We start from the raw sequence: 72,089 nt of genomic DNA on the forward strand, positions 1-72,089 counted from the left end.
GCCCATGAGTTCAAACCTATTTCAAAATTATACTAAGATGTTATTTGCCTTTCTATTTTTATTCTCTCAATACTGTACAGAGGAGTTTTCCAGGAACCATGTGATATGTGATATTGCAACAAATTGAATTCAGAAGCAGGTATGAAAATCCAGATGTTTTCTATTTAGTCAGAAAATAAGAAAATTGCCAAAAAGTCAAATAATACCATTCAATTTTTTTCATTTCCATAAATGAGTTTTTCATAAAAATATGTTACATGTATAGTTTATTATGGACTAAAATGAATTAATAAATATTTTAGATATTTACTAGTTTTAATTTCTAGTATACTAAATATTGACAAGTAACTCACATTGAGGATTGGAGTCCTCAGTTGTTACTAATATAAAGAGGCTTTGAGACCAAAATGTAGAGGGAATCCCTAGGCAGCTTTGGGGATTTCTTCTTCATTGTCTCTCCATTCTCTTGGGTACCCTTCAAAATTTCCAGGCTATTTGATCTCCCTAAATGTTTGTTTCTACCTTTAACTTTTGGTAAAACTACCATGCTCTGCTTGGTTCACCCCACCTAGGGTCTGGATAGTGCCTCCAGGAAGAAACTGGGGTGATTGTGGGGGTTGCCTTTTTATTTCATTTTGACAGAGATCATAATCCTGTGCTTTTGTCCAATGTCTGAATTTAGTTTTTTCATAGTTTTTGTCCAGTTTCCCATAAGAACCCCAGCTTCTATCTAGGGGCACTTTCTAGACCACAGCCCATGGAGGGAAAACTAAACAGCATATGAACATAAGGTAAATATGATTCTAGTAACTACATTGATTATTCTAGATGTTTGTGAAATGTTTTTAGATGAACCCTTTAATTGAAGAACACTATAGGTGGAACTATAATTTTTTCCTATTTTACTAGAAAAGAAACCAAATTTTATAAAGCAGATTATGGGTAAGCCAGAATCTAAATCCAGGCAGACTAACTACACATGCTTATACTCTACCTTGCAGAGTGTTCCATTGATTAAATTGATATTTGTCAAGTGCATATTACATAATGGGCACAGTTCTGAAGACCAGGGATACAGCAGTAAGTAAAACAGACAAAATCCCTATACTTGTATTGCTCTTATCCGTATAAGGAGAGACCAAGAATAAATTAGATCTATAAATCACATTTCTATTAGAGAAGTAGTCTAAAGGAAAAGAAAGTAATAAGGAGTCTTTAGGACATTGCTGAGATGGGGAGTATTTTAAACAGGGTATTCAGGAAAAGCTTCATTGGGAAGGGGAAGGAAGTGAAGTGTGAACTATGGGAATATATAGTGGTATGTCAGGAAGAAGGCATAGCATATGCAAAAGCTCTGAGGTGTGGCTGTACCTGGAAGGTTTGAGGAGGCTCACCTGCAGGAGTAGAGTATGCTAGAGAGAGCAATAACAAGTGAGACCTTTGAAGTCCTGGAAGACCTGTTTATGTAGAATTTGGCAGAATCTGTTTTTCACTCTAAATGAAATGAGACATCACTGGAGGTGTTTAAACAAGGAGTGACATGAACAAAATTCTAGGGTTATTATACTAAAAAATTCACTGTATAGGGGCAAGGAGGAAGGTTGGACCAGGGAGACTAGTTAGGAAGGTATTTCAGTAATTCAAACAAACCATGATAATATGAATGGAAGTAGTAAAAAAAGTGACTTTTTTCTTTCTTAAAAAGAATAACAGAAGAAATAATAGTTATTGTATGACAGTTATATTATTTTTTGTTATCATTTGTATTAAATTTTATAAATTATACTTTCCTCATCCTATATCATCTATGAGTAATTAAGATAATCTTTGCAATCATCTATGTCAGGTATCATTTCTTTCTTTATTAATATTTTAAAAATTTAGCATGTTTTAAAATACTGAGTAACACACATACAAACATTTCATTACACCATCATCCACAAGCAGCTAATCACATGCTGATTCTTACTTTACATGTGTGCCATTTTGGCTGATGCACTTGCCCTGTGGAACCCATTGTTCATTGTTTGCAAACACTGCCTAAGGATCCATATCTTTTTCTGAAGATTAACTCTATAAAGCACAGCTAGTCCTTTCTTCCTATGTGTACATGGGAATTATCTGCCTTAAAGCTATAGCTTTCTTTGAGACCCTATGGGGAATGAGATAGCTCCCTCTACTTTAGTTTACAGAGGAAAAACCTGACATCAGTGGTCATTCTTCAGAAAAAAATAGCTTTATCCTGATATCTATTTTTTCCTAGGGACAAACAAGCAAGTACTGTCTTGCTTTAGAGGGCAAAATGGAGAAAACAAATAGAAAACAAAGGGAAAAAAATCCATGGTCTTCAGTCATCTATGGACTTTTGGCTTATCCAGTTGTTAACAATTGGCTTTAAGAGCTCATAATAACAGCTCCTAGAATTACAGTTTTAGTCTGTGCTTTTTATTTTCACAGAAATGAATTCATCTTTGTCATATTGAGTTGAAAACTCTGAAGACCCAAATAATCTGTTCTCAAACCTACTAATTTACTGTCTTCATTAATACATCTCCTTTCATAATAGATCTTTATACCTTGGACCAATACAGCAAAAGAGCTGGTTTTCAATCCTTTTACTGATTTGGGGGGTTATTTTGGGGGACATTACAGAGATGAGTATCAGTTGCACTTACAATTTGGAAGATTAAAAATTCAGAAATCGAGTTCTAGTAAATTCCTTCATAATAACACCAAATTGCAATTAACTTTTAGCTGTTGATTTCCATGATAGATTTTTAAATTACAAGGCTTATTGGTATAAATCTTAACATTGTGTTTTTTACTGTTTGAGACATAAAATAATACCCTCCTTCTTTTAGACCTGTATTTCTTAAAATATTGTGAGATTTTTGCCTTATTAAATTTTGCATTGATTTAATGAATATAATCATACTTATTTTTTCGATTGAAAATTAAGGAAGACTGCAAGTAACATTTATAACAATATACAATTGTCATATTAAAGATACCCTTGCAGTTTTGAAAGAGCCCCTTTAACATGAAAAGAAACTTTCTGATAAGTGCTTTTCTGCCTCCCTAGTTTTACTCTGCTGGAAATAAAGAGTGAAAAAGGACTCCCTGACCCAGTGCCACCAAGAAAGCTTAGACTGACATGTTCTCTGTCTAGCCTAGCCTAGCTAACTTACATCTGTCTGTCACCTGGCTCTTGTTTCTGTACATTGTAACCACTTTTGTAAGATAGGAAGAGAAATAATCTACCTTCTTCTCCCCAGTTTAATAAAACTACATAAAATTCATTTTTCCTTTGCTTATTTCTTGTGCATATGGGCAGCTGAGTCTGGCCATCCAGAATCTAGGCAGGCTCCCCAGCTTGGTTACCTGTAACATTCTGACTCCTACTAGAGTGCATTTTTGTGCTCTATATTATCGACCAAGAAAACATTCGAATTACCCTTTAATAGCATTATGATGAATCTAATATCTATCTATTTGTTTAGTTTTAGAGCCTATTGAAGTAACAATTACTCTTTTTTTTCCACTTTTTAAATTGATTTTTTTAATACATGACAGGGGAATGCATTACAATTCTTATTACACATATATACCACAATTTTTCATATCTCCATTTGTACTTAAAGTATGTTGACACCCATTTCGTGTCTTCATACATGTACTTTGGATAATGATGTCCATCACATTCCACCATGCTTGCTAATCCCTTGCCCCCTCCCTTCCGCTCTCATCCCTCTGCCCTATCTAGAATTTATCTTTTCCTCCCATGCTCCCACTCCCTATCCCACTATGAATCAGCCTCCTTATATCAAAGAAAACATTCGGCATTTGTTTTTTTGGGTTTGGCTACCTTCACGTAGCATTATCTTCTCTAACTCCATCCATTTACCTGCAAATGCCATGATTTTATTCTCTTTTATTGCTGAGTAATATTACATTATGTATATCTATGCCACATTTTTTCTCTTTGAAAGAGAAACTTTCAGGAAACAGTGATTTTTATTTTATACAGTGATTTGCTTTAATATGAGGATAACTTTCTATTTAAAAAAATTATTTGCAACCATTAATCAAACTTTTTGGTTATTTTCAAATGAAATAACAACTATTGTCTTCTGTATTATTCATTTTTGTTATTATATTGGCAGTGCCCACTTTTGAAATGAAAATAGTTGTTTTTCAGTACTGATTACAATTGTAGGAATGAAAAACTTTATAAACCAAGAATGGGTGAGTTATTCTGTCTCATGAAGAAGCCTCTGAATCTTGCTCTATTAAGAAACCATCTAAAGAGGGTGACATAAGATGACAGAATAGGAGATTCTAACTCTCAGCACCCCATGGAAACGACAATTTTCATAACCACCCATGGAAAAGAATAACTTTATGGGAGCCATGGAGTCTAGAATCTGACATGGTAGCTTGGGTGGAGGAACTTATTGAAGATGGTAAGAAGAACAGTTATTTTATCCATGTTACCCTCACCAAAGTAGCATGTTTTAGTGCCTGACAAGACCCTATTAGCCCACAATTTTTTCCATGAGAAAATAAAAGTAATGTAAGAGACTGGTTTATCTAGCCTTGTAGATGCTGCCCAAGGGTCCCACTTATGCCTGGCCCCACCCAGAATACTGAAGGGATCTACATGCCTAAAACATCTGGTGGCAGCTAGGAGCAGAATAGAAAGGGCAGTAGCTCATAGCAAGTGGTGTACAAATCTCAACAGCCCCTGAAAATCTAGTTAAACAGTTTTGGACTCAAAATGACCTGTCTATGAATTCCACAAGATCCTCCCACCCAGCCTTTTTGTGCCCCACCAAATTCCACAAACTCCTTCCACATGTCAGTGGCACCCTTTGTGTCCCCAGTACACATCCAGTGCAAGCTTCTGTGGAGAGCACATTGATATGAATGGTAGATATATATCTTAGAAGGTGTATATCTTAGCAGCCATATCAACCCTACTGGTTTCTGCAAAGACCCTCAGCAGTAAATACCAGTGTATTATCATCCAGGGGAAAATAAATATGAGACTTTCAGCACTCAGAATGGCTCTGTAAATTGAGAGAATACACACAATTCTGATATTCTTCATGAAATGTAACAAGAAGAGTGGAGTAGGCACATCCATAGTGAAAGACTGGGAAATCCCCATAATCTCTAGCCAGGTGAAGTGGTGAAGTGGTTTTTCTTCCCAAGTCAATAAAAACAGGAGGAGGTGACTGTTTCTTTAGATATGAAGAAAACAACACAGTCTTAAAGGAACATGAAGATGCAAAGAAATATGCTACCACCAAAAGAACAAAATAAATTTCCAGTGGATGACCTAAAAGAAATGGAGATCTATGTGCTTCTATCAAAGAATTCAAAATAATAATCTAGAAGAAGTTCAGTGATCTATAAGAAAACACAGATAGCTAAACAGAATCAGGACTACAATGCATGAACAAAATGAAAAGTTCAACAAATAGAAAGAAACCATTTAAAAAAAGAAACAAACAATTTCTAGAATTGAAGAATACAAGTCTGAGATGAAAAATTCAATAAAGAGTTTCAACATCAGGCACAAACAAGCAGAAGAAAAAAAATCACCAGACTCACAGATCATTTGAAATTATTCAGTCAGAGGCACAAAAAGAAAAAGTGAAAAAAGGTGAACAAAGTCTATAGGACTTATGGAACGACAACAACAAGTGAAGTAATATATGCATTATGGGATTCTGAGTAGTACAGAAAGAGAAAGGGTAGAAAGATTCTTTAAAAAAATAATTACAGAAAACTTTCAGAATCTGGAGAGAGAAATGAGTATTCAAATACATGAGGCCCAGAGAATCTAAATAGGTTTAATATATAGAGATCTTTACCAAGACACATTAAAATCAAATGTCAAAGACAAAGAGAATTTTGAAAGCAGCAAGAGAAAAGTGACTTATCACATACAAGAGATGCTCCATAAGATTATCAATTGATTTCTCAATAGAAATCTTGCAAGTCAGTAGAGAGTAGTATTCATAGTGCTAAAAGAAAAAAAAAAAAGACTGCCAACCAAAAATACTATAGCCAGAAAGCTATCCTTCAGAAACAAAGGAGAACTTAAGACTTTTTCTGACAATTAAAAGCTATGGGAGCTCATCATCACTATACTTGCCTTCCAAGCACACATGGAACATTGTCCAAGACAGATCATCTGTAAGCCTTACCAGAAACTTCTTTAGGGAGTTTTTCAAGTTGAAATGAAACAACATTTAGTAACATGAAAATATACAAAGGTACAAAAACTCATTGGTGATAGTAAAAATGTAATCAAATTAAAATAGTCTACTACATAATGGTGGTAGGTAAATATATCACTTTTCTACTATGAAGATTAAAACACAAAAGTACTAAAAATAAGTACCTACAAAAATTTATTAGAAATAGAGCATAAAAAGATATAATTTGGGCATCAATAACATTAAATATGTGTTTATGTGCATACAGGGGCAAAAGTGTAGAACTTTGTGTCTATTATCAAAATCAAATTGTGATCAGCTTAAAATATACTATTGTAATTATAAGATATTTTATGTGAGTCCCATGGTATTTACCAAGCAAAACCTGTAATAGATACCCAGAAGAGAAAGACAAAGGAATAAAAACATAACACAACAAAAACATTCATTAAATTACAAAGGAAAACAGAAAGAAAGGAACAAAGGAATTATAGAACAATAAGAAAAGATTAACAAAATTAAAATAGTAAGTTCTTATATATTAATAATTGCTTTAAATGTAAATGGGTTAAAGTCTCCATTCTGAAGATACAGAATAATTAAATGGGTCAAAAAAAAGTTCTAAATATTATGCTGTCTACAAGTGCAAGCATTATTTATGCTATCTACAAGTAACTTGCCTTAGATTTAAGGAAACACATAGTCTGAAAGTAAAGAGATGAAAAAGGTATTCCATGCAAAAGGTAACTATAGAGATCAAGGATAGCTATCTATTACAAGAAACAAAAAATATCCCTATTGAGTGATAAAGAAGTCAACTCCACAAGAAGGTAAAACTTTTATAAATACATATGCAGTCAGTGTTGGAGCACCTGAATATATAGAACAAATATTCATAGAATTTAAGAGAGATGTAGATAGTAATAAATAATACAAAGGGACTTCTATTAGGAGGGCATAAATCATTCAGACAGAAATTCATTAAGGAAATGGCAGTCTTAAACAATACCATAGAACAAATGGACCTAACAGACACATACAGAACATTGCATCTGACAGTAGCAGAATACATATTCTTTTGAAGCACACATGGAACATTGTCCAAGACAGATCATCTGTAAGCCACAAAACAAGTCTTAATAAATTTTAAAAAATTGAAATTATCACCTCATGTATTTTTTCTGATCACAAAGATGACTAGGAATCAAAAACAGGAAAAAATTTGGAATTATTTACAAATATGTGGAAATTAGACCATGTACTTATAAATATCCATAGAGTCAAAGAAGAAACTAAAAGGGAAATTAAACTGTCCTGAGACAAATGACAATGAAAACACAACTACCAAAACTTACAGTATACAACAAAAGCAGTTCTAAGAGGGATGTTTATATAAATAAACACATGCATTAAGAGAAAAAGAAAGATCACAAATAAACAGCCTAAATTAATGCCCCCAAGAAACTGAGAAAAGAAGAACAAACTAAATCAAAATTTAGCAGAGGAACAGAATAAAAAGAAATAAATGAAGCAGACTAGAAAAACAATAGGAAAAAAATGATAAAGGTAGGAGTTTCTTTTTAGAAAACAAAATCAACAGATCTTGTAGAAAAAAGAAAAAACAAAATTATAAATGAAAGAAGAGATAACTGATAATCACAAGGTACCAAGGACTTTAAGAGACTACTGTGAATAATTATATTCCAATAAATTAGACAATAAGTGGATAATTCCTAACACAGCCTGCTAAGACAGAACCAGAAAGAAATAGAAATTTTGGATAGACCAATAACAAGAAACAAGATTAAATTATTAATCTATAACTTCCCAAAAATATAAAGTCCAGGTTTTACTAGTTCACTAGTGAATTCTACCAAACAGTCAATGAAATTAGTGCAAAACCTTTGCAAACTTTTCCAAAATAAAAACAAAGAGGAAAAAAACACTTCCAAACTCATTCTACAAGGCCTGCATTATCCTGATAACAAAGCCAGACAAGGACACTACAAGAAAGTTATCAGTTCAGGATCCCTGATAAACACAGATCCAAAAGTCCTTCACAAAATACTAGCAAACCAAATTCAACAACACAATGAAAGCAACATACACCATGATCAACTGGGATTTATCCCTGGAATGCAGTCATTATTCAATATATATAAGTTTATTAAAACGATATAGCACATCAACAAAGTGAAAATCATGTTATCATGTCAGTAGATGCAAAAAAAATATTTTTTTACAAAGTTCAATATGCTTTACTGATTAAAAACTTTTAATATATTAGGTATAGAAGGAATGTATCCTGACAAAATAAAAGCTGTATTTGGCAAGGAAAGGCTAGCATTATACTCAGTAGTACGAATCTGAAAGTTTTCCCTGTAAAATCAGGAAAAATCAAGGATGCCCACTCCTATCATTTAATTCAACATAGGATCTGAAATCCTCGTCAGAGCAGTTAGGTAAGAAAAATAAATGAAAGGCATCAAAGAAAGGAAGAAGTATGATTGTTTATAGATCTCTGAATCTTATATAAACAAAATCCTAAAGGTTACCAGAAAGCTGTTAGAACACCACAGAAATTCAGTAAAATTGCAAGACACAAAATTAGTTGTTTCTGTCACTAAAAAAATTATCTGAAAGAGAAATTAAGGGGTGAGATTCCATTTACAGTAGCACAAGAAAGAATAAAATATTAAAAAATAAATTTCACCAAGGAAGTTGTGATTTTTTAAAAAAAAATTTAGTTGTTGATATATCTTTATTTTATTTATTTATATGTGGTGCTAAGAATCAAACCCAGTGCCTCACACATGCTAGGCAAATGCTGTACCACTGAGCTCCAGCCCCAGCCCCAAGGAGGTTGTAATATTATGATATTTATTTTTAGATTTTTACCCACTGTTCCTGGCTCTTAACTCCCTCCCTAAGATAGGCTGTGGAAACTCAAATTTCTCTTTCCTAAGGCAGGTCACTAAAACTCTAATCTGTCTCTGCCTTTCTGTTTCAGGAATGGCCATAAACAGATTCTTTGAACAACTTTGTCCAATTATATGTCAAAATAGCCCCCTCATTGCAGAGAAGTCTTGCCCCCTACCCTGGAGAATGAAAGCCCGTGGATAGGTAGATCTTACTGGGCTTCCCCACCTAATCTGTTAGTAGTCATGTCTATGGAGTAAAATCTCCATAAAAACTCAAAAGGACAGAGTTTGATAGCTTCCAGATAGCTAAACACACAGAGGTCCCTGGAGGGTGATGTACGTAGAGAGGACATGGAAGATGGAAGTTCTGCACTCCTTTCATGTAAGTATTTCTCAGTTCTGTGAACCCCTCATGCAAATTAATCAAACCCAAGGAGAGGGTTGGGAAAAGCCTGATTTCTAACTGCTCAGTCCAAAGCACAGATAAAATAAGCTGAGGCTTGCACTTAACATGTGATTTGGGAGGGACGGCCAGTAACAGAAACACAATGGTTGTGGATATGACACATTCAGGGGTCTCAATATAGATCATTATAGGACACTTTAGCAAGTGAAGACCATGTCCAAAAGGCCAACACATAAGAGTGGAAAAGACATCCCTTCCATCAGATGCATAAAACCCAATGCAGGAACACAAGAAATATGAAAAAACAAGCTAACACAATACTTCCTAAAGTTCATAATTCACCAGTAAATGACCCCCAAAATATTGAAGTGGATGAAATGTCAGATAAGGAGTTCTTTTAAAAATCTTTGAAAAAAAGATCAATGAATCCCAAGAGAACACAGAAAAACAACCAAGTGAATTAAGAAAGTCAGTATCAAATATGAATGAGAAATTCAAAAAGAAGATAGAAATATTTAAAAAGAACCAAACAGAAATCATGGAAATAAAAGACAATAAATCAAATAAAATATTCCGTTGAAATCTCTTTAATAGAGTAGACCATTCTGAAGACAGAATCTCGGAGCTGAAAGACAAAGTGGCCAGGTTTGAACATTGAGACATATCAAATAAAAAAATAACCATCATCAGAATACACAAAAAAATCTAGGACAACATGAAGAGACCAAATTTAATAATCATTTGAATTGAGGAGGGCTATGAGATGCAGGCTAATGAAATGGGTAAACTCTTCAGGGAAAGAATACAGGAAACTTTGCAAACCTTCAGAGTGAGATGAACATCCAATACAGAATGCATTCAGACCCCAGAAAGACAAGATCAAAAAAGAAGCTCTTTATGACACATTATAACTAAAATCCTAACAAACAGAACAAGGATTGAATTTTAAAAGCCTCAAGAGAAAAACATCGGGACACAATTAGAGACAAGCCAATCAGACTCACTTCTGATTTCTTAGCACAAATTCTTCAAGCCAGGAGGGCTTGGAATGATGTGTCCCAAGTCCTGGAAAAAAAAAAATGTCAACAAAGACTGTTCAGTGAAGATATCATTCAAAATTGAAGATGAAATAAAAACTTCCAAGATAAGCAGAAATTAAAAGAATTCATGACTAATCAATTGGCACTACAGAACTTACTTAATACCACACAGAGAAGAAATAGAAAACAAGTCTCAGATATCACAAAAAACAATTCCTATTTGAAGAGAAGTTAAGCAAATGAGAAACAGGACAAAATTGAACACATTAAAAGAATCAAAATGGCAGGAATTAATGAACATCTCTCTAAACAATGCTGAATGTGAATGCTCTCATCTCTCAAATTAAAAGAAATAGGCTGGCAAAATGTATCAGAAAACAAGATCCAACTATATGTTTACAAGAGACACATCTTATGGGCAAAGACAACCACAGGCTGAAAGTGAAAGGATGGAAATTGATATACCATGTGAATGGAGCTCCAAAACAAGCAGAAGTAGCTACTCTCATATCTGACAAAGTAGATATTACACCAAAATTAATCATAATAGACAAAGAAGGTCATTTCATAATGGTAAAGGAAACAAATCAAGAAGAAAATATAACAGCAATAAATATTTATATCCCAAATACAGGTGACACTGATCAGATTAAAGGCCCAGAAAAGTTCCTGTACAATAATACTGGGTGATTTCAACACATCTCTTTCACCATTAGGTAGGCCATCCAAATGTAAACACAATAAAAACTCTTTGGACCTGAAAAATATAAATAAAATGGACCTAAGGGACATCTATAGAATATTTTACCCAACAAGAGCTAAATACACTTTCTTCTCAGTGGTTCATGGAAGCATCCCCAAAATAGGACATATTTTAGGCCACAAAGCAACTCTTAGCAAATTTTTAAAATGATATAATTCCTTGCATCTTATCAGATCATAATGGAATTAAATTAGAAATCAACACAACCAACTTCTACAGAAACTATATAAACACATGGAGATTGAATACTGTTTTGAATGATGAGTAGGCTATAGAAGAAATCGGGAGAAATTTAAAAATTCTTAGATTTAAATGAGAACAGTGATACAACATACCAGAACCTCTGGGACACTATGAAGGCAGTTCTAAGAGAAAAGTTTATAGGTATGATTATCTGCATAAGAAAATTAGAAAGATCCCAATTAAGCAACCTAATGATGCATCTCACGACTATTGAAAAAGAACAAAAAACCAATTTCAAAACCTGTAGAAGGAAGGAAGTGATTAAGATCAGAGCTAAAATCAATGAACTTGAGATTAAAAAAAAAAAGAAGAAGAAGAATTGATGAAACAAAGAGTTGGTTATTTGAAAAGACAAGATTGAGAAGCCCTTTGCCAGAGTAACCAAAAGAAAAAGGGAGAAAAAAACAAGTAATAAAAATAGAGATAAAAATAGAAGAAATCACCACAGACCTCTCAGATATTCATCATATCATTAGGAACTATTTTCAAAACTTACTCTCCAATAAACTGGAAAGCCTAAAAGAAATAGTTACATTTCTAGATAAATATGATCTGCCAAAACTGAATCAAGGGGACATAGAAAACATAAACAGACCAATAACTTGTAATGAGATACAAGCAGTAATAGAAAGCCTTCCAACAAAGGAAGGCTGAACAGCAAAGGAAATAATTAGGAATATGAAGAGAGAACCCACAGGGAAAAAAAAAAAAGAACAGGACCAAATGGATTATCAGCTGAATTCTCCCAAACCAATACTCCTCAAAGTATTCCATGAAATAGAGATGGACACTTCCAAATTCATTTTATGAAACCAGTATCACACTCATACTAGCTAAGGACACATCAAGGAAAGAAAACTACAGACTAATATCCCTGATGAATCTAGGTGCAACAATATTTGATAACATATTAACAGATGGTGTTTAAGAATATATTAAAAAGATTGTTCACCACAACCAAGTTGGTTTAATTCGACAGTTGCAAGGATGTTTTAATATATATAATTAATATTGTTAAAAATGGCCGTACTATCAAAAGCAATATACGGTGCAATCTCCATCAAAATACCAATGACATTCTTCACAGAACTAGAAAAAAAAACAATCTTAAAATTCATTTGGAAGAATAAAAGACATAGAAAAGGCTAAGCTATTCTAAGCCAAAACAAAAACAATGCTGGAGACATCACAATATCTTACTTTGAATTATAGCACAGAGCTGCATGGAACTCACATAAAAACACAGACAAACTCATACATGACCCAGCAGTCATCTGATCCTTGACAAAGGTGCCAAAAACATACATTAAAGACAGCTTTAAAAAAAAAAAATGGTGCTGAGACAACTGGTTATCCACATGTAGAAGAATGAAACTAGAACCTAAAAGTTTCACCCTGGACAAAAATCAACTTAAAATGGATCAAGGATCTCAGAATTAGACCAGAAACTATGCAACTCCTAGGAAGAAAACATAGGGTCAACACCCCAGCTTTTTGCACAGACAGCAACTTTCTCTATATCCCCTAAAGCTGAGGAGATAATGCCAAAAGTTAATAAATTAGATAATATCAAAAACCTTCTGAACAACAAAGGAAATAATTAGGAATATGAAGAGAGAACCCACAGAATGGGAAAACATTTTCTAGCTATTCTGACAAAGGATTAATATTTAGAATATATAAAGAGTTCAAAAAGCTTTAACCAAAAAATCAAACCAACTAATTAATGGGTAAATGAACTAAACAGGAACTTCTCCAAAGAAGAAATACAAATGGCCAACAAATACATGAAAAAGTGTTCAACATCAATAGCAATTAGGGAAATCTCACACCAGTCAGAATGGCAGTCATCCAGAAAAGAAATCATAAATGCTGGAGAGGATGTCAGGGAAAAGGAACACTTTACACTGTTGGTGGGACTGTAAATTAGTGCAACCACTATGGAAATCAGTATGGAGGTTCCTCAGAAGACTAGGCATGGCTATACCAGTTCTCAGTATTTGCCCTGAAGAATTAAAGGGATCTTACTATAGTGATATATGCATACCCATGTTTATAGCAGCACACTGCACAATAGCCAAACTATGGAACCAGCCCAGGTGTCCATCAGTAGATGAAGGGATAAAAAAAAAAATGTGGTATATATACACAATGAAGTTCTATTCAACCATAAAGAAAAATGAAATTATGTCATTTGCAGGAAAATGGATGGAACTAAAGATATTATGTTAATCAAAATAAGTCAAACTCAGAAGGTCAAGAATCATGTTTTCTCATGTGGAAGCTCAAGTTGGGGTGGATCTCCTAAAATTCAAAGGGAGATCAGTAGAGGAAAGGGACCAAAATGTGGGAGACAAAGGAAGAAGAGGGGATGAGCTGGGGAGTGATATTGCCATATTTACATTGTTAAATTATACACATGGATGAATATGTAACAACAACTCCCACCATTATGTACAGGTATAATGCACCAATAAAAAATTTGGAAAAATAATCAGTTGATTCTTCTCTAAACTGAGAGAATTAGATTAGGTGATGTAATCTTTCAGCTGATTCTGTAAGGAAAGAAGGGATTTCTTTCTTTGTCTTACATAGACTTATTTATTGAGTAAGAAAGTTTTTTAGAAGGAAATGAGATGAGTTATGTGGGTATCTAGATGAGTATCTATTAACTTGGAAGTGAGCATCCATAAAGCCCTTGCAGTTCTCTCTGCTTTACAACCCTTTCCTCTATATTATACAGAGTAGTAAGGATCTAAGCATATACTTTTGTGTTCACTGAAGGCTTTTGGCATGTACATCAGCTTGAATTTGTATGTAGCTGGCTACAGTGTCCTGTTTTGCTAGTTTAGAAATTCATAGCTAACTTAGGGATTTTATGTAGTATTTGCACTTCTCTGTTCTTTATCAATCACTGACAGACTCATTGTTTTATAATGTACTTCTCCGCAAGCTGTTTGCGACTCATCGCCTGCCTTGCTTTATAGTCTATAAATATTTAATTCTTTAATAAACTGCTTATATGTAATATAAAATGACTGATGCTATTGTCTCTTCTTTTAATATTGCTACTATTTGCAAAACAATTCTCTTTTTTTTCTCAATAGCAGTATGTTTCATAAATGTTTGACTTTCCTTTTTCTAAGTAGCAATTTATTCTGGGAAGTTGAGAGAATGACAGGCAGGAAAACAGACCCTTGCTCTTGGGATTATAGTATAAACTCTTCCCTTGTCCTCATCCCTTCCAAGCTACAAATTGATGGTATAAAGGAGATGGAATTTGGAATTGTGGCAAAGAACAATCACCCGTCTCTCCAAACCCAATGTGCAAAACGGCCTTCAAATCTGTAGACTAAATGTATTTTCACAATGAGCCAATTCTCTGACATCCTTTGTTTAGAGGAATCATAAAAGATGGAAATAATATAACAACACCTTAGTGTTAATTTTCTATTTTTATAACTTTGTACTTTAATTTTGAAATGTTGGCTGATTTGCTTTCTGTACCATGAAATTATTTTTAATATTCTTTTTAAAAATCAGATAAGCCAAACATATATTTAGTGCTTATTGTGTGCCCTGTACAACTGTTAGGATGTTTTCAAGGCAGATTCTGTTATTTTTCTGATATTCCAATATAATTTGTAATACCCTACACCTAGGGAAGAAATAAATAACATTTCTTCAATGCCAGGTACATTTGGAAAAATTATGGGGGAGTGAGGACAGAATATGTGAGTTTAAAAATCTCTATTTATATGCTGCTTCCACTATGAATTAGGTATTTAAGCTTATTACCTCTCTCTTCTTAACTGTAATGTAAGCATAAAAGATTATGCCAGTTATGTAAATACCTGGCATATAATAGGCCCTCAGATAACATTAATCCCCTGTCTAAATGTTCTACTCTGTCTGAAGTACAACATCAAGAAAAAAATAAAGATGAGTGAATATTATTAATGCAAAGATAGTTTTAATTTTATGTAAATAGGGCATATAATTTTATTTGTTTACATAATAGTGATGGACTACTTTAGGCAATAAACACTTTAAATTGAGGCTCCTTGTTTAACTGACAGCACATATTTGTGAAAAGATTCATTAAGATATTTTGCTCTTGAACAAAGGTTTTTTATGCAAAACTGTTCATGTCTATCTTTCTCCTTGTTGTTATAATGTATATGATCAATCCAGTGAGCTTATTTGCTTATACAAGTCAAATTATTCCAGCCTCATGTCCCCTGTACCTTGCCCCATTTTATATAAAACAATTCCTTATTTCACAGATATGATTCCATTATCTTATTTCATTCAACATTCACATCACAAATGTGCTTCCATTTTATTCTTCCTAAAGCAAAATTGCTTGTGATGTTCTTAGTATAACTTTCTACGCTGTTTAAACATCATAAATTTAAACTGGCATAGTTATAACCTCAGATTTTCCTATTGAGTTCTATTGCCCTTGGTTGCACTATCTCGTTGCTTCTGAAATAGGCTTTTACCTCTCCCTTGCTCTCTTCCTGACTTATCTATGATACTGGACCAGTCTTTGTCTCATATCTGATTATTTACTTTACATATTAATTTTTACTGACATTTCAAGTCAATGAAATAATGATTTAATAATGGTAACATTATTAGTGATATTATTTATTGAATTATTACTATGTAATAGGTATTGCTTTATGATATGTAAAATTTTTTCACTTAATTTGACTCTACAAGTTCAGAATTCCTAACTTGCAAATGAGGAAAATTAAGTATATATGGGTTGAGTAGCTCCCTCATAGTTGCATATCTGGTAAATAAATAAAACTAGAATTCTAACATAAATCCTCTTGATTCCCTTTCATAAAGCTTTGCTATATTGCCTTTTGGGAAGTCCAGAGGAAAAATGCTGATTTTTTTATTTATAAAATGATACTCATGGTCTTTCTCCATTTTAAAAGTACAACTATCATGGAGGAAAAAAATAGTATTCAGTTCTTGTGATGCCTTCTTTAAAAAGAAACTGTATATGGGAAATTACTTTGTATATTTCAAAATCCTAACTAGTATAAGTTCTAATCCTGGTAACAAGTTTGAAGCACATTTATTATAACCCTTTTAATAGTTGTGACTTTTTTATCTCAATTACAGGTTTATCTTGATCTGTGTGATAAAAGACTTCCTGAAAAATTGTAAGTAATTTTTTATAAATTAAAAAAATACTTTTTTGGACTGGGGCTGTGGCTCATTTGTAAAGCGCTTGCCTAGCATGTGTGAGGTACTGGGTTTGATCCTCAGCATCACATATAAAAAATTAATAAAATAAAGGTCCATCAACATTTAAATAAAATATTTTTAAAATACTTTTTTAAATGCACATAGGAGCCTATTAATCCTAGGTGATGCCTAAAACAAAGTAAATAATTTGTTGGTAATGTGACTGATTTCCTAATTAGGTGTTTTGAATTTTTAACATTTTAGTTTTTAAAGGAGAGTATTCTTAAATAATGTTGATTGACACCTATAATCTCTTGAACTATTTCCAAAAAGATGTCATGGAAAAGCTGCTAACATTTTTGAGGCTAGGAACCATCATAATTGGGAGCTATACATTACAGAATCCTTAGGTCTATATTAATGTAAAGCCTAAACTATATGCCCTTTACATTGATGTTCAATAAATATGAACAACCAGATTTATTTCATTGGAAAAAGTAAGCACTTTTATAAATTATTTCATATATTTTATATGTGCCTTGAACACACATTTAACAATACTCAAATTTAGAAGATACCAGAAGAGGCCATACAATATTCTTTATTACCTCTCATTCATTTTCAGATAAGCTAATAGAGATTCTCTCTATTAAAATAGTATTTTTCTATGTTTTTCACAAAGATCAAAGGAAACTTTTAAATCCTCTTTGGTAATTAATACTTTACATAGGATATCCTTCACTTCATTAAACTAAATTCTTTAAATGAATTATTTAAACTTATTAACCCTTTATTGTAACCTTCTGGAAAAATACTATTACTGCTTCATACAAAGTTATGAAATAATTACATATGTGTGTATCTATCTGACAACATACAGAAGCACACAAAATCATTGCAATAATTAGTTAAAAATTGTATGTTAATCCCAAAGTTGACCATTTGGTTGTAATATTTTCCATGAGATTGCATTTTGACTATGGACATAGCACTCATTAATGACTATCTAATGTCAATAAGAAGAAGAATTTGAGTGAGAATACAATAGGAAGCATCTGGGTAAGCTTAAAAATAGGAATCAGAAATAATTGCTTAGGGTAAATATACTGCAATTTTCTGGGCCAAATAAATACTACAGTTAACCCTGTGTATCCATGTGTTCTGCATCCATGGACTCAACCAATCACAGATGGAAAATATTCAGAAAAAAATTAATATATAATACTATTTATATATTATTTACATTGCATTAAGCATTATAATTAATCTAATGATGATGTAAAGTATACTGGGGGATATATGTATAGGTTATATGCAAATACTATGCCATTTTATCTAAGGGATTTAAACATCTACAAATGTTAGTATCCTCTGGAGGCCCTGGAGGCCCTGGAGGCCCTGGGACATATCTCCCACAAATACCAAGAAACAATGGTATGTATCTAGCAATCCCAATTCAGATCCTTAAAAAAGCATAAATTCAATATATAAAGATCATGTGGCATCACCTATTCAAGTACATGCAGTAAGTCTCCTTCTACTAAAAGTTGAATTGATAGAGGTTTGGTTTGCATTGCAAATAATCTGCATTCTCAGTTAGATGGAAGATATTATAGGAAAACTAATTTCATATCCTAATTTTGATCAATATGTAAGAATTTCTTAAGAGAGCTAGAAAAAATTTTTAACTTTTGAAGAAAGTAGTCATTTAATCCTAAAGCTAAAACATCCAGGTTTGGTGAATATTTCACATAATAAGACATATATCTTATACCCACTGTCCAATAAATTAGCCACTAGACACATATTGAAATTTAAATTAATTAAATAAAATTAAAGGCTCAGGTTTGTTTTTGTTTTCTGTTTTTTTTCAGTTGTACTAGCTTATGACTACTGTAAGCACATTCTATTTACATCACTGCAGAAAGTTGTTTGGACAGTGCTACCATGGATTCATAAAGGCAGATTTTTAAAACATTAAGATAAAGGGTTAATATAACTTCACGTACATAACTTCAAAAGGAAAAATCACTCAAGAAAAATGGGAAGTTTTCCAAAATAACATTAAAATGAAACTTAACACATTGAATTGTAATTGACCTGTTGCCTGTATTTAAAAACCAGGTTTTAGAGCAGGATGTGGTATGTAGCAGATACATAGAAACTTCATAAGTAATTTATGGCTAAAATGAAGAAAATGTTGGAGAAAAAAAGCAAAGTAAATGTAAAAAGTAGCAATGTGATTTCATAAGGAAATTGATGAAATTTAGGTAATAAATGACTATATGTAAAAGACATAAGGAGGGGCATATAAGGGTCAGAATTTGGGGTTAGCTTCTATGAAAAAGAAAAAGAGATGGGTGCTATAGGATTTTTATTTTCTGCTAAGAGAAATTAATGTTCTCTTAAAATAAAGGGAGGGGAGTAGGGAAAGAGAGAATATAGGAATTATTCTTCAGATTTCTTCTCTCTGCTTCCTTTCATTCCCTCTCTCCCTCCCTCTCTCTCTCCCTTCTTTTTGAGGAGGCATGACTTTCAGATAAGAAAAGACAAAACTAACATTGGTTAGTAAGTTATCAGTTCACAATCTGGCAAAGAGATTAGAAGAAAACAACAAATTATTACATTTCATCTTCTATACCAAATATATGAGTTTGAAAGGCATAGTGAGAATTTGCAACTGAGTCTGAGAAACTTCCTCTGCAGTTAAGCTTAGGGAATTTCAGATATTTTTAAGAAAATAAGCAGATTGAGCTAAAAATCTGAAAAAGTAGAAAAATTATTCCTAATTTTCAAAAATGTCAACTTTTCATTTTAAAATAAATTATTTAAAAAATACTTTTATAAGCACTTGGAAGGGAGAATTTTGATCACTAGTAATAAATGTGGCTTCACAAAGAACAAATGTCCTCACTTCCTTTTCTGATGGCATTACTTCAGAGGAATTTTATATTAGGAGTAACTCTCAGAGTTGTGTTTTACCTTGTGCAAATAAGAAGCTAGGAAGTTAAGTGGAGATCTGCTGAATGCCCAGTGGAGCTTTCAACAGTCTTACAGTGCTGAAAAGATAGCATTCAGGTATCAGAATCTGTCAAGGAAATAGGACCTGGGAGATGAGGGGAACAAGATGCAATTGGAGCCTTATAGAGACTGTAATCTGGCTTCCAGTCAATTCACTTTTTTATTGGATTGACGTGATCTGGTATTGTTCTGTGCTGCTGCTTCTAGAAGATATCTTCTAGAAGATATCTTTCAGAGCCTCCAAAAATTGCCATATACAATATCTGGCATCCATTCAGTGCTTACCAGGAAAATCAATAAACAGAACCAAAACACAGGGGAAAGCAGATCCATATAGAAATTTTTTTTAAGTTACCAAATAAAGCTTTTTAGCTCCAAAATGATAATATTTTGGAAAACACAATTGCAATGTACAAAAAAAAGGAAAAAAAATAAGTGGATATTCTGGAACAGAAAAATATAGTAACCTAGATTAAATCATTGGAAAGATCATTGTTGAACTTTATGATAGATAGATCAGTTAAAAAAAATATATCCACACCAAAGCATGAATAAAGGACAGATGGTAAAGCAGCATGACATACATAAAAGACATACTGGAAATGTCTAACATAGATATTACTGGAATCCTACAAGGAAAAGAAAGATTGCAGTGTAAGTAATGTTCAAATTGATAATGACTAACAATTTCCAAAAGGGAGGAAAGATATCAAGCCACAGATATCTGAGGTAGCTTAAATTAAAAGAAAAGCCTACTAGACACATCAGTAAAACTATACAAAAGGTGAAAATGAAGAAAAAATCTTAAGTAAAGCAGGAGGGGCAGGGAGGCATATAACTTCAAAATACAACAATAAGAATGGCAGCTGACTTCCCAACCGGAGTGATGGAGCCTAAAAGGCAGTGGAATGACACCTTTTTAAATGTTGAAAGAAAATAACTGCCAACGTAGAACTCTGTACTCAGTGAAAATTTCCTTCAAAACTTAAGATGCAATGACTTTATGAATAAACAAAAAGAGAACTTATCAGAGCAAACTTGATCTAAAAAAAATACCAAAGGGCATTCTTTAGGTAAAAGAAAAGTGAATTCAGAAGGAAACATGAAAGTGGAGGAAAATTAATACCTAAGGATTCTTGACTACATAATAGAAAATGAAAACATCCTGTAAGATTTAAAATATATGAACAATAAAATACACGTCAACAATAACCCCAAAGGTGAGAGGAAGTAAACAAAAGGATACAATTAAGCTTCTAGCATTGTCTGGGATGTGATAAAAGTATAGCTGATCATTGTAGTAAATCAGGGATGCATGTTATAATATTTAGGGTAACATTTAGTAGTAAAATAATGTATTATTATCAAGCTAATGGGTAAAATCGAACAAGAATATTTTTTTTTCTTTCTCTCTCTCCAGTGCGGGGGAATTGAACTCCATGCTAGGCACACCCTAGCCACACCCCAAGCCCAAAGGAAAAAAAACTTGTTTTAATCTTAAAAAATGTAAAAAGAGGAATGAAGGAATAAATATGACAGAACAAATAAGAAAAAAAGTGAGTGTGCATATAATTCAAAATATAACAGTAATTACATTAAATATAAAGTGATCCAATTCATAAGTAAAAGGAATTGTCAGATGAGTTAAAAGGTAAAATCCAATTAGGAAAAAGATATAGAAAAGTTTAAAGAAATAATATAAAAAATTCAGCTCTAAAAAATATAATTATAACAATGTGTTCACTTTAAGGAACAGTTAAATATATATATGGCATAATTATTAAGGTGTTAACCCAACAGAATATCATCATTCTCAGCGATGCACTTAATAAAATAGCCACAAAACATACAAAGCAAAAATTTACAAAACAAAAAATATGTACGCAAATTCAAATTGGTTATAAAACTTCAACAAACCTCTCTTGATAAAAAAAGAACAAGTATGCAAGCAGAGAAAAAAATTGCAAAGATATAGGTGAACTGAGCAACATGGTTATATGTATAATGTGGACATTTACCAAAATGGACCACAAAGTAAGTCTTAAAAACAGTGAACATACTGAAATTATTTATGGTAGAACTAGGACCACAGAGATCTGGAAAACAATTTTAAAGTGCTAGAAATCAACAACAGGAGATAATTAAAATTTTTGTGGATTCCCTAAAGATTTAGAATTTGTATTCTTCTAAATACCATATAGGTCAAAAAGGAAATTATGATGTAAGTTTAAAAGTATTTTGAACCCAATGATAGTGAAAATATGACAGAGAAAAACTTGGGCATTGTACCTGAAGCCATGCTTAGATAAAAATGTAAAGTTTTTAAAAAGAAAACAAGGCTGAAAGTCAGTAATATAAAGACCTCAATAAAGAAATAGAATAGAAAAATTAAATTCAAAAAAGTATAGAAGTAAGAACAGAATTTAACTAGATAAAAATCTAGTGTGACAGAAATCTGTGTAATAAAGAAAATCAACAATAGAACAGTAGTGTGTTCTTTTCAAATGCATATGGAATTTTGAAAAAATAGTATATATGGGACACAGAACAAGTGATTTGAAATTATTCAGAATATATTCCCTGAACACAAAGGTATTAATTTGGGAATCCATTGAAAATAACCAAATATTTGGAAATTGAACAACGCACTTATAAATAACACATCAAAGAAATGGCAAAGGAAACCTTTTTAAAATCTCAATTAAAAATTATTGAACATATGAAAAGTATGTTTCTATGAAAGTATGTGAGATGCAAGTAAAGCAGTCCTTATAAGGACATGTATAGCTTTACACATCCATATTAGAAAGGATGTGTAAAATTAATTATTGCATATTCTACCTTGGGAAGCTAGAAAAAAGAAAAGAAAATTAAACCTAAATTAAATAGAACAAAGTAAATTATGAAATTAAGAGTAGGAGTCAATTCAAACTGTAAAGCTTCTTCTCAGCAAAAGAAACAATCAGTGAGGTGAAGAGAGAGCCTACAGAATGGGAGCAAATTTTTACTACATGCACATCAGACAGAGCACTAATCTCTAGAATACATCAAGAACTAAAAAAAAAAAAACACGTAAAACCAAGAAAACAAATAACCCAATCAATAGATGGGCTATGGAACTGAACATACACTTCACAGAAGATGATATACAATCAATTGAAAAATATATGAAAAAACATTCAAAATCCCTAGCAATTAGAGAAATGCAAATCAAAACTACTAAGATTTCATCTCACTCCAGTCAGAATGGCAGCTATCAAGAATACAAGCAACAATAAGCATTCGAGAGGATGTGGGGAAAAAGGCACTCTGCTTCGGACTGCAAATTGGTGCAACCAATCTGGAAAGCAGAATGGAGATTCCTTGGAAAACATGCAATGGAACCACCATTTGACTTAGCTATACCACTCTTTGGTTTATACCCAGAGGATTTAAAAATAGCATAATATTTTGATGTAATGCGGCCACATCAATGTTTATAGCAGCACAAATCACAATAGCTAAATTGTGGATCCAACCTAGATGCTCTTCAATAGATGAATTGATAAAGAAAATGTGGTATAGATACACAATGGAATATTATTCAGCATTAAAAGAGAATAAGATCATGGCATTTGCAGGTAAATGGAGGGGGTTGGAAAATATCATAGTAAGTGAAGTAAACCAATCCCAAAAAACCAAAGGCCAAATGTTTTTTCTTATAAGTGGATGCTGATCCAAAATGGGGGTGTAGGGGAGCATGGGAGGAATGGATGAACTCTGGATATGGCAAAGGGGAGGGAAGGGAAGGGAGGGGGCATTGGGGTAGGAAAGATGTTGGAATGAGATGGACATCATTACCCTAGGTACATGTATAAAGACATAAATGGTGTGACTCTACTTTGTGTACAACCAGAGAAATGAAAAATTGTGCTCCATGTGTGTACTGTGGATTGAAATGCATTCTGCTGTCATGTATAACAAATTAGAACAAATTAATTAATTTTAAAAAGAGTAAGTCAAAAGAAAATCAATAGCCAGAATTATTTGAAAGATTAACAAAACTCATTTTTAAGATTGATCCAGAAAACAAACACAAGTCACCAATATCGCAGATAAAAAGGTGACATCACTAAAGTTCTCAGATCAAATTAAATTAAAAGGATAAGATATTATGAACAACTTAATTCCAATTGATGTGATAATTAAGATGAAATGGACAGTTTGTCTTAAAAAAAAGCTTACCAAATTTGACACAAGAAATTAAAAATCTGAATAGTTCTAGAGAGTTTTAAATTGAAATTTTAATTGAAAAATTGCCACGAAGAAATCCTCTAGGGCTCATAGCTTTACTGGTAAATTCTGTCCAACATTTAAAGACAAAATAATAACAATCTTACCCAATTTTTTTCAGAATTTAGAGGAGGGGCACATTCTCCAACTCATTCTATGAAGCTAGCAAGACTCTTACAATGCCAAAGTCATTGTAAGAAAAGAAAATTATAGACCAGTACTCCTCATGCACATTGATTTTTAAAACCCTTCACAAATCTAGCAAGTCATATAATATATAAAAAGGTGAATACATCATGGTCAAAGTAGTGTTTGTTCCAAGATTGCAAGGCTGGTTTCACATATAAATTACAATATTAGTCATTGTAATTTACAATGCTGTTAGATTAATTAAGCTATTATTTGTTTCAATAGAGACAGAAAAGACTTTAACAAAGTTTAATAACCACTCATGACTTTTAAAAAACCTTAACAACTAGAAATGGAGATAATGTGATAAAGAATGTATTTGTTAGTGGTTTAAAAAGAAAGAACTAGTCTTTCTCTCCTAAGATCAGAACAAGGCAATGATGTTCCTTAAAATGGGAAATAAGTCAGGGATGTTCATTCTCACACTCACTACTTCTATTCACCATTTTACTAGATGGATGCCTCACTAATGAAATAAGCTAAAGAGAAAAATGTATTTGGCATAATTACTGGTAGTAAAGACTTAAGCAGTATATCCAGAGATGGATCTATTATGTTTACAGAAAATTATGAGGAATCTTGTGTAAAAAACAGGAGAGAGATTATATTAGTACCTTATTAAAACCTGGCCACATTATATTAACATCTGGAAGGATGAACATGAAATTGGTAGTAGTGCTTACTTATTTGGGGGTGGAGTTAGGAACTCATGCTAGAAAGGACAGTAACTTTTTCCTTTCTATATTTTTAAATTATTGATATTTGAACATAGTTAATTTATAACCTATTTCAAAATATAATTTTTTAAAAAAGACTGAAGTCAGCATTGCTTCATCAGTGTATTTAAATAATGAGTGCTTTTCAGTTCCCATAACACTCCACATAAACCATGCTAGAACTCTGTTATCAGACTGTAGGTGTCATGAAACATGATCATTATTTTGGAATTATACTTAAAAAATCCCTTCATGGGTCTGTTATGTACTAATATGAGCTATAGTTTGACTTCTGATCACAGATCATTTATGATCTGTTCACAATGAATGCCTATTTAACACTTTCTCACTAAACTTTTTACCTGTACAGCTATTTAGTAGTAACAGTGAAAACAGTATTTCTTTTTCCTTATTTCTCTCAAATAATAAACAACACTCTGAGACAATAATAATGATAACAATAATAAAATCTAACATTTATTTTTTGTTATATGCAGATGCTGCACTAAATTCTTTATATGCGTTGTTTCAAAATTTAATTGCCATAATCCTGACAACAGAAACAAAAAAAGATAAGAGGTTAAAACCAGAATAATGAATATTAGATAGCCATTCTGAAAATAATCATCTGTACTCTGAAGTTTTGTACACTATAACAACAGTTAATTAAGAATCCTGTAACATTTGAAAAGTGTGTGTGTGTGTGTGTGTGTGTGTGTGTGAAAAGTGTTAGAGGTTATAGGTGAAAAGCTGCAGAATTTAGAACATAAAATTAAAGAGACCAATTCTTGATTAACCTTATGCCTTGTAGTAGAAATGTGAGCAGATATACAGATCAAATCAAAAACTGCCTTCAGATAACTTAAACAGAAGTATTAAATTGTTTTAACCTGAATTATGAAAGTAATTTGAATTATATCCACCTGACCACAGGAAGAAACAAAATCTCTTTATGACTATTGCATCTTGCTTTGGCTTTCTTTGTTAATCCTTTGAGACCGTGAGTATAGTCCAATATTTTATCAATTTTGAATCCACACAATAGGCTCATTCACAATTTGTCTATCTTTCCTCACTGTGAACATGCACTAATCCACACTCATAAATTCATCATTCTGAAAACATGAGAAAACCACAGCAATCATTACCCTGAGAATTAACCAGCATAAGAATTATCAGGCCTCTGTAATCATCCAAATGATTCCATTTGCTCTTTAGCAAAGTACACTATGATAGCACCAAGAATTCCCTCTTTCACAAATACCTGGACCAGGAGGCACTCTACTGCATCCCCAAATTAGGAGTAGCTGTGCTTTTGGCTTCTGAGCTGTAGACAGCTGGGGGGTGGGTTGGGGACAGGCACACTGCCGCAGCTTTCCTCAGCCCCAGACCTAGAAGGGCCTGTCTCAGTGCCCATCTAAACCCTGATAGCTCTCTGCATCAGGAGCCCATATCTAGGATTAATGAAGCAAAGGTGGTTTCTGAAAACCTCCGCTACTACACAAAATGCCATGCAGTGGCTCTGAATATACGCCTCTTCATATGTTCTCTCTTCTCCCCTCCCTTCCATATCCGTGCCCTTGTTTAGTTCCAGTTTCCATTAGAAATGCTATTTGGGCAGGAAATTTCACAGATTGGATCCATCTCAATGCTGCCATGCAAAGAAAACACATCTGTCTGACTCTTCATTTAAAATAAGGAAAAAATTGAAATAGCAAAATGCTGTACTCGCTCTGAGCTATTTCCTAATGAACCTGTTTGTCCCATGAGCTGTAGTGAGGAGCTTCTCCTGGGTGAGAATTCTTTATGCATATTAATATTATGCATGTTTTCCATGTGACTCCTCCTGACTTGCCCTCACCCCATCCTTTGAATTCATTTAAATAAAAATAATTTATGTGGACATTCCTTCAGTCAGGATTTTCTCTCCCCCTTTCTTAAAGACATCCATAATATTTCGTTGATGCTTTGCATCCAAACCAAGTCATTATGCTTTTGCATATCATTAGGGCTTTATAAAGAACAACAGCGACATCTGCATGTACCACAGTGCCAAGGAGATAGGAAAAATCCCGAAAACAAAACTCTGTACTAGCTTGGAGGCTGTCTAGCTCTGTCTCCCTAGCAGCCCCTGCCACCACCATGGATAGGAGTAATTGTACAGTGTAATCACATCATGCCTCATCTGAATATTCATAGCAGAGACAAAGCTTTGGAGAATAAGGGAGGAGCAGGGATAATTTAAATATAAAACAGCATCTCATTTCCAAATCAAGTTGTGCCAGTTATACTGTGCACCAGGATTCAATATTAAACCAACATTGTTTTACAGTTTGGAAATTGGAAGTGAAGAAGATGGAGGAGAAAAGATACGCAATAAAGAAGGAGTAGCATATTCTCATTCTTGACTGAAGAAAAACAAAACAAGACAACAACAGTGACAGAATAAAAATAGTTAAAGTGATATTTGAAGAGTCACCAACAGTGGCTAACCAGCTGCTTTTACCAGGAATGAAATAGCCTATTGAGGCAGCTTTAAAAGCCCCCAATTAATATGTTGTGCATGTTTAAGATCTACAAAGAACTCACTGTATTCCTCCTCTCCCCCCAAATCCCCCCAATACTCACATATTCCCTAACCACCACCTTGCTTTCCTGACGGGTGTATGGGGAAAGGATCAGAGTTTCAAAATAATTGACTAATTGCTTCAAAAGTGTCAACATCCCTCTTGAAAATGAAAGAACAAAAACAAACACATACAAAAAGGTGACTGTTCATTAATGAAGGGATAAATTACCGATGGCTTCTTCATTCTCTTTAGTTCATTACCCCCCAAAAGAAATATAATCCACGTTAATATTTCTTGTCTTCGTTTTCTTTGTTTTTAATATGATGCTCTTTATTATTTTTTTAAGTGTTGGTATTTGTAGAAGCCTCTGCCACTGCATTCCCCAAAGAGCTACTAGTTTCAACCCACTGGAGTTTATATTCCTTTAATTGTCTAGTGCAGGAACATTTCTGCTGTTTTTTAAAATATACCGCTCTGCAGGAATTAGAAGAATCCAAGGTTGTATCCAACTTCAAAGGTTTCCAAGTCATAATGATTTTAGCAAAAGTAGAAGACAGATCATGGAACAAGTCCCTGTTTGAAGATAAGCATCATAGGGACCTTTTTTTCTTCCCTCTCTCCCCAACTTTGTACTTCTCCTGGCTCTGAATGCCCCTCGCTAACACAGTTTAATGATATGCAAATGAAATATGCATAAAACCATTCTACTGTATGATGATTAAACACTGGAGACATTAACAGCGGAGGCTTCACTCTTTGTAATAATCCTTCCCGACCATCCACTTTGATTGCAGAGTTATGGAAACCCATAGCAGTTGGCAGAGTGAAAGGGAGAGAGAAGGAAGGAAAGACGCAGGGACACATCACCCATCTCGGTGCTTCTCCCACTCCAGGAGAGGTTCCCCCCCCCCCTTTGTACTGAATTCCTATTGCTGTCTTTTGTAATCCATCCATGCAGTCGCACCAGAGCGATTAACGGGGAAGAAAAAAAAAAAAAAAAACTCTTTTTCTCTTAATGTTTCAAAGCTCATTAGCCAAACGATTATTCCTCATTAACAGCGAAAGCTCATTCATTAAAAGGACGAATATGCCCAAAAGATGCCAGTGCGGTTAATCCTGAGTCCCGTAACTGGGCTGTAAATCCCATACTACTTGTATATTCCATGCGAAAGGGACACGCGCCAATCCACATTTAAAAAAAAAAAAAGAGAGAGAAAGAAAGAAAAAGAAAACAGTTTGTGTGTTTTGTAAGATCCACAAGAGCAGCAATTAATATTCCCATTGAATGACTTTATTTTTTTTTTCTCTCCCTTTTGTTTCCAACGCCTGCCCCTGGCTCAGCGCCCAGTGCCAACAGAACACCTTTCAGGATTCACAGCAACGCAGACAACGTAAGTACCAGCCGTTCCCTGAAACCCTTTTGCAGATTTTTTTTTTAAAAAAACAACCACCTAAAACATAGAGACAAGCCTCTTTCCCCTTCTTCTCCCCTTCATTATGCCACCAGGGTTTCCTCAGTAGCCCTTCCAAATCCCTCTGCCTTCAAGTTTGTGCATGTCTGTGTGGCATCCCTCCTCCTCCTTCACTCCCATAGTGGATCTTGTAAAAGGGCTTCAGATCGGCCCCATTCATCTCCCTGGTGATAGCAGTGAATGTAGATAAATCTCTGGCTGCCTGCTTGCTGCTGGAGTATGATTTTTATTTTGTCTTCTGTGTATACCTGGGTCAAAAAGTGGGATGTATGCACACACATACATGCACACACACACCATTCCTTCTCTCTCCTCTGCCTTCCTCACCTTTTTCTCACACATGCATACATCCCCCATAGTATGTATATGCATAAACATACACACCTATGTACATATCCATACCTATAACACAAAAATATATACATATCTAAGCGTTTAATTCATCTGCAAATATGTGTATTTATATACACATACAGCTTACACTTGTGTCTATATGCAATTGATAAGTGCCTATCTTTTCATTTATACCCATCTATATCTCCATTTAAACAACCCCTCTCTTCTCCCAGCAGAGGCTGTGTGCAATTGCAATCCAAGATGTTAAAAGTGGTATTCTTTCCTTATGATTTCTATTTGTAGACCTTTATGCTCCCTTCTCTGCATCTTCAGAGCTGTAAGATTGGCTTCTTTCCCTGAGGTTTTCCGAATGGCAAGTGGCACCGGCTGTGGCATGCATTCATGCCGCTTCCTATGGCATTTCTCTTCCGATGTCTGCTTTTTCTCTTTGTTTGTTGTTGACTAGGCTGAATCGTATTGTTGTTATTTTTAAGTTAATTATAAACGAAGTTGAATAGCAAACAAACCAACAGCTTGCCCCCCCCCCCCAAAAAAAAAAATATATAGCCCCACACAAGCGCCTTCTGCTGCAACAGATGCCCAGATCACCCCTGGCATGGCAAACGGGCAAACGATTTTGGTGGTTGTTATTTTTTTCTGTTTGTTGCTGTATTTGCTGTTTGTTTTCCTTGTTTCTTTTTGATTTTTCAAGGAGTCCAGGATCCCGGCCTCTGCTTGGAACGAAACAGTGTCATGGCGGAGACGACGGCCTTTGTCTTGCTGGGTGTGAAAACATCCGCTGTGCTGGCTCCACTGCAGCAGAATCAAGTTTAAAGGAAAAAAAGTGATTAAAGTCAGCTTTGTGCCTCTTTGGTGTGGAAGACCCCCAAACCCCAAGTAGCCGACTCCCAAGGTCCGAGGAAGGGCTCATGGTTGGAGCACCTAGGCTGTAATCCTGGCACTTGCACCTTCGGTTGCTGCTTGCTGTTCGCTCCTGGGGGTCTGGATTATCTCCCTTGGCTTTTCCGCACTGTCTGGCCCGCATACAGGGCCCGGAAACATATACCCGCTGCTGCTATCACACGAAACTGTGGCGTTGCCCCTGAATGGATGGCACCGTGCCAACTCTTCTGCCATCCGCCCTTGCAGCTTTTTTCTTTCCTCCCTCCCTCCCCTTCTTCTCCTCCTCCCGTCGACTTGACGTTAATTAACACACGGGTTAATTGATTTTAAAAGCCGAAGAATTACAGTTAACTTTTCCCACAGGGTACAGACGCCAGCCGCTTGGCACACTCTGCCTTTCGCACTGGTGCAGGGGGGCAGGGAAAGCCCGCAGCAGAACTAGCAACTGCGAGGGAACGTTGCCTGCTTATTGGAGTACAGCGGTAGAAGTCGACGTGGCACTGCCTCATCCTTCACAATATATGTAGCCATTATATATTTTGTTAAATTATCGAAACACAACCCTGGCTTTCTCCTTCTCCCTTGGTCTTTCAAATTACGAAAGCCCTTCATAAGTTCACCTGGGGGTGGGGGGAATCACTCTCTAAGACCATTTATCTCATCCGTATTGTGCTTTTTCCAGCAATAAGAAAATAATTAGTGCCTTTAAGTATTTTTATCTTTGTTTTAATTTTAAAACAGGAAGACTACACCTTCCCCAAATATCACAGGCATAGGAGTTTGTTTGCCTTTTAAAGAAAAAGTTCCATCAAGTTTTTCTCTGTATCTCAATGTTTTGATTTGTCCCTTTTACTCTTGGCCCAAATGGGTCATTTTATGGCGAAGGATATCAGTGATAAACTAAGTAGGTTGGAATTAAGAACAAAATTCTTACCGAAGCTCTTTGTGTTTTGTTTGTGTGTATGTATATGTGTGTATTTGCTTTCTGGCCCCTTCCTCCCAATAAAATGAAAGCAGTTGACATTGTAGTTGGAGAGGAGACAGGCAAGGCTGGGAACTTGATGCTTTCACCTTTTCATGCTTTCATTTTATTTCATTTTGTTTTTTAAAAGCACGCAGCAAGTGAAGCGACAAGAGGAATCCATTATGCAAATCATGTCACTTTGCATAACGTCTCATGACTGGAATATGCAAATGAGCTGTATAATTTATGAGTGCCAGTGTCTGTCTAAAAGTGTTTCACATAATTTACAAAGTAAGCCTGAGAGACATGAGGAAGGCACTTCCTACAACTCCACTGCCAGCAAAACCCTTATATTTTCCAAATGCCCCATTATAATATGGTCAAGTGCTTTTTAAAAGAAACGAAGGTTCCAAACGTTCTTAAGAGACAAAGATTTTTCCTCTCCTGTTGTTTTTTTGACCTAAAAGTTTGTAAGAAACTTGGACTCTGAAACTTTAATTTTTAGATTCATTTTGGGAATGTTATTAATGACACATGTGCTATTTGTAATGGGTTTTCTTTTCTAAATCCAGGAAATCTTAAAGAAACAGACACCTTATCCATGTGTCTGGATCCATGAAGGTGGAAGAATGGGACTTCTCATTTGGTTGGGTTTTTTGCCCTGTTCTGTGCAACATTTTATAAATTATAGTCTTGTACATGTTAGATATTGATATGAAAAGTGCATATCAACAAGTGGTCTTATTTTGAAGATATAATTCTGCTTTCAGAATTGTCTTCAGAAGAGAAATGCTCTTCAGTAAAAATTAGGTTTTAGATGAGTCACTTCAGTTGACAACTCCAATCTCACTTTTATAACTTTGTTGAGTAGATAATAAAAACTTTTGAGAAGTCATAACATCTTTGATAATCGGACCTTTTATTTTTCATTGTCATTATAAAATCTATGAAAAGCAGGTATACACTGTCATGAAAATTTGTATCAGGAGGACCTGACCCTCAGAGGGCTTGTCAGAAAGACTCTTAAAGAATATACATTCAAACTCAACTCTGAAAGTTAACGATAAGACAAAAAGAGAGAGAAAATATTTCTACATTTCAGTAAATCCTTATACAGGTAAAGAACATGACTGCTTTGTAGAACCAAAATAAGACGCGTGCAGAGTATAGAGAATGGGTTATTGGATCATACATATTAGGAACAAATTGGAATGTACCATGTGAATAGGTAATTTATTCATTATGTATGTGCATTTGCTGGTGCCTGATCTTTTTTTTATGTTTTTTTAGTTGTAGATGGACACAGTACCTTTATTTTATTTGCTTATTTTCATGTGGTGCTGAGGATCGAACCCAGTGCCTCATACTTGTGAGGCAAGCACTCTGCCTTGGTCATTTTCTGAATATACATGTTGTAGAATCACATTGGTCAATAGTAGCCTATAAAAAATAACAAATTTTAAAATATTCAAGTCAGACAAAATATATTCTGTGAGACACAAATAAATTGAACTAGAAATTAATAAGAGAGCAATATCTGGAAAATCTTAACGTTTGGAAATTAAACTTATTTCTAAAAGACATGGTTTTAAAAGACAGGGGAATTAGAAAATGTTTTTAATGGAATGAAAATGAAAACACGTTACATAATTTCTAATAGGCAAAGGTTCTTAGAAGAAAATAAACTTTAATGATGTATTTCAGAAATATGCAAAATTTTGAAATAATCTGTATCTTAAGAAAACAATTTAGGCTCAGAACAAGTTTGAGAAGAAACTTGAACCAAGAATAAGGTAAGTTGAACTTCATCAAAAATGAAAATTTCTACTCTTTGGCAGATAATAAGTGAAAACAAATAGGCTACAGACTATGATAAGATATTTGCTACCAATAATTAGGTGAAAAATCAATCAATCTAAACCAGACTGAAAATGACACAGAAGATAGAACTGGTTGATAGTTATCATAACTGAATTCTCTATGTTCAAGAAGGCAGAATAAATCAGGAAAATGTTAAGTAGAAACAAGATTTTTAAAAGGCTCTAATTGAACTTTTAGAGTAAAGCTACCATATCCGACACTGAGAAAATACTGGGAAAGATAGGCAGAAGATAAATATTTGAGAAGAAAAGATTAGTGAAATTGAACACATGTAAATACAAAGAATCTAAAATAACACAGAGAAAGAAAAATAACAAAAAAATAATGAATAGAGCATCAGCAAGTCAGGGAACAACTTCACGTGACCCAATACATGTGTAATTGAAGTCCTTGAAGGGAAGGCTGAAGGATTTTTCTGTATTCAAAGAAATAATAGCTGGAATTTTTTCAAAATTGTTGAAAACTATAAAATACAATAGGTCCAACTGTATCAATACCAAGTATAAGACATTTAAAAAGCCAAAAGTATACTAACATTCTACGTAAAAGTCATTGCAATGACATGTTATTGCATAGAATATTTTAAAAACAGAGAAAAGATGATACATTATGTACAAAGGAACAAAGATGAGAATGACAATAGATTTCTCTTTAGTACCAATGTAAGCCAGAAGACGGTGGAAAAAATATCTTTAAAGTATTGAAAGAAAAACAGTTAAACTAAAATTCTGTATACAGCAAAAATATCTTTCAAAAACAAAGGAGAAATATAAACTTTGTAAAGGTGTGCAGAAGCAGAAGAAAATTCATCATTAGAGGAACTGCACTGTAAGAAATGTTAAAGGAAGCTCCCCAGGCAAATGGAAAATTATACCAAGTGAATAAAAAGCCTTGGAAATGGTGACATTGGCAAATTTTAACAAACTTTTCCCTTATTATTTAAACTATTTAAATAAAATTGATAGTTTAAAGCAACAATAATAACATTGTTTTTATAACATATAAATATAAAACCCATGACAACAATCACACAAAAGCTATTAAAGAGGGGCAGGGTTGTGGCTCAGTGGTAGAATGCTTACCTGGCATGTATGAGGCACTGGGTTTGATGCTCAGCACCATATATAAGTAAATAGAATTTCTATCAACAACTAAAAGAAATATAAATATTTTTAAAAAGCTATTGAAGAAAACAGAAATGGAAACATTATAAGTGTCTTATATACTACACATGAAGTAATATAATATTGATAATATAACTAAAGGTAGACTATAATAAGTTAAAGTTGTATATTGTATCCTAAAAAAAATTAAGCTATAATGACAGAATCATAGTCAATAAGCTAACAAAGAAGAGAGAATGCTTATCACAAATAGTCAATCTAAGACAAACAGTGAGATTAAAGATTTGCACTTACTCTTCATTAAGCATATTAAATGTAAATTGCCTAAATCCTCTAAATGTGGATTACATAGAAAAATAGCAAAATTCAAATATATGCCCTGTAAATTATACTTTCCCAAGCCCAACACAATATACCCAAACATGCTCTTCCATTTCCTGTAGCATATTCTAGCTAGATATTGCCATACTTGGTTGGCATTAAATCTCTCTCCTCCCTTAGCAGGCCTAAGATTTCCCCATGGGGCTATGCCAAGAATTTTTTTGTTTTGTTTTAGTTTTTATTTATTTTTATTAGTGCATTTCAATTCTACAGAATAATGGGTTTCATTGTAGCATACCTGTAAATGCAAATAACACACTTTGATCATATCCAAGCCCCATAACCCATCCCTTCCTCCACTCCTCCTTTCCCGATCCCCTTCCTTTTCTTTAATAATTTCCTCTTTACTTTCATGTCATTTCCCCCACCCCCTTGATTCCACATATGAAGGAAAACATTCAGTACTTCTCTTTATGAATCTGTTTTTTTAACATTATGATCTCTAGTTCTATCCATTTTCCTCCAAACGGCATGATTTTGTTCTTTTTCATGACTGAATTATACCCCCATTGTTTTTATTTATTTTATTTTTTGTTTTTAATTTTTTTATTTGTTCTAGTTATACATGACAGTAGAATGCATTTATGCATTTGATATACATAGGTGAGATGTAATTTCTCATTTTTCTGAGTATACATGTTGTAGAATCACATTGGTTATGCAGTCGTGTATATACATAGAGAAATAAAGTAATAATGTCTGTTTCATTCTACTATCCTTCCTATCCCCACATCCCCTCCCCACCCTTCCCTTTACCTAATCTAAGATAACTGTGTTCTTCTCTAGTCCCCCGGCTATTGTAAATTAGCATCCACATATTAGAGAAAACATCCAGCCTTTATTTTGTGGGGGATTGGCTTATTTCACTTAGCATGATATTCTCCAACTCATCTATTTACCACAAATACCATAATTTCAGTCTTCTTTAAAGCTGAGTAACATTCTGTTGAATATATACACCAAATTTTCTTTATCCATTCATCTATTGAAGGACACCTAGGTTGGTTCCATAGTTTAACTATTATGAATTGAGCTGCTATAAACATTAATGTGGCTGTATCACTGTAGTATGCTGATTTTAAGTCCTTTGGGTATAAGGAGTGGGATAGCTGGGTTAGATGGTGGTTCCACTCCAAGTTTTCAGAAGAGTCTCCATACTGCTTTCCATAGTGGTTGTACCAATTTGCAGTACCACGAACAATGTATGAGTGTACCTTTTTCCTGATGTCCTTGCCAACATTTATTGTTGCCTATTTTCCTCAGGATTGCCATTCTGAATGGAATGAGATGAAATCTTAGTGTAGTTTTGATTTGCATTTCTTTGATTGCTAGAGATATTGAACACTTTTTCATATATTTGTTGATTGATTGTATTTCTTCTTCTGTGAAGTGGCTGTTTAGTTCCTTAGCCCATTTATTGGTTAGGTTATCTGGTTTTGTTGTTGTTGTTGTTTGGTGTTAAGTTTTTTGAGTTCTTTTTATATCCTAGAGATTAATACTTTATCAGAGATGCATGTGGTAAAGACTTTCTCCCAATCTATAGGCTCTCTCTTCACATTATTGTTTCCTTTGCTGAGAAGATGCTTTTTAATTTGAATCCATCCCATTTATTGATTCTTGATTTTACTTCTTGTGTTTTAGGTATCTTGTTAAGGAAGTCAGATCCTATCATGAGCAACTTAGTCCTTCATTTATAAACACACAAAGACTACCAGATATAAGTAGGAAATCAGTGAAATGAAAATGAAAGAATAAAATGAGAAAAGTGAATTGTTGATTCCAAAAGAGGTATAGATGGTGCAAGAAGCAAAAGAAAACTTAAAAAAAAAAAACACTTAAAGTATATAGAGGTTCAAGAGGATGTGTAGGGTGGTGGGGGAGAAAGAGAGAGAGACTATGAACAACAGGCTTCCATGGAAAGGAGAAATCAGATCAGAAAAGAATTCTTAAAAGGATGACAGTTAAAATTAAATAGAAGTGATATAATAACATATCACTGAATAATGTGAACAGAAATTCTCATATAGTTTCAAAAAAGCATAGGGATATACATGAAAAAAGTTGATATGTAGTTATCAATGTTTATTTCATTGTTATTTTCTTTATTTAACAGGGTTTCTTTAGCCATTCTTAATCTTTTCAGTTTGGAAAAGGTATCTTGCTGTTTTTCAGCGGTCACCCCAAAAGTCATAAACCTGTTAAACATCAGTGATATCCAAAGTCTTTAAACTGAATATATAAAGTAGCCTTTCTGTGGCAATCAATTACCAGTAGTTACATTGTTTCACCATGGCCTTTTCAAAGCTGTATTGCTAGGAAAAGTAACAAAGTATTTTAAGAAAATTGGCCCTGTAGAAAGTATGTCCCACCCCTTATTATCCTCAGTGCCACTTTCCAAGGGTATTCATTACTGGAGACTAAGGAGGCATGATGAGCTTTCTGTGTGTTCTCCAAGTCTTTTTGCACTGTACATCTACATGTGCAAAATGTTGAACAAAGATGGAAATAATTGTTTTGCATCTTGCTTTTTTAACTCAATAATAAAGCTTTGGAACCTTTTCATGTCTATGTCTACTTGTCTTGTTTTTAACAACATAGAATTCCATACAATGAATGTCCATAGTTTAAGTAACTATTTTCCAATTGTTGAACCTATTTTTACTATAACAGTAATTACAGTTGTATTTTCAGGTTCATTCACATCATCCTTTCATGTTATTTTGATTTACTTCTGTTTTTAGTATGCATATCCTTTCTTCTGCCTCCCTTTCAAAGTTGCATTTTCAGTACACCTAGTTTCTTTTCTTTCTATGCATTATCTTTCACAGTTAATTGAAATTCTTACTGTTGCTTACTCTGAAATCTTAAATTATTCTAGAAATCTTTAGATTCTAACAAATGGCTGATATTTTTGGCATATGCCTTTCCATAGGGTTTAAAAGTGATAGGAGAACTTGGCATCTGAATCCTCCAGCATTCTAAGACTAATGAGAAACCATCAAGATTAATAGAGTAGACCCCTCTTAAATAATATGAGTGGGACCTGTAATTTGTTCATATTTAAAAGTTTGTTATAACTGGGACTACTAAAATGCTAATACTTAAGCATTTTACTTTCTTTGAAACACATAACTGCATTCATTCATCAATCTTTAGATGCCAAGATCTTTTCTTTGAGTATGGGTTGTTGAATAATGTTCTGAATCCCTCACAGAAAATTATACTCTTAATGTATGATGTACACGTTCCCCTTTTGATTTCTTTGAAGAAAGAAAGGAGGTGTTTTAAAATTTTTGAGATATTTATAGTTGTTCTAATCTTTTCCAGTGTGTCATCCACACCTAATTCTAGTAAATTTTTAGGGACTTCTTTATTGAGTTTTGAAAGAGCATCCTGCTTCATTTGTTGCTGTTTTTATAGGCAACAACCCTATTTTTGCATTCATATTTTTTTAGTTTATCTGTAGATAGACTATGTAACAAATACAATAATTATAAACAGTATTTGAAACAACCCCAATGTATCTTGAGTAAGTTTCTGCTTAACTAAAGGAAGAAATGTCTTGCCTTACTAGAGAATAGATTATTAGCAATGAAATTTCAGCAACATAGGTATCAGTCATTTTTATAGAGAGAATGAAGTGCAGGGCAATAGAGTGAATCAGCTAAGCGGAAGTTAAGATAATGTCTACTGCACAAAGGAGATCAGCCAACTTCATGCTGGCAGAAATAGGTGACAAAAAAGGGCAAGGGAGAGTTCATGGGACTGTGTTTGCTCAGCTCTAAACATCTGAATTATTTTCAGGTTTATATTCCACATTTAATACATTTATTTTTTATTGTTATTAGAATATGAGAGAATAAATTCATTTTTATCTTCCAGTTTTGTGCATTGTTCAAACATGGTTTGGGTAAGACTGAACTTAGCAATCCAAAATTGCTTTTATTGTGGAGGAGGCAGGGCTGGAAGGGGATGGGGAGAGGATCTCATGAAAATAGAAGAAAGGAGACCAATAGGATAGAGGAACGAGGTAAGGGGTAATGAGGAGGAGAAGGGATACTGGGGAATTAAATTGTTAAAATTATGTTATCTGCACGTGCTAAATGCCACAATGAAACCTGTGTGTGTGTGGGGGGGGGGGGGGGTAGGCTCCTGTTTCCTCCTGACCTGCGGGAGAGATGGGGAGCACGCCCCGGACTGGCCGCCCACACCCAGCCCTCCCTTGCTGAAGGACAATCAGACAGGGAGAACAGTCAAAGCAGGATCTCATTTATTAAGAAAACACACACAGCTAATATAATGTACAGGAACCAATCAGGGTAAAGGTCAGCAGGGTGGGGAGAATTTACATCTACACCCTTCCTACAGGCAGTAATGGGAGACATGAGCTGTCCTTGAGGGCAGAAGGGTTCTGAGCCTATCCTAGAGGTGGTCCAATTATTCATCACAACCCAGGGCAGTGCCTTCTGGCTAATTGCTAGGTGCTCTCTTAGCCACATGTGGCCCCAGGACTGGGAAGCAGGTAGCAGTCAGCAAGTTAAGTTTCCTCTTTTCTGATGCAACATGTCCCACGTTACATCATGCCCTACAGAAACCCTATACATATAATTATTGTGTACCAAAAAATTTTAATTGCTATTTTGTGTGCATAACTGGACACCAATGATAACTTGCCTAACATTAAGTAGTATTTTATTCTCCCTTGTTAAGTAAGATTTACTCAAAACAGAGCTTAAATCTACTTGTATTTCCAAAGTATTTTTGAGAATTCCACTTGGCTGTTGAACTTAAACTAACAAATAAATTGACACTGCTTTTCCTTAATATAGTAAATTGGTTTTAACCTCTTCCTTCAGTGGTTATGGGATATTGCAATAAAACCCAGAGATCATTTCTGTGTTCCCCAAATACCCAGCTTCCTGGCTATGCACACCGCCTAAGGGTTCAATAAGTAGGTTAATTCTTCCTTTAGGTTTGGCCTGAGGGTTAAAGTTCCTGATGAGCCAAGTACAGCTGGCAAGGAGGAAGAAGGTAGATGATAAACTATGCATGAACAATTGGTGGGAGCTCCTGAGCAACTGAGTTCACTCAGTGATCGTCCTTCTGTTTCATATTTCATCTATTTCTGGGTTCTTGCTGATGCTTTGTTTCTTTGACTTATTTTACAGCCCTATCATAACCAAGCTCTTTCAGCACTTGACAAAGGATTATGAAAACATCCTCCAGTATTTTCAATCAGTTGTATTGATGGAAGTTTTAAGTTCTATTCCTTTCTGTTTTTCATTTATTCTAAACCTATTTCCTATTTTATCTTTTTTGTGAATAAGATGAAGTAAAGGAGAGGAAAATCATAGTAGCATATAGAAAATAATTTTGGCTGATTAAATGTTTTTCTATGATATTTCTAATAGTAATAATGATAATCTCCACATCTGATGGGTTTCTTTTGATGTTTTTATACTTTATATATTGACCATTATCCCCATTTTAAACAGACTTTACATTTTACTGGGGGAGATGGAAAGACTCTGAATTTAAGTAATTTGTCCAATGCCATACACTAGTAAGTAGGAGAGTAACAGTTAGTAGCTAAAAAATAGATACAAATTCAGGTTTCTTCAGCTCCTAAGCCAGTGATTTTTGCCTTGGTGCCAATATGTCTCAATCTTGGAATCCTGAAAGGTTGGTGTATCCCCAAATGTCATCTCATGGCAAGGTTTTCATTTTTTCAACAAATATTAACTGAAGGTTTGTTTCTTGGATATTGTTCTAGGCACCTGAGATTACATTATGAAAAAAGATTAAAATGCTGCTGCTCTAATGAACTTAATACTCTTGTGGGAATGGAAGAGAGACAATGAGCTAATAAAGAAGTAAACTATATAATATGTTAAAAGGTGATAACTGATATGAAAAAAAAAAAACTTCACTTTGTCTTAAATTGTACTTTTTTATGTTATTGATTTTAGGTATTTAACACAATATTGTGCATAATCTTAGTGACCTCCTACAACAAAGTACTAAGTTGTGACTTCAGAGCAATTATGTACTGTACTTTTGTATTCACTCTCAAATTACTTATTAGAGAAAACAAAATAAAATCATGATGCAATATAATACCAAAAATGTCAAAGATAAATTTTAAATTATAATATAACACATGGTAATAAAGGTACCATGAACTCAAAGGAACATATTGAACTATATTGAATTTGAAATAGTCCTTGTATTTTACTAACCTTATCTTTGTACCTCTTTGAAATAATTATTTGGTGCTAAATACCCTGTTCTGAAGTATATCAACCAGATTATTCAATGTAGATTTAAATAATAGAAACATTCAGAGTTATCTTCAAGTAAAAGTTCTATAATATTAATAATGATACCTATTTTAATAATAGGTACTCAAAGACTTTCATTTTTATTGGTGTACTTTAATTAAACAATAGTGGAATTTATTGTAACATGCACATAACATAATTTGGTCAATTCTATTCCCCCATACCTTCCCTTTCCCTCTTCTCCTCCCTACCCCTGATCTCCTGCCTCTATTCTATTGGTCTCCTTTTTATTTATATGAGATTTCCCAGGCATTTTTCCCCATTTTTTTTTACCTCCAGCTTCTACATATAAGAGAAAACATACGACCCTTAATTTTTGGAGACTGGTTTATGTCACTTAGCATGATGTTCTCCAGTTTCATCTACATTTCTGTAAATGATATAATTTTATTCCTCTTTAGGGCAGAATAAAACTTCATTGTGTATAGAGCATTTTCTTTACCTATTCATCTGTTGACTGGCACCTATGCTGGTTACATAACTTGACTATTGTGAATTGTGCTGCTATAAACATGGCTGTGCATGTGTTGCTCTAGCATGTTGAATTTAATTTTGGAGAAATGCTGAGAAGTGGGATGGGAGCTCACATGGTGTTTCCATTTTTAGTCTTTTGAGAAACCTTCATACAGATTTCCATAGATGGTACAAATTTGCAATTCCATCAATAGTGGAAAAGTGTACCTTTTTCCCTGCATCCTCACCAGCATTTTTTATTATTTGTATTTATTATTATTATTATTATTATTATTATTATTATTATTATTTTAGTTACACATGACAGTACAATGATCTTGATATTCTTGATGGCTGCCAGTCTACTTTGAGTGAAATGAAATCTCAGTGTAGTTTTGATTTGCATTTCCCTGATTGCTAAAGATATTGAACATTTTTTCAAATACTTATTGGTCATTTATCTTTCTTCTTTTGAGAAATGTTTGTTTAATTCATTTTCCTATTTATTTATTGGGTTGTTGGGGGAGTATGTTAAGTTTTTTAAAATTATTTATTCTGGATATAAATCCTCTGTCAGAAGAGAAGCTGACAAAGATTCTCTCCTCTTGTATAGTCTCTCTCTCCACACTCTCAATCATTTCTTTTCCTGTGAAGAAGCATGTTGATTTGATGCTATCCCATTTATTAATTGTTGGTTTTGTTTTTTGAGCTTTAGGAGTCTTATTGAGGAAGTTACATGTTGCACTATATGTTGAAGTGTTGACTCTGTGTTTTCTTCAAAGTTTCTGGGCTAATTTCTAGGTCTTTGATCTACTTTGAGTTGACTTTTGTACAGTTTGAGTAATAGAGATCTTGTTTCATTCTTCTACATATACATGTCCAATTTTCCGAGCATCCTCTGTTTAAAAGGCTATCTTTTCTCTATGTATGTTTTTGGCATCTTTGTCAAGGTCAAATGACTGTATCTATGTGGGTTTTTATAGTCTAATCCATTGGTCTATGGGTCTGTGGATACTAGAGAAAGGGGAGGTATTCGGGAATGAAATTGACCAAATTATGTTAGTATCATGCTGTTTTTGTTACCATATCTCTGTAGAATCATTTGAAATTGGGGATTGTGATGCCTCCAGTATTGCTTTTATTGCTCGGAATTGCTTTGGGCACTTCGGACCTTTGGTGCGTCCACATGAATTTTAGAACTACTTTTTCTTATTCTGTGAAGAATATCATTAGTATTTTGATGGGGATTGCTTTGAATCTATAGATAATTTTTGGTAATGTGGCCATTTTAACCATGTTAATTATACTTATCCAAGAACATTGTAAATGGGGCTATTGTAAATGGGGTAGTTTTCCTTGTTTCCCTTTCAGAGGATTTGTCACTGATATACAGAAATGCCTTTGATTTATGGGTGTTAATTTTATATCCTGCTACCTTGCTGAATTCATCCTCTACTTCTAGAAGTTTTCTGATGGAACTTTTGGGTCTTCTATGTATAGAATCATATTATCAGCATATAGTGCTAATTTGAGTTCTTCTTTCCTATCTGTATCTCTTTAATTTCTTTCATCTAATTGCTCTGGCTAATGTTTCAAGAACTATGTTAAATAGAAGTGGTGAAAGAGGACATCCCTGTCTTGTTCCAGTTTTTAGAGGGAATGCTTTCAATTTTTCTCCATTTAGAATTATGGTGGCCTGGGGTTTAGCATAGACAGCTTTTACAATGTTGAGATAAGTACCTGTTATCCCTAGTTTTTCTAGTGTTTTGAACATGAAGGGGTGCTGCATTTTATCAAATGCTTTTTCTGTATCTATTGAGATGATCATATCATTCTTATCTTTAAGTCTATTGATGTGATGAATTACATTTATTGATTTCCATATTTTGAACCAACCTTGCATTCCTGGGATGAACCCCATTTGATTGTGGTACACTATGTTTTTGTATTTGATTTGCCAGAATTTTATTGAGATTTTTTGCATCTATGTTCATTAGAGATTGGTCTGAAGTTTTCTTTCTTTTATGTGTCTTTGCCTGGTTTTGGAATCAGGGTGATATTAGCCTCATAGAATGAGTTTGGAAGTGTTCCCTCTTTTTCTATTTCATGAAATAATTTGAGGCATATTGGTATTAGCTTTTCATTAAAGGTCTTGTACAACTCAGCTGTGTATCCATCTGGGTCCTGGATTTTTTTGGTTGGTAGGCTTCTGATAGCATCTTCTATTTTATTGCTTGAAATTGTTCTGTCTAAATCATGTATATCATCCTGGTTCAATTTGGGCAAATCTTATGACTAGAAATTTGTTGGTGCCTTCAGTGTTTTCTATTTTATTGGAGTTCAAATTTTCAAAATAATTTCTAATTTTCTTCTGAGCTTCTCTAGTGTCAGTTAAATCATGATATTTCCTTCTTCATTAATATGGCTAAAGGTTTATCAATTTTATTTTTTCAAAAAAGCAACATTTTTGTTTGTCAATCTTTTCAATTGTTTCTTTTATTTCAATTTCATTGATATCAGCACTAATTTTAATTATTTCTTGTCTTCTACTGCTTTTGATGTTGACTTATTCTTCCTTTTTTAGGGCTTTGAGATGTAATGATAGATCATCTATGTGTTGACTTTTTCTTCTTTTAAGGAATGAACTCCATGCAATGAACTTTCCTCTAGTTCTGCCTTCATACTGTCCCAGAGATTTTAGATATGTTTTGCCAGTGTTCTCATTTACCTCTAAGAATTTTTTAATCTCTTCTTTTGTAACCCATTGTTCATTCAATAGCATATTATTTAGTCTCCAGATGTTGTAGCAGCTTTTTAAAATTATTTTACCATTAATTTCTAATTTCATTCCTTTATAATCTGATAGAATGCAGAGTAGTATCTCTACTTTTTTGTATTCACCAACAGTTGCTTTGTGGCATAATATATGGTCTGTTTTAGAGAAGGATCCATGTGCTGCTGAGAAAAATGTGTATTCGCTCATGATGGATGAAATATTCTATATATGTCAGTTAAGTCTAAGTTATTGATTTTTTTATTGTGTTCTATAGTTTCTTTGTTCAGCTTTTATTTGGAAGATCTATCCAGTGGTGAAAGAAGTGTGTTAAAGTCACCCAGAATTATTGTGTTGTAGTCTTTTTGACTCTTGAACTTGACAAGAGTTTGTTTGATGAACGTAGATGCTCCATTGTTTGAGCATATATGTTTATAATTGTTATGTCTTGTTGATGTATGTTTCCCTTGATCAGTGTGGAATGTCCTTCTTTATCCCTTTTGATTAACTTTGGCTTGAAGTCTACTTTATTTGATATTAGGATGGAAACCCCTGCTTGTTTCTGCAGTCCATGTGAGTGGTTTTCCCAACCTTTCACCTTCATTCTGTGGATGTCTTTTCCTATTAGATGAGTCTCTTGGAGGCAGCATATTGTTGGGTCTTTTTTTTTCATCCAATCTACCAGTCTATGTCTTTTGATTGGTGAGTTTAGGCCATTAATATTCAGGGTTATTATTGAGACATGATTTGTATTTCCAGGAATTCTTGTTTATTTTTGGTATTACACTGACTTGATTTCTCCTTTGATTAGTTTTTCCTTTAGTGTAATACCTCCCTCTTCTGATTTTCATTGTTGTTTTTCATTTTCTCCTCTTGGAATATTTTGCTGAGGATGTTCTGTAGTGCTGGCTTTCTAGCTGTAAATTCTTTTAACTTTTGTTTATCATGGAAGGTTTTTATTTCATCATCAAATCTAAAGCTTAATTTTGCTGGATATAAGATTCTTGGTTGACATCCATTTTCTTTCAGAGCTTGATATATTTTGATCCAGGATCTTCTAGCTTTCAGGGTCTGGGTTGAAAAATCTATAGAAATCCTAATTGGTTTTCCCTCTAAATGTAATCTGATTCCTTTTTCTCGTGGACTTTTAAGATTCTCTCCTTATTCTGTATGCTAGGCATTTTCATTATAATGTGACTTGGTGTGGATCTGTTGTGACTTTGTACATTTGACGTCCTGTAAGCCTCTTGTATTTTGTTTTCCAATTCATTCTTCATGTTTAGAAAATTTTCTTATATTTTTTCATTGAATAGATTGCTTACTCCTTTGGTTTGGAAAACTATGCCTTGCTCTATCCCAATAACTCTTAAATTTGGTCTTCTCATGTTATCCCATATTTCTTGAATGTTTTGCTCTTGGTTTCTTATCATCTTCACTATGTGATCAACATTCTTTTCAAGATTGTATATTTTGTCTTTATTGTCTGAGGTCCTGTCTTCCGTGTAGTCTAATCTGTTGGTGATGCTTTCTATTGAGCTTTTAACTTGGTTTATTGTTTCTTTCATTTCAAGTATTTCTGTTTGGTTGTTTGTGTTTTTGTTGTTGTTGTTGTTTTTCCAGAACCTCCATCTCCTTATTGAAATAATATTTTGCTTCATATATTTGCTTATGTAGCTCTTCATTGAAATGAACTTTTGCTGCCTGTATTTGTTCTCTTATATCATCCTTTAACTCACAGAACATTTTAATTTTGTACATCCTGAACTCCTTCTCTGTCATTTTTTCTGTTGCGCTGGCCATGGATTCTAATAATGTAGTATCTTGATTTGTTTGGGGCACCATTTTCCCTTATTTGTTCATGCTGGTTTTTTTTTTTTTTTTTTTTTTTTTTTTGTCTTTCCTTCTGGCACTGAGGATCCGCAGCTTTACTGTTTTTTATGCTTTAGGCTTATAGTACCCCTGCAAGATTCCAATACCTCTCCTGCCCAGCCAGTGTTCCAACCTGGGAGTTGCCAAAACTAAAGATGGCAACAACAATGTTCCAAGAAGGAGGCAGCAGCTTTCAGGGATGGAGAGTGAGGTCAGGTGAGGGGGGATGTGGTGGTTTTGGGCAATGGGTTCAAAGATGTAGCTCAGACCCAGTGTGCGCTCTGCAGGTGTTTGTGGAGCTGTCCTGGGCCTGCCTGTGCTCTGTGGATGTCAGCAGGGCTGCCCTGGGCCTGCCTGTCTCTTCTAGCTTTATAAAATGTATTCACGACCAGAGATCCGGGCTGACTGATCCGCGCGGCCCGCCCCGTGGCTACACACGGTGGGGCACCACCGAGAAGCGACCAGCAAACAGGGAGAAACGTTGCTGCGGATTCTGTGGAATCCTGCCGGCTGAGCCCCCACTGAGCCCCGGGCTGAGTTCGGGATTTCAGATGGGGAAGGAAGCGGTACAGTTCTATCCCCCACAAAGGAAACTCCACCAAGGAAACCAGCGGCCACCATCTTGGAGAGCTGAAGTAACCACCGCCACTCTCCGACAGATTGCAACAATAAAACAGGTGTGTGTTACTCAGCTCATCTCCCATACAGTGGGGAATTCGCATAAAATCTCTCCTAGGCTTTCTGGGGGAGGGATTATCAGAGCGAGCCTGCATAAAGATGCGGGGAAAACTAGAGACACCTGACCTTCAACTCCCCCTCCCATCAGAAGTGAAAACGAAACCTGTCTAGCCAGTGCTGGGGGAGGGGCAAGCAGAAAAAATCAAAACAATAGAGTCCCGGGGTTCCCAATAGACACCCTCCACACCCAACAAACAGCAGGCCCAGAGTACAGTTTGAACTGCCGAGAGGCATCACTCAGGGGAAATCTGGTCTAGCAGGAGAAACCAGGACTAGCAGGAGAAACCAAGGGACTAGAGGCCAGGCCCTCGAGACTGGGCGGCTGGAGACCGCACGCCCACCAGCGATAGTCCACCCGCCGCCCGCGTGACGGCGGCTGGAGAACGCCCGCCCACTGGCGACCAACCTCGCGACTGGGCGGCTAGAGATTGCCCGCCTGCCGGGAACAGCCCACCCGCTGACTGGGCGGCTGGAGACTACCTGACCGCCGGCGACGAAGAGAAGAAGAGAGAGAACTCAAATTACTAGCATACGGGATGAAAAAGGCAATATCACAACAGACACTTCAGAAATACAGAGGATAATCAGAAATTATTTTGAATCCTTATACTCCAATAAAATAGAAGATAGTGAAGGCATCGATAAATTTCTTAAGTCATATGATCTGCCCAGATTGAGTCAGGAGGATATAGACAACCTAAACAGACCAATATCAATTGAGGAAATAGAAGAAACCATCAAAAGACTACCAACTAAGAAAAGCCCAGGACCGGATGGGTATACAGCAGAGTTTTACAAAACATTTAAAGAGGAACTAATACCAATACTTTTCAAGCTATTTCAGGAATTAGAAAAAGAGGGAGAACTTCCATATTCATTCTACGAGGCCAACATCACCCTGATTCCTAAACCAGACAAAGACACTTCAAAGAAAGAAAACTACAGACCAATATCTCCAATGAATCTAGATGCAAAAATCCTCAATAAAATTCTGGCGAATCGGATACAAAAACATATCAAAAAAATTGTGCACCATGATCAAGTAGGATTCATCCCTGGGATGCAAGGCTGGTTCAATATATGGAAATCAATAAATGTTATTCACCACATCAATAGACTTAAAGATAAGAACCATATGATCATCTTGATAGATGCAGAAAAAGCATTCGACAAAGTACAGCATCCCTTCATGTTCAAAACTCTAGAAAAACTAGGGATAACAGGAACATACCTCAATATTGTGAAAGCTATCTATGCTAAGCCTCAGGCTAGCATCATTCTGAATGGAGAAAAATTGAAGGAATTCCCTCTAAAATCTGGAACAAGACAGGGATGCCCTCTCTCACCACTTCTGTTCAACATAGTTCTCGAAACACTGGCCAGAGCAATTAGACAGACAAAAGAATTTAAAGGCATAAAAATAGGAAAAGAAGAACTTAAATTATCACTATTTGCAGATGACAGGATTCTATACCTAGCAGACCCAAAAGGGTCTACAAAGAAACTATTAGAGCTAATAAATGAATTCAGCAAAGTGGCAGGATATAAAATCAACACGCATAAATCAAAGGCATTCCTGTATATCAGCAAAAAATCCTCTGAAATGGAATTGAGGACAACCACTCCATTCACAATATCCTCAAAAAAAATAAGATACTTGGGAATCAACCTAACAACACCATTGTATAAGGTGAAAGACTTATACAATGAAAACTACAGAACCCTAAAGAGAGAAATAGAAGATCTTAGAAGATGGAAAAATATACCCTGTTCATGGATAGGCAGAACCAACATCATCAAAATGGTGATATTACCAAAAGTTCTCTATAGGTTTAATGCAATGCCAATCAAAATCCCAATGGCATTTCTTGTAGAAATAGATAAAGCAATCGTGAAATTAATATGGAAAAATAAAAGACCCAGAATAGCAAAAACAACTCTAAGCAGGAAGTGTGAATCAGGCGGTATAGCGATACTAGACTTCAAACTATACTACAGAGCAATAGTAACAAAAACAGCATGGTACTGGTACCAAAACAGGCAGGTGGACCAGTGGGACAGAATAGAGGACACAGAAACCAATCCACAAAACTACAACTATCTTATATTTGACAAAGGGGCTAAAAGCATGCAATGGAGGAAGGATAACATCTTCAACAAATGGTGCTGGGAAAACTGAAAATCCATATGCAACAAAATGAAACTGAATCCCTTTCTCTCGCCATGCACCAAAGTTAACTCAAAGTGGATCAAGGAGCTTGATATCAAATCAGAGACATGGCGTCTGATAGAAGAAAAAGTTGGCTACGATCTACATACTGTGGGGTCGGGCTCCAAATTCCTCAATAGGACACCCATAGCACAAGAGTTAATAACTAGAATCAACAAATGGAACTTACTCAAGCTAAAAAGTTTTTTCTCAGCAAAAGAAACAATAAGAGAGGTAAATAGGGAGCCTACATCCTGGGAACAAATCTTTACTCCTCACACTTCAGATAGAGCCCTAATATCCAGAGTATACAAAGAACTCAAAAAATTAAACAATAAGATAACAAATAACCCAATCAACAAATGGGCCAAGGACCTGAACAGACACTTCTCAGAGGAGGACATACAATCAATCAACAAGTACATGAAAAAATGCTCACCATTTCTAGCAGTCAGAGAAATGCAAATCAAAACCACCCTAAGATACCATCTCACTCCAGTAAGATTGGCAGCCATTATGAAGTCAAACAACAACAAGTGCTGGCGAGGATGTGGGGAAAAGGGTACACTTGTACATTACTGGTGGGACTGCAAATTGGTGCAGCCAATTTGGAAAGCAGTATGGAGATTTCTTGGAAAGCTGGGAATGGAACCACCATTTGACCCAGCTATTCCCCTTCTCGGTCTATTCCCTAAAGTCCTAAAAAGAGCATGCTACAGGGACACTGCTACATCGATGTTCATAGCAGCACAATTCACAATAGCAAGACTGGAACCAACCTAGATGCCCTTCAATAGACGAATGGATAAAAAAAAATGTGGCATTTATACACAATGAAGTATTACTCTGCATTAAAAAATGACAAAATCATAGAATTTGCAGGGAAATGGATGGTATTAGAGCAGATTATGCTAAGTGAAGCTAGCCAATCCCTAAAAAACAAATGCCAAATGTCTTCTTTGATGTAAGGAGAGTAACTAAGAACAGAGTAGGGAGGAAGAGCATGAGAAGAAGATTAACATTAAACAGGGATGAGAGGTGGGAGGGAAAGGGAGAGAGAAGGGAAAATGCATGGAAATGGAAGGAGACCCTCAGGGTTATACAAAATTACATACAAGAGGAAGTGAGGGGAAAGGGAAAAATAATACAAGGGGGAGAAATGAATTACAGTAGAGGGGGTAGAGAGAGAAGAGGGAAGGGGAGGGGAGGGGAGGGGAGGGGGATAGTAGAGGATAGGAAAGGCAGCAGAATACAACAGACACTAGTATGGCAATATGTAAATCAATGGATGTGTAACTGATGTGATTCTGCAATCTGTATACGGGGTAAAAATGGGAGTTCATAACCCACTTGAATCAAATTGTGAAATATGATATATCAAGAACTATGTAATGTTTTGAACAACCAACAATAAAATTAAAAAAAAGAAAAGAAAACTACAGACCAATATCTCTAATGAACTTGAATGCAAAAATTCTCAATAAAATCCTGGCGAATCGAATACAAAAGCATATCAATGAATTGTGCACCTTCATCAAGTAGGATTCATCCCTGGGATGCAAGGCTGGTTCAATATACGGAAATCAATGCTATTCACCACATCAATAGACTTAAAGACAAGAACCATATGATCATCTCGATAGATGCAGAAAAAGCATTCGACAAAGTACAGCATCCCTTTATGTTCAAAACACTAGAAAAATTAGGGATAACAGGAACTTACCTCAACATTGTGAAAGCTATATATGCTAAACCTCAGGCTAGCATCATCCTAAATGGAGAAAAACTGAACGCATTCCCTCTAAAATCTGGAACAAGACAGGGATGCCCTCTATCACCACTTCTATTCAATTTAGTTCTTGAAATACTAGCCAGAGCAATTAGATAGACAAAAGAAATTAAAGGCATAAAAATAGGAAAAGAAGAACTTAAATTATCGCTATTTGCGGATGACATGATAATATATTTAACATACCCATAAGGGTCTACAAAGAAACTGCTAGAGTTAATAAATGAATTCAGCAAAGTGGCAGGATATAAAATCAACACGCATAAATCAAAGGCATTCCTGTATATCAGCAACAAAACTTATGAAATGGAAATGAGGAAAACCACTCCATTCACAATATCCTCAAAGAAAATAAGATACTTGGGAATCAACCTAACAAAAGAGGTGAAAGATTTATATAATGAAAACTACAGAACCCTAAAGAGAGAGAGATAGAAGAAGATCTTAGAAGATGGAAAAATGTACCCTGTTCATGGATAGGCAGAACTAACATCATCAAAATGGCGACATTACCCAAAGTTCTCTACAGGTTTAATGCGATACCAATCAAAATCCCAACGGCATTTCTTGTAGAAATAGATAAAGCAATCATGAAATTCATATGGAAAAACAAAAGACCCAGAATAGCAAAAGCAATTCTAAGCAGGAAGTGTGAATCTGGAGGTATAGCGATACCAGAGTTCAAACTGTACTACAAAGCAATAGTAACAAAAACAGCGTGGTACTGGTACCAAAACAGGCAGGTGGACCAATGGTACAGAATAGAGGACACAGAAAACAATCCACAAAATTACAACTTTCTTATATTTGACAAAGGGGCTAAAAACATGCAATGGAGGAAGGATATCATCTTCAACAAATGGTGCTGGGAAAATTGGAAATCCATATGCAACAAAATGAAACTGAATCCCTTTCTCTCGCCATGCACCAAAGTTAACTCAAAATGGATCAAGGAGCTAGATATCAAATCAGAGACACTGCGTCTGATAGAAGAAAAAGTTGGCTACGATCTACATACTATGGGTTCGGGTTCCAAATTCCTTAATAGGACGCCCATAGTCCAAGATTTAATAACAAGAATAAACAAATGGGACTTACTTAAACTAAAAAGTTTTTTCTCAGCAAGAGAAACAATAAGAGAGGTAAATAGAGAGCCTACATCCTGGGAACAAATTTTTACCCCTCACACTTCAGATAGAGCCCTAATATCCAGAGTATACAAAGAACTCAAAAAATTAAACAATAAGATAACAAATAACCCAATCAACAAATGGGCCAAGGACCTGAACAGACACTTCTCAGAGGAGGACATACAATCAATCAACAAGTACATGAAAAAATGCTCACCATCTCTAGCAGTCAGAGAAATGCAAATCAAAACCATCCTAAGATACCATCTCACTCCAGTAAGATTGGCAGCCATTATGAAGTCAAACAACAATAAGTGTTGGCTAGGATGTGGGGAAAAGGGTACACTTGTACACTGCTGGTGGGTCTGCAAATTGGTGTGGCCAATTTGGAAAGCAGTATGGAGATTCCTGGGAAAGCTGGGAATGGATCCACCATTTGACCCAGCTATCGCCCTTCTCGGACTATTCCCTGACGATCTAAAAGAGCGTACTATAGGGATAATGCCACATCAATGATCATAGCAGCACAATTCACAATAGCTAGACTGTGGAACCAACCTAGATGCCCTTCAATAGACGAATGGATAGAAAAAAATGTGGCATCTATACACAATGGAGTATTTCGCAGCACTAAAAAATGACAAAATCATAGAATTTGCAGGGAAATGGATGGCATTAGAGCCGATTATGCTAAGCGAAGCTAGCCAATCCTTAAAAAGCAAATGCCAAATGTCTTCTTTGATATAAAGAGAGCAACTAAGAACAGAACAGGGAGGAAGAGCATGAGGAAAAGATTAACATTAAACAAAGACAAGTGGGGGGAGAGAAAGGGAGAGAGAAGGGAAAGCATATGGAAATGGTAGGAGACCCTCAGTGTTACACAAAATTACATATAAGAGGTTATGAGGGGAAAGGGGGGGGAACAAGGGAGAGAATTGAACAACAGCAGATGAGGTAGAGAGGGAAGATGGGAGGGGAGGGGAGGGGGGATAGTAGGGGATAGGAAAAGTAGCAGAATACAACAGTCACTAATATGCCGTTATGTAAAAATGTGAGTGTGTAACCGATGTGATTCTGCAATTTGTATTTGGGGTAAAAATGGGAGTTCATAACCCAATTGAGTCAAATGTATGAAAGATGATATATCATGAGCTTTGTAATGTTTTGAACAACCAATAAAAAATAAATAAAATGTATTCACTATTTGTATCTGTAGTTATTCAACTGTGCACACCAGGATTTCTTTGCTTTAACTAAAATTTAGAACCCATTAATCAAATCTTACCCACCCTTCTCTTTTTATTTTTCCCTGCCTTTGGTAACTACCAGTCTACTCTCAACTTCTTATGAAATCAACTTTTTTATATTTCACATATTGGATATATCATGTAGTGCCTGCCTTTCTTTGCCTACTTTTTGACTGAACATGATTACCACCAATCCCATCCAAGTTGTCTCAGGTGACAGGAATTCATATATTTTTATGGCTGACTAGTATTTCATTGGATATATTCATTACACTTTCTTTATCCATTCATCAACCAATGAACATATAGGTTTTTTCCATTTCTTGATTGATGCAAAGAACATAGGAATGCAGGAGTGGAATTACTGGATCATAAATAGATATATTTTTAATTTTTTGAGGACCTCATACTTTTTCTATGATGGCTGTATTAATTTAGACTCCTACCAACAGTGTACGGTCTTCCCTTTTCTTCATATCCTTGCCAGCACTTGTTATCTTTGTCTTTTTGATAATAGCTTTTCTTACTAGGATGAGATGGTATCTCATTGTTATTTTGATTTGCACATTTCTGATGATATAATTATCTTGGAATATAAGTCTTCAAAACAGTTTCCAATGATCTTCTGTATTTCAGAGATGTTTGTGATGATTTTTCCTTTTGAACTCTGTTTTTATTAATTTGAGTCTTCTCTCTCTCTCTTTTGATTTGAAAGATAAGCAAGATTGATAAACTTTGGCACATTGATCCTTAATTATTATCCTTAATTATCTTAATTATTTACTTCCTTCTACCTTTTGGAATTGTATGTTCTTGTTTTTCTAGGACCTTGAAATATGTCATTAGGTTGTTTATTTGGGATCTTTCTGATATTTTTTATGTAGGTGCTCATAGGTATAAGAATTCCTATTAGAATTGCATTCATAGTGTCCCAGAAATTCTGCTGTGTTTTATCTCTATTTTCTGTTGATACTAATAATTTTTATATTTTCCCCAATTTTTATCACCCATTCATTGATCAAAAATATATTGTTCAACCTCCATATGTTTATTTAATTTCTGTAGTTTTTCTTGCTGTTGATTTTTAATTTTATTATTATCCAATAAGATACAAAGAATTACATTTTTTTTTGTATTTGCAGAGACTTGCTTTGTGACACAAAGTATGGTCTACTTGGAAAACTATCTATGAAAAGTCAAGAAAAAGTGTATTCAGCTCTTGTTTGGATGAAATAGTCCATCCATTTGATCTATATTTGGGGAGTTTCATGTGTCATTATTAATTTTGTGTCTGGATGAACTATCTGTCTTCCAGAGAGAAGTGTGTTGCAATCACCTGGTATTATTGTACTGGGATCTATTTGAGCCTTTATGTTAAGTAATTGGCTTTATATAATTAGGTACACTGACATTGTGGCATAAATATTTACCATTGGTGTATCTTCTTGATTCATTGTTCCTTTTACCAGTTTAAAGAGACATTTTTCTCTTATTAATTTTGACTTGAACTCTGCTTTGTTGAATGAGAGTAGCCACTCCTGTTTGCTTTAAAGCTCCATTTTCATGGAATATTTTCCATCCTTTCACTCTTTGCCTGAAGATGCTTTATCTGAGAGGTTTTCCTCTTGCACACAAGGTATAGTTAGGTCTTGTTTTTTAATCTAGTCTGCCGTCCTTTTATTTTATTTTTTTGTATTGATTTTAAAAAATGACAATGGAATGCATTACAATTCTTATTACACATATACAGCACAATTTTTCATATCTCTGGTTGTATATAAAGCATGTGGACACAATTTATATCTTCATACATGTACTTTGGATAATGATGTTTATCACATTCCACCATCCTTACTAACCCCCTGCCCTCTCCCTTTCCCTCCAAGCCCTCTGCCCTATCTAGACTTCATCTATTCCTCCCATGCTCCCCCTCCTTATCCCACTATGAATCAGCTTCCTTATATCAGAGAAAACATTTGGCATTTGTTTTTTGGGGATTGGCTAACTTCACTTAGCATTATCTTCTCCAATGCCATCCATTTATTTACCTACAAATGCCATGAATTTATTCTCTTTTATTGCTGAATAAAATTTCATTGTGTATATATGCTGCATTTTTTTATCCATTCATCTACTGAAGGGCATCTAGGTTGGCTCCACAGTTTAGCTATTGTGAATTGTGCTGCTATAAACATTGATGTGGCTGTGTCCCTGTAGTATGCTGATTTTAAGTCCTTTGGGTATAGACCAAGGAGAGGGATAGCTGGGTCAAATAGTGGTTCCATTCCCAGATTTCCAAGGAATCTCCATACTACTTTCCAGATTGGCTGCACTGATTTGCAGTCCCACCAGCAATGTATGAGTGTACCTTTTTTCCCACATCCTCACCAACACTTATTGTTATCTTCCTAATAGCTGCCATTCTGATTTGCATTTCTCTAATTTCTCTAATTGCTAGAGATGATGAACTTTTTTATATATTTGTTGATTGTATATCCTCTTCTGAGAAGTGCCAGTCCTTTTAATTAGAGAGTTGAGATTATTTACATTCATTGTTATTTTTGAGGGATGTTTATTATTTTCTGAAATTTTATTTATTTCAGTTGTTTAATTAAGCCCTAATTGTCATTTGCTTAACTATGCTTCTAATGAGTGTCATCCTTTCCCCAGCTCTGTTATTTGTTTTAATTTCTTGTATGTGTAGGATTTCTTTAAGTATTTTCAGCAAAGCTGGCTTAGTGACTATGAATTCTTTTAGTTTACGCTCATCTTGGAAAGTTTTCAGTTCTCTTTTGATTCTGGAAAATAAGTTTGCTGGATATAACAATCTTGGTTGTCAATTATTTTCTTTCAGGGTTTGTTAGAGTCTGTAAACAAGTCAGGATGGCACCTGGCATTTTGCCAGAGAAATGTTAGGGTCTGTAAACAAGTCAAGATGGCGCCTGGCAAAATGCCAGAGGGAGTGGTTTGTGAAGTAATGCCAGCGAGCCATTAATGGAGATTTCTTATTGGTTGACTGCTGTATCTAGTTTATGCTAATTAAGATAAGCTGTGTGGAATGTATAAATATCCCTCTGTTGTCCTATAATAAACGGCTCCTTCTCCTGCTGTATCAATCTACACAAGTTGCTCGTCACCCCCCCCGGTTAATTTGCCCAGCCAGCCGGGCTGCGGCAAGGGTTTGAACCATTGTTCCAAGCCCTCCTGGAATTTAGAGTTTCTATTAAGAAATGAGATGTTATGCTGATTGGTTTACCTCTAAATGTGACCTGTCATTTCTCTCTAAGATTTTAAAAATTCTATCCTTGTGCCATATATTGGTATTTTAATTATAGTATGTTATTATTCTAAATGCTTCCTGTATTTGGATATTCATCTCATTCCCAAGGTTTGAATATTTTTTGCCATTATTTAACTAAATTGACTATCAATGTCATCAGTCTGTATTACTACTCCTTACTCAATGCCAATGATTCTAAAGTTTGTTCTCTTCATGTCCTATAGTTCTTGTGTACTCTGATCATAGTTTCTTTTTTATTTTTTGTGTTTTTTAATTTATTGCTAAGTATCAAATTCATATACCTGTTCTCAAAGGCCTCAAATTCTGTCATCTATGTGATCTAATCTATTGGTGAGACTTTCAAGTGAATTTTTTATTTGATTATTTGAGTTATTTTAAAGATTTATGTTTGGTTCTTTTTCAGAACCTCTCTTCAATGAAATGCAGTTTCATCCTGTATTTTCTCCCTTATCTTGTTTCTTAGGTCTTCTTATAGCTCTTAATCATTTTAAAATCACCTTTTGAGAATTTGTCTGGGATTTCATCCACTTCAGTATCTATGTATTTGGTTTTTAGGTGGTGATAAATTTTTGGAGGTATGTTATTGGCCTGTTTTCTCATATTTTATGAGATGCTATATTTGTGCATCTGTTGAAATGTATTCCTCATCCTCTGTTTTGTGAAAGTCCTTTAGTGATTAGTTATCTCTATAATAACCTCTCATCTGGGGGCATATCTTAGCTTGAACACACCTCATCATCATAATTAAAGTGTTAATTTTAATCATAAACACCAGAGTAACTGCCAGTAACAATGGTAATATAAGAGCAAACTATATATCAACATTTGCTATCAAAGTTATTATTAATGATTTTTGCAATTCTATTCATCAAAAAAGAAATGTAAATGAGAAATAATAGAATAGACTTAAAAAGTTAAGCATTTGTATTCTACATTGAATTAGAAGAATGGAAGAAAAAAAAGATAAAGGGTGAGGGATGAAAATGAAACAAGTTAAAATCTGAGGAGCAAAAAGGATGAAAGACAAAAGGCAGGAATAGAGATGGAAGAAAGGAAAACAGGTATTGGAAGGATCCAATTAGTTAATAAAATACATAAAATTAGCACTGTGACAAATCACAAAACATGGGAGACCCTCGAAATCCATTAATAGCATGTAGTTAGTGCAATAACTGTCAAACAGAGATTCCGTTTCATTAGGCTTTTGAAATAGGGGACTTTCTTTCTGGAGTTTCCATTTTAGATTCCAACTATGAAGAAATATGTGGCCCAAATGTCATGCTATTTATTTGTTCTCTGACTCAAACTGGCCAAACTTGTTAGGAGAATCTGTATGCTGAGCTCTTCTTCTTTTTCACTAGCCACCTCTGGTTGGGGAGCAGTATCTTCTTCAAAGCAGACTTGACACAAAAAATTATTATTGTATCTATTATTGTGTCCAGGGTGGAACTATATATAAGTCTGGTCAGATTGCTAGTCAGCCCTCTCACCTGTTTTACTTACAGACTGATCTAAGTTGAGTCATAACTCTCATTCTGATAGCCTCAGTTTGTGTGCTGGAGGGAAGTATGTGGAACATGTTAGTCTGTACTCTACTCCCTTTTGGGATTTGGGGAGGTGGCACAGGAAGGTGGCTTTTCATCTGACCCTCATCTGTCCCAGTCCTCATCCCCTCCATTGCTCTGCTCCTAATCCCAGATATCAGACTTCAATTTCAAATGAAATTGCCCTTCATTTCTTCTCCACTCTGCAGACTGAGAGACTGGCATCTGTAGTTACCCTACAGATTTTCCCTGAGTTCCCCCCCACCCCAAGACCATAAGACTGTCTTACAGTCTCTATTTCATGCCTAAAATGATTTTTGGTGTGGGTACCCACCAATCTAGTGAAAAATAGAGCCTAAATGGATGTTTGGTGTTGGGTGTTCAAAAGCAAGTATACCAAAAACTAGACAAGAAGAGGAAAAAATAGCTAAACAGGAAAACCAAAGGTAAGCTGCAAGGACTTCTAGCCTGCCCTTGGGAAATAGAGAGTGTTTTTAAGTTGTTGCTCTTTCCCCCACTTTAATGTCTCTGTTGGGTGGTGCCATGACTTTCAGCCATATCTGAGTTTATGTTCTATTCAGATTGCAAATTTTTTGAATAGCAGCATCTGTTTTTCTTAAATCCAGTGGGAGAATTTCTGTTGGCTTGTTGGAGGTAAGCTTCCCCTCCCCAACTGAACTACTATACACTTGACACTGCTACCATTGTTTTTAATAATTTTTTTTCTATTCTAGAAACCAATATTTTTATTTTCCCTTGGTTGCTGGCTTACTGAGTTGCCTACTGTCTTTTCTCACAGTTTCCTACCTCTGTTTGCCACTGCAGAACTGCTGTTTTAATTCACTCTTTGGGAGTTGTTATGATATTGTGGGTTTTTCTGATCTGCCGTTTTTCCTCTTCTGAAAGATTGTTTCTGAGAAGTACTTTTTTAAAAAGGGGATTATAGTATTATACTTAATTTTATGGTTTTATGTTTATATATATAAATGAATTTCATTTTAAAGAATCTATTTTTATATTTGAGAAATACTGCACTATTCAGTATGGTCTTCTTGTAAATAGAAATTTATTTGGAAAACAATGTTTTTATTTGAGCACATTTAATGCACCAGCCTTAACTTTTCTTGTTTGATTGTCAAGCTAGTGTCTGGTAGGGTATCTTCAGTACTTTTGATTATATTTTTGTAATCTATATCCATATAGTCCCAATTTATATAATGCTGTCAACAAGTAGTGGTTATTTGAGTTTATGATCAGATTCAAATTGTATTGTCATTTCAAAAATTCCATTTTGGTTGTGAAATTTTTATGCATATTAATTCTTCCTGGATTGGTTCTTATCAGAGACTTTATTCACTCTATCCTTTGCTCTGTTTTAATGTTAACATTTGTATAAATCTAAATTCCTGAATTTTTAATACAGATTATTAAGAGGCCTGATTGAAATAGACTAAATTTTGTAACCATACCTCATAGTCAATGGCTACTTTGTGTTTCCAGGTCAAATTGGGGTAAGATTTGGGGAGATGAATTGAAGCAAATATTTATATCATGCCATGGTAAGAAATTTTAGATTCAATATTAGCCATCCTCCTTCTGTGATATAATTAAAGTCACTTAGTTGTATACTTTAAATGAGTAAATTATATGGCATGTTAATTATATCTCCATGAGAACATTTTTTTAAAGTTATAGCCTTGTAGCAGTCTATTTCTATTTGCCATCTCATCTGCTGTTATATTTTCATTTATAATATACTACATATACATTAACCAAAACTTTAGTGTTATTATATTTCCATTAAATAATCATAGTCTTTTAAATGTATTTTTTAAAAAATATATATATAGTTCTTCATATTTGCCTACATATTTGCCATTTCAGACTTCTTCATTTTTCCTGTATGAATTTTCAGGTAAGTTTCCACAGTCTAATAATTTCCATTGTATTTCTTGTAGTGAAGCTATGCTGATAACAGGCTCTCTCAATTTTTGTTTTTCTGAAAATGTTTATTTCACTTTTAAGATAATTTTTTCCTGCATATGGAATCCAAGTTTGACTTGAATTTCAAGTTTCTGCTTTCCCCAGCACTTCAAAGATGTTTCATTATTTCCTGCCCTTCATTGTTTCTGATGAGAAATCAGAAGTAATTTGTATCATTGTTTCCCTTTTTTAATGGGACTTTCTTCCTGCTGGTGGCTTTTCTCTTTATGTTTTCAGGTGTACGGTGAAGATGTGTCCCAGTATATTTTTCTTCATATTTATTTTGCTATGATTCCATGATCTTGAATATGTAAGTTTATGTTTTTCAATAATTTAGAAAAATTTGGCCATTATATTTTCATATGTTCCTTCTCTCCAAAAAAAAAATGAAAGTAAATATAACTTAAACCATTTAAGCATGATCTCACAGTTCACAAAGTCTTTGGGTTGTTGTTTGTTTTTGTTTTTTTCAGTATTTTTCTCTTTCTTTCTCTCAGCTTCAGGTTGAATATATTCTTTTGATTCAGCTTTAAGTTCACTGCTTTCTTTCTTTGACCTTCTCTATCTTACTGTTGTTCCTAGTCGTTTTTTTTCTTCACATGTTTAGTAATTTTTAATTATGCCCTTATAGAGACTATAGATATCATCATCTAAATAGTGTTGATTTTGTTCTAGCAAGCAATTCTAGTGGCGAAATTCAAACTTCAAACTTTACCCTGAGCTAAAGGCTTCAGTCTTCTAGCTGTTGCTTTTTACCTGGTCCTCCAAACATGCATTAATCAAGACCAGCCCAAGATGTGAGAGAACTTATATATAAATTTTCCTTCTCTGGCCCCTTAAATTTCTCATTTCTGAGATTTTCTCATCTTTTTGTAGCCATTCCATCAGTTCAAACTCTTCCCTCTGAATCCCCAAATCAGTTAAACTGCAGTTTTCCCCTTGACTCCTCCCTACTCCATGCAGTACAGCAGAGAGCCCTTAGAAAGCCACACACAGAATTAGTACATTTCCCTTTTCTCTAATGTCGAATTCCCTCTAGTTGTTGCCTATTAAGTTGGTATCTAGTGCCTGCAAGTAATTATCTTTATATTTTCCCCCAGAGTTATTTATCTGTTGGGATGTTAATCTAATACAAGTAACTCTACTCTTACAAAAAGTGTGAATTGTTTATCATGATTTTTAAACTTAAAGAATATTTTTATGCTAAGAATGTTTCCTTTTAATGACCCCTTGTTCTTGGTCTCATGAGGGCAATAAAGATGCTGTCTGATTTGTCCAAGAATATTGATTACAGGTCTTGTGAAGTTATTTTCTATTCCTTTCTCTCTTTTCCTCAAAGTTTCCTTTTTTTAATTGTTCAATTTTTCACTGTGTCCAGAGGAATTTGAGAAAATCTGCTTCTTGACTATTAATTCATATTTGAGTATGAGGTACTAAAAGATAATATAAAATCTCTTTGTATATTTATATGGATTATTTGTTGGTGCCAGTGTTTGACAGAATGGTTGGTTGTCTTATTTGGACCTCCAACTGTTATAATTTCTAAGTCTTTTATCTTATAATGGTCAGTTTTTTCAGTTTTTTCTTAAGTTCCTGTCTTGAGAATATGAGCTTGGCTTCCAATATTCTTAGAGTCACACTGAGAACAGGAGATGATGTGGTCATCATTTAATATACAGATTTTCAGTAACTCATTTGTTTTTAATATGAAGATAGTTTTCAGCCAAATTTTACATCCCAGTTCAAAGTCACACAAGTTTTGCCTCTTCAAAGAATAGATTTCTAGTCTTTTCTATGGATCACAGAGGGGCAATTTGCTTAACTATAAGGTTGATGAAGGTCTTATGTAGGTCTCAGTGCTTCTACAGACTTTTATTCATACCTTTGCCATATCCCTACCTTCAGAAGCATCTAGTACTTGTACTTCTTGTGTCTTTATGTGGGTCTGTTGTACAAATTCACTTGTTTCTTTCCCTGCTGGCTTAAGTTTTAAGTCAGTTCTCACTTACCCTTCTGCTTTGGAGCTTTTAAACTTTAATGTATTCTCATCCGCCTTTACCTTTGGCCTTCTGAATACTTTAATTTCGAATCATTCTACTGTCATTTTGGTGAAGTTCTCAAAAGAAGAAGTGGTAAGCCTTTATGTTCATACCGCCTCTAACTCCAAGTTTGTATTCATCATCTGTTACTTGGGACAATTATGATAGCTTCCTATTTAATCTTCCTGTTGCTATTCTCATTACTACAACTCACTTATCCATTTTCATACCTCCCCCACCCCACCCAGTTCGACTTCAAACTCCTAGTGGACAAACACCCAAACTTTGTAAGGGGTACTCCCCTTACTAAGTTATACTTAGAATATCTTGTGATCCATAACTACTGAATATTTTGCTGTTTTCTATAATCTTTGTTATCTACAATGAGGTATTCCAGATGCAAAAAATGGTGTGAGGAAAAAAATGCTTAGAAGCAGAAAGTATACATTATTCAAGCAACAAAAAGGAACTCTAATTTCATTAGATATAAGGGGTTCGTAAAATATGGAGAAAGGTGGTTAAGACTCTTTATTTCCAGTCCAACTGGAATAGCTTTATTAATAATACTGTTTTGAATCTTAACTTCAGAGACTACCACTAAACTAAAAATGAAATTATATTTGCCTAAGAAATTTGATGCAACTCTTCATACAAGTAAGCAATGTATATAATTTAGTTTTTTTGTTCTTTGTTTTTGTTTTGTGGTGCTGGGGATTGAACCCAGGGCCTTGAGCATGCTAGGCAAGGACTCTACCACTGATCTACATCCCAGCTAGCCCCAGATGTTAGTTTTGGGGTTAAAAAATCACAAGAAATCTTTTTTCAATTTCTTTTTGGAGTGTTCCTTTTCCACTTTGGAATGTTCCTTCCACTTTTTCCCAGCATATTTCCATGTAGGTCTAATTAGCTTTGATCTAATAAGACACTAGAAAAGCATAAATTTTGTTTTTATAGCCCTTTTAGAGGAGATTAGCAAAGGATATTAACATTAGGGACTTGTTCAACAAAACAATGTCTCTACAAGTACTTACTATGGTGGGAACTGTGGAAAAGAGAAAAAATAGATTGGTTCTTAACACTAACTCGGTAACTGTCCAGATTTTCTCCTGGAAGCATTGTAACTTATCCTTGGGCAGAAAAAGTGTGGTTTTGGGAAACAACAAATAGAAAAAGGAGTAATTTTAATCACTGCAGTAACCAAGTCTAAAAATCACTTGAAACATCTACTTTGATATTACAGGCACCCTTAGAGAACCATATTCATATGTGTGTGCCCTAACTCAAAGATATGAATCCAATGAATTGATACATGAAAACCTTCATGTACCAAGAAGCAATGTGGGCAAGTTCAATTGAGCTCTTTCCATGCACTGGGAGGTACTCTTAGGCTTATACCTGAACAGATATATACTGGGCAGCATGGCCAGCTTTTCAGAAAAAAAGCCATGCCCAATTTATTGCAATTTGGCCAACAAAGAACAAGAAATGTGGCACCAGAGTATTTCAACAATGACAATAAAAAGTGTGCTGGGACTTCTGAGTTGTCTTTGTTCAATAAGCCCATCTTGTGTCAGGGACATTAGTAACAGATGAAGAGTTCAACTACTTGCTTGACTGGTCAGAGGATGGTTACTAGAAGTGACCTCTAAGTCAAAATAAGCATCCATAGAGGACTCAGGGTTGTCAGCAAAGCAAGCATCATGGGAAAGAAGAAAAGACATAGAGACCTGTGATTTGAAAAACTTTTTAAATGTGCCATTATTTTGTGTCCTAGGTTGATAATAAGAGATATGTGCTTATGATCATCACTATGTATGTGTTTAAAAGGGCTTGAAAGTAACAGTACATCAACACCTGCGTTCTCTTTTTTAAAAACTATTTTTTAGTTGTCAATGGATTTTTTACTTTATTTATTTTTATGTGGTGCTGAGGATCAAACCCAGGACCTCACACATGCCAGGTAAGCGCTCTACTACTGAGCCACAATCCAAGCCCAACACCAGCATGCTTAAAAATGCTAAATGAACAGCAGAGACACTTAAGGAAAGGGCATATTTTATCCATGTGCATTCAGTCCAGAAAACATCCTTGAATTTAAATGTAAAGCTGGATTTTGAAGAGGGTGAAGACCATGAATCTCTAAAGATGGAAAAGAAGAATGATATAAAGTTAAATTTTGGGCCACCAAACCAAACCAAAGAAAAACCTTTAATTTGCTTTTTTTTTTTTTTTTGCGGGGGGTGGGGTGGTGACTGGGATTGAACTCAGAAGCACTTGACAGGGTCTCACTGAGTGGCTCAGTGCCTTGCTAAGTTGCTGAGGCTGGCTCTGAACTCACAATACCTCAGCCTCCATGCCTCTGGGATTACAGGCATGTGCCACCACACTCCGCAACAAATTTTCATTTTTAATTGTAGAGCAAACTGTCATCTGCAGAAGTTCTCTCCCCTCTTTTGATGATCTCCCATTCCATCACAGTAGCAAAGGCATTCTTTTGCCAATATCACATCTATAGCAGATGGAAAAGCATAGAGGGCAAGAAAAGTCAAAGTTAAAGATAGCAAACATAATAGGGCAGCAAGTAAAATTTTAGTTCATAGAATAGTCATTCTAATGATGAAGTCCTTTGAGTAATGGATATATTTATAAGCATTCACTCTGGATATTTGAGTAAAAGAGTAATTGATATACAAATATTTTCAAAACTTGGTTGATGTGGATAAAGTCAGATGATAAGAATTCCTAACAAGCTACTGAAATATTCTACATGAGAAAGTTAAGGCTAGAGATCTGGAAAGTGGAGAATTTGGGAAGGGAATACAGATGTGGTAGGGCCATGGGGTTGATGGAAAAGTGAATCTTAAAAGTATTATAAAGAATTAGCAGAATTTGTTAAAATAGAACTAGGAAAAGGTTGATGCCAAGGTTATGAGTCTGGAGTTTCTTAACGTGTTGATAGTCAAGGAAAAATTAGTGAAGATAGCTCTTGGGGGAGATGGATTGTTTTTCAATATGATGTTTCAGGAATAGTTGTGGCATTTTAAATTGAAATGTTTGATAGACAGTGGTGGTACGGAACTAGAAAGAGAATAAGAATAATTGTGGATGAGAGAGTAATTCAAGATTGGCAATATCTGAAATGCAAAGATTCATCTAGAACCTTCAAAAGGAGTATATCAAAGGAGTGAAAATTTTGTAATTTATCCTTGAGAAATGCCCAGAGTTACAGGAAATGAAATAATGATTAATGTATCAGAGAAAGTTGGAAGAATTGTTGAATCTCCAAATTATATGGTCCACAATGCCATGGATTTGCCTCTAAAAGTATGCACAAGAGAACCTCCAGTCTGCCGTTAAGAAGCCGAAGGTGCAGGGTTTCGTGTAAGCCAGGGAACAGGTGGAGGAATAACAACTGCCATGGTTGACGTTGTGTGGCATCACAGGATGGTGCGGGGCTTTCCCAGACAATATCTTTACTTCCGCAACAACTCAGTGAAATGATTATTACTGTCCCTGTACTGATAAGGAACTGAAAGGTGGGCTAACTTATCTAAATTTCAAAAAATGAAAACAGTGGGGAAAAAATGCTGATTTTTGGACCAGAAAGACATTTGAAAGAACATGAAATTTCTCAAATTTCACATTGTTATTGGGGAAAAATTATTTCCACACAGGCCTTATTTTAAAGATGGAAACTTCTGCCCTCTAAAAAGTCCATGCTAATAGTAGAAAACTCTTTTGTTTGTCATGAGGTGATTTCATAAAGAGAACAGTAATAAGAAAATCCTGGTATCTACTCCATTCAAATTCTTCCATGTTTGTTGCATAAAATTCATGGGCTTAGAGGTCTTATTATTTTAATCAAAGTATATGTGTGTGTTTGGCTAGAGAAGTTTCATTTTTATATTAGTTTATCCTTCTTTGCTGCTATTCTTGAAGAACTTTACTGTTTTCCTGTAAACTGATTTAAATTGCAGATAAAAGCCTATTTGTAAAAAATGCCAGAAAGAAAAATAAATTTATAAATATAATAGGGAAAATACACCTATCTTAATTTATTTGTATATTTAAAGATATTCATAGTCTGTAGCCCCTCCTCTAAACCCACTTTAAGATTCCCTTAAACTCACTGTACTTCTCTTTTCCACTTCGCAATACTTCTTCTCCCCTCACTCCTCATGGCTGCTTCTCTCTCTCATTAACTCATTAAATCTTTCCAGGGTGGGTCTACTTTCTTAATATGGTCCTCCCTAGTTATAGCAGCCTTCAAAGTAAAAGATGAGATGCACACTAGAAGAGGATTATTTCCTAAGTTGAATACTGCTTTTTATAGACCTAACAAAAAAATATTTTCCTGCAGCCAGATACAGTGGTACATGACTGTAATCCCAGTGACTCAGGAAGCGGAGGTGGGAGGATTTCAAGTTCAAGGCCAGCCTCAGCAATTGAGTGAGGCCCTAAGCAACTTAGTAAGACACTGACTCAAAATAAAAAATAATAATAAAATAAAAAGAGCTAGAGATGTAACTCTGTGGTAAAGTGCCCCTGGGTTTCATCCTCAGTACAAAAAAAAAAAAAAAAAAATCCTGTTGTATACATTGGTATGTTTATATAGATGTGTATATTCATCCATTTATTCTGTAGGATATTTAATCTAAACCTTATACCTTTCTTGTGGATACCTAAACACAGTCACCACTGTCCTGTCCCTAGGCATTATCATTATAAATTCTTTAAATCTCCCTTTTTACAGATATCCTACATATTTTCCACTAAATAATTCTTGAAAACTACTTCTAAATATTGGTAATATAAGTTACTCCCATATATCCATTAACTATATTTGTCAGTTGTTTCACTTTCTGTGTCTGAAAGTCTCTAGTTTCATGGATCGCAGACTGTGCTCCCAAGTACCCCTGGACACTTCAGCCTACTCCCAGGGGCCAGAAGGATATTTTAAATCTTTGAGAGAAACACAGTGACATCTGTTGGGCATGACCTGAACTACGACTATTCGGTCGGGACTTTGCTTTAGCCTAGAGGAGTCATGAAAAAGCTACTGGACACTGAGAGCACCAAGAACCTTCTCAGTTTGGGAATCTCTGCTCTCAACATTAAAATTTCTTTTGTATTTTTATACAGTTGATCAAAGCAACTAAAATACCTGTTTTTTATGAGGAATTATTTTTTAAACTTTTTTTATTAAAAAACACATCGTTTAATGAGATGCATAGGACTTTTCCCCCCAATTAATTCTATGTCTATGTGTGAATTTTACTGGCTGAATCAATTTTATTTACTTTTCTTTTGCTGATATAATCTATGAGAAAACTTTTAATCATATATAAATAGATGGAGATGGAAAGATATTTATTATAGCAATTTTACCATCCTTTGAACTCTACTTTTGAGTCACATACCAAATACATAAGCAAAAAGCTGGAAAACTTCCTTCCTTGCAGGAGAATTCATTGCCTAGACCTGTGCTAACCAGTAGCCATTAGCCACATGTAACTATTTAAACTACATTAAAATGAAATAAAATTTGAAATCCAGTTCCATGTTGCACTAGCCATATTCCAAGTGTTCAATAGCCAAAGTGAGTGACTACTGTGCTGGACCGCAGAGACAGAATATTTTCATTATTATAGGAATCTGCTGCATAGTGCTGATCTGCACATTCAAGTCATCTCATTTTTCAACACTTGACCAATATATTGAATTATTTCCATTTTTGGTACCCCAGAGGTTTTTCCACCCCAGGGTAAAGGCAGCATAATTTTTATTTTGATATATACTATCATAACTGATATGGTTTTAGTGACTTGCCTTTTACATTCAACCTTAAGCTTTTGAAATTCACTCATTGATTTATGTGGTTTTTATTCACTTTGCTGTTGAGTAGTATTCCATTGTATGAATATACTTTATCAATTTTCACACACACACACACACACACAGTTTTTTTCAGGTTGTTTGTTTATTTTTATTAAAACCAGTGTTGCTCTGAAATTCTCTTTAATGTCACTCAAGGCCCATGTGCAAATTTCTCTAGGATGTATACTTTGGAGTAGAATTTCTGGGCCATAGAATATTTCCATCTTCAACTTGACTGGATAATACCAAATTGTGTTTAAAAGTGGCTAGACTAGTCCACACTACCATTAGCAGTATTTAAGAGCTCTGACTTCTTTATATATTATTTCAAATTTAGATTGACTGTGATAGATAAAAACAAAGAAACAAATGTATAATAGTAGCTTAAGCAAAAGAAAAATTTACTACCCTTCATGCAGATAAAGTTTAGAGGTAAATAATTCATTGTACAAGGGTGGGTACAAATCATTAGGGTCCAGTTATTCTGTTTTATTACTTCATTATTCTCAATGTGTAAATTTTCTTTCACTTCATAGTGTAAAGAGGCTGCCTTATCTCTAGCCATCACATCTGCTTTCAGCTTCTCAGAAGAAGGAAGAGGGAAAGAAGGTCATGCCTCCTCACTCTGACATGTACAAGGACATTTGAACTATCTATATCACTTGTAATGTAGTAGCTAGATCTTAACCAAATGATAACAGAGTGATTGGAAAATGATAACTGTATCCTAAAGTGGTTTTGTTTCAGCCAAATATCAGTACTTTATTGGACAAAGGAGATAAGGAATACTGGAGGACAATAAGAGGTTTCTTCAACTTTCCACAGTTTGCCAACTGTCAGTATTATCATCTTTAAAAGCCTTTGTTTACTGCCTTATCGGCATAAACTGGTATCTCACTGTGATTTTGATTTATACTTCCCTGGTTACTAGAAAGGTTGAACATATTTAAGCTTATAGGCCATTTGAATTTCTACTTTTCTGTAGTAACTGTTTCTTTTGTTCTTTTCTTTCTATTCTGTTTCATTTTCCTTATTAAATTTTAGGAATTTATTATATATTTCATTATATACTTCTTCTTTTTGTAGGCTTATATTTCAGGCTTTACCTGTAACAATAATGTAACAATTTTTGAAACTCTAGTCTGAAATTGTCTTTTAGTAGATGCGTTTAGTCCATTTATTGTGATTACTAATGTATTTCTATCTACCCATCTTGTTTTGTGCTATTCTACTTTTTCTGTTTTTTTTAAATTTCTTAACTTATTTTGAATAGTCTTTTTCTTATTTCATATGTTCCCCAACTAGTTGAGCAGTCATCTGCTATATTGCTACTATTTTAATGGTTATATTTTAAATTCTAATATGCATACATAAATAAAATCCAAAAACAATCTAAATATTTATCCCCTTTCTGGCATGTGTGAGGATTTTAGAATACTTTGGCTCAATCCCTTCTCCTCATTTGCTGTTATCTAGTGTCTTAGTCTGTCTTGCTTTATAATTACAGAAATGATACTTTTTGGAATGTTTTATTTATTTACCAATTACTTTTTCAGAGATCATATCTCAGTATGTTGTTGAGGCTGGCCTTGAATTTTTGAGCTCAAGTATTCCTCCTGCTTCAGCCTTCTGAGGAGCTGGTACCACAGGCACATGCACATGCACTTCTAATGGTGCATCATTGCAAATTGTATTAGACTCTATTAGACTCTCAGCTAATAGAACTAGAAAATATAATTATAAAAAATTATAAAAACAAATATATTTTATGTATACACCTGTATCTCTTCTTATTCTTCTAAATAGCTGTCCAAAAATGTGTTTATCCTGATAACTCCAACTCTGCCTTCATGCTATGGGTTACATTCTAGTCTTGCCTCTTTCTAAATATATAACTCCTTTCTCTAACAGTGAGAAATTTGGCTTCCATTATTCTCATTATGTTTATTCATTTGTCTAGAATTCATAAAAGTTGGTTTCAAATTGTTAAATCAGATTATGGCAAAAACTGAAGACTACTAACTAGAATTTAATATTTTATAACTCTTTTAAAGTAAAATTAGCATACAGTGAAATATGCAGGTATTTAGCATACAATTTGATAGGGTTTATTTTTTCAAATGTATACACCTATGTCTCACATACCCCTGTAAAGGCATAGAACATTTCTATTGTTCAAGAAAGTTATTTTGGATCCCCTTTTAGTCTACCCTGATACAAATAATTTTGTGATACATTTTCACCATATATTAGTTTTTGTTCTAGGACTTCTCCTAAATTAAACAGTGTGTTCTCACATGTCCAGTTTCTTTTGCTTAGATGACTGAGATCTATCTATGTTGCAAGTGTCAGTAGTTTCTTCTCCTTCCTAGTAAAGATTTTGCCATAGGATTGTACCATGATTTTTTTTCATTCTCCTATTTATGGGTATTGGAGATATTGTGAACAAATGTACTATAAATGTTCTTTGCCCAAAATTTTTGGACATGTGTTTTTATTCTCTGGTAATTGTTGGGTGAAAGGTAGTTGAATATTTAACTACATTAAAAAAAACACCTGTCAAATCTTTTCCAAAATAGTTGTACCATGTTATATGCCTACCAGCAATGTTTAAGAATTCTGCTTGCTCAAAAGCCCCACTAATTTAATATTTTTAATCTTACCAATCTAGTGGATATGTAGTTTGAGATTTAATTTTTCATTTTCCAATGACTAAAGATTTTAAGTACTTTTTCATGTGATTAATGGCCATTTATATGTCTTTGTGAAATGTTAGTTCAAATCTTTGACCCTTTTAAAAAACTGAGTGATTATTTTTCAATTATTGACTTTTTTTAGTTGTCCATGGACCTTTTCATTTTATTTATTTATTTATATGTGGTGCTGAGAACTGACCCAGTGCCTCACACATGCCAGGCAAGCACTGTATCACTGAGCCACAACCCCAACCCCATTAAATTATTGACTTTTAAGTACCTTTATGTAGTCTAAATAAAAGCCCTTTGTCAGATTAATGTTTTTTAAATATTTTCTCCCAGTCTGTGACTTGCCTTTTTATTTTATAAAAGGTGGTTTTTTTGTAAATTTCAGTGGAGTATTTTTTTAATTATTGATTTCTGTATCTTAAGAAATATTTACATATATCTCTTCCCACACTCCACACTCAACTATAAAGAGATTTTCCTATGGTTGCTTCTTAGTCACTGATAATTTTGGCTTTTTGGTTTATAATTAGTCCCTTTAAGAAGCTGTTTTTGGGGGCTGGGGATGTGGCTCAAGCGGTAGCGCGCTCGCCTGGCATGCGTGCGACCTGGGTTCAATCCTCAGCACCACATACAAACTACGATGTTGTATCCGCCAAAAACTAAAAAATAAAATATTTAAAAAAAAAAAAAAAAGAAGCTGTTTTTGTTTTGGTTTTGTTTTTGTCCAGAATTTATCTTGTTATCTTCAGAACAGTTTTCTGATAGCATTTATTTCATCCTTGCCTGAAATGGAGCCCTAATCTTTCAAATAGCAGGTGTTGGTTTAGATCCATATATATCCAATATATGGCCTTTTTTGATTGCTTGTTTGATTTTGCTTGCCAGTTCTTATTACATACACCACAGACCTTTTTTCTGGAACATTTACCTTCTGTATGTGGTATAGGCTTTAAGAATTCTTCAGTGAGGCTCTAGTGTTGAGAGCCACAACCAAATCAAGATGGCGCCTGGCATTTTGCCAGAAGGAGTGGTTGAGAAGTAACACCAGCAAGCCATTAAGATGATGATAATTAAGTTAAGCTGTGTATAATTATTAAGATAATGACTAATTGCTGTAACTGGATGATGCTAAATTGAAACAAGCTGTGTATTCAGTTGTATATATAAACCTCTGCTGTCTGGCAATAAGGCGGCTCCTGCCACCTCAGGTGCCCGCTACTTTTGAGTTCTCGCAGAGTTCCCTTTGAGTTCCTGTTGGTTCTCGCGGAGTTTCCGTGGAGTTCCGGTTGAGTTCCCGTTGTGTTCGGGCAATAAAGTAGTTCCTGTTTTGAACCTACAAGTGGCTCCTGTCGTCCCGGTTATTTGTGCCCAGCCAGACTGAGGCACTCTAGTGCTCAGAAACTCTCACTTTTTGTCTAACTTGCTTATTTTAGCATCAGATTTTAAAGATAATT

The sequence above is a fragment of the Marmota monax genome, unplaced genomic scaffold (genome assembly GCF_021218885.2).
Source record: "Marmota monax isolate L192 unplaced genomic scaffold, Marmota_monax_Labrador192_F-V1.1 WCK01_AAM20220418_F8-fsc00024, whole genome shotgun sequence".
Taxonomy (NCBI): domain Eukaryota; kingdom Metazoa; phylum Chordata; class Mammalia; order Rodentia; family Sciuridae; genus Marmota; species Marmota monax.